At 38.3% G+C, this 72,089-nt stretch overlaps 2 long non-coding RNA genes across 2 annotated transcripts; both read right to left on the bottom strand.

Annotated features, from left to right (window-relative positions):
- Positions 1-54,952: 54,952 nt before the first annotated feature.
- LOC140180817 (uncharacterized) lies at positions 54,953-57,013 on the bottom strand. The gene is made up of 3 exons (XR_011874803.1): positions 56,885-57,013; positions 56,668-56,796; positions 54,953-55,243 (listed from the first exon to the last, which is right to left on the bottom strand). It is a non-coding gene; the product is annotated as an uncharacterized lncRNA (long non-coding RNA).
- A 5,400-nt stretch (positions 57,014-62,413) lies between these two features.
- Positions 62,414-64,405, bottom strand: LOC140180818 (uncharacterized). The gene is made up of 3 exons (XR_011874804.1): positions 64,345-64,405; positions 64,128-64,256; positions 62,414-62,703 (listed from the first exon to the last, which is right to left on the bottom strand). It is a non-coding gene; the product is annotated as an uncharacterized lncRNA (long non-coding RNA).
- Between the last annotated feature and the right edge of the window lie 7,684 nt (positions 64,406-72,089).

Below are 72,089 nucleotides of genomic sequence, written 5' to 3'. Positions count from 1 at the left end.
CCCTAACCCAATGAAAGAGGTTTAGTTGTTCATAGCTCTGGGAATGGAAAGCAAAGATGGAGAGTACATTCTGAAAATTAAACTAGAAGTGCAGAGAAAGTAAAATACAGAGAGTAATTCTAATCATGCCCAAAAGCTCATTTTTTCTCGTTCAAAGCTCTCCCTATTTATACAACTCTTTTGATCTTCTAGTTGCCTCTTCAAGTCTTGGATATGGGCCTTTGGATCTTGAGTTGAAGCAGTTATCTTCTTCAGTGGGCTCAGCTTTACTTGCAGAGAAAGTGTGAAGTAGGCAGGGACTTTAGCTTAGGGCGTTAGTAGTGTTAGCGTTAAGTGAAAATGTGGGGTTGAGACCGTTAGTGACAATCACCTTTTTCACTAACGTTCCTAACCCAAAGTGGTCCATGTTAACTTAAATGTTAGTGGTACTAACGTGACCACTAACGTTGACCCTTGGACCTTCGCAAACGTTACTGGGGTTTACCTTTTTCAATATCGTTGAGAGTACCCCTTTCTCCCTACGTTAGAGTTCACGTTAGAATAGTTAACGTGGCCTTTAACGTAGGCTTGCCAAATCTTCGAGAGCGTTAGTGACACTTACCTTTGTCACTAACACTTCAGAACGCCCATACTTCCCACGTTAGAGTTCATGTTAACTAGGTTAACGTGACTTCTAACGTGGTATTGATAGCCATCTCCAACGTTAGTGACAAAGGTGAGTGTCACTAACGTTGGCTCATCATCCCTCTTCTCCACGTTAGCTTCCACGTTAATGTAATTAACGTGGCAACTAACGTGGCTCATAGTGGCTCAATCCAACATTAGTGACAAAGGTGAGTGTTACTAACGTTGGTGATTTTTGCTCCCTCCACGTTAGAGTCCACGTTAACTAGTTTAACGTGGCTTTTAACGTAGCCAATATGGGCTTAGTCCAACGTTAGTGACAAAGGTGAGTGTCACTAACGTTGGAGTTCTACTTCTCTTCCACGTTAACTTCCACGTTAACATAGTTAACGTGGCAACTAACGTGGGCTATGATGGCTCACGAAGGCGTTATTGGCAATCACTTTTCTCATTAACGTTGCAAGCTAGCCTTCATTCAATGTTAGTGGTCACGTTAGCTAGACTAACGTGGCTACTAACGGGGTTCTTCCTTGCTTCCTTTATCTTGAAATCAGGCAATAAATTGTATCAAAGCTTTGATCCAAGTTATGAGACATGCATCATTCAATTTGTCCTTTAATTCATGCATAATTCTCATGAAATCATGTAAAATTCACAATGTTTGCTTGAATCAAGATGTAAGTGATTATTTACCCAAAACTTGCTTATTTCCTAAGAAAATGCATGAAACTACCTTAAAACCATAAAGAAAAGGCCAGTGAAACTGGCCAAAATGCCCTGGCATCAAGCAACTTGATGACACAGCACCTGTGCAGCAGAGGTGTTTATATGCACTAAAATTCCTAAAGATTCCATAAAAATTCCGTTTGATCTCGAAAAAGCGCCGTTTCTTCGAGGCTAGGCCGTTACATTACCAAAAATAGAATGCATGAGTGTGTGAAAAAGTGAAGAATGGGTAGTTAGGTTAGCTTTGAATTGTATAGGTTGTTACATAGGTTAGGTGGGAAGCTTAATTAGGTGAATCAAAGATTCAAATTCTAGTCCACTTGACCATATGCATCCTTACCTTGACCGTAGCCCCATTACAACCTATGGGAAATACCTCATGATATTTGTATGCATCCATGAAATAATTTTTGATTGTTAGATGAAAAATAAATCTTGGAAAGCATGATTAGAGGAGAATTGAGTGAATCAACCATGCACTTGAGTGACTAGAGCGGATACACATCCAGTGAGGGTTCGTTTGCTCAATTACATGTTTCCACCCATGATCATCTTTTCTTGCAAGTTTGTAAAGTCTTTCAATAACTCAATTCAATTGTGGGTTTGCTTTGATTGCTATTGATTTAGCCCTCGTACTTCTATATGCTTTCTTGGGAATTAATTTATTTTGACCATGTAGTTGCATGCATTTAGATAGATTGCATTTAGATAGATTACATTTAGAAATGTTGCATTTAGGTAGTTTACATTGAATAAATGTTGATACCCTTTGCTTCTTTCTTGAGTTTAGCATGAGGACATGCTTTGTTTAAGTGTGGGGAGGTTTGATAAACCACAATATTGTGGTATATCTTGTGCTTATTTTAGTGGATTTTATCACCTTTTCCCATATTTATTCAATGAAATACTACGGTTTTGTAATTCTCCTTAAATTTGTGCTTAAATGTGAAAACATGCTTAAATTGGTGATTTTAATTCACTTTAATTCCATCAGATGCCTTGATGTGTTCGTTGAGTGATTTCAGATTCATATGGCAAATATTGGATAGAAAAAATGAAGGAAAAGCATACAAAGTGGGAGAACTCATGAAGAAAAGAAGGAACGGCAAAGCTGTCAACCCTGACCTCTTCGCACTTAATTAATCATAACATAAGTTACAGAGGTCTAAATGAGACGGTTCTAGTTGTGTTAGAAAGATAACATCCGGGGCTTCAAAATGATATAAAATTAGCCATAGTTTCTGGGCGTTTAAGACATCATGCATACGCGTGCATCACGCATACGCGTGGGTTGCTGCACGTGACAAACTAAAGGCAACTTGTGGCCAGCGATTTCTGAAGTATTTTGGGCCCAATCCAACTTATTTCTGATGCTATTTCATGCAGAATTTAAGCTTGGGCAAAGAGGGAGCACTTAGTTGTAGAATTGGCATCATGTAGCTTAGTTTCTAGAGAGAGAAGCTCCCTCTTCTCTCTAGAATTAGGGTTCTAGGCTAGTTTGCATCTTAGATCTAAGTCCAATTTCTTGATTTCATCTTGTCTCCTCTACAATTTCTTGTTTCTACACTTGAATTCTCTTAGTTTGTGATGTTAATTTTACTTTCATGTCTCTTTTATGCTCATGCACTCATGTTGGATTTGGATCTCCTTTAATGAAATTTGATATTTGATGCCCTTTTATTGTTGATTTGAGTTGTGATTTTACTTTCTTTGCAATTGGTAGTTGGTAGATTTTACTATTTCTTGCACATTTTCCATGCTTTTCTCTTATGCCTTCCAAGTGTTTGACAAAATGCTTGGTTGGATATTAGAGTAGATCTTGAGCATTCTTGGCTTAGGAAGAGTAATTAGGCCATCTTGAGTCATGAAAACCCAACTTATGTTGGTGATCTAGAGTTGTTAGCTAATATTGTTTCCATTGATGCTAATCTTTTGCTAATTCAATTAGTAAGTGATTAGGACTTTTGGATTAAGATTAGCTAGTCTTATTAGACTTTCTTCGAGTATGAGGATAACATGATACATTCCTCCATCGTCGGGGACGACGTAATAAGATAAATTCTTGTTTGACGTTCTCCCTATATGAAGATAACATGATACCTTCTTCCATTTGTCGGAGTTGACTAAATAGGATGAATTAATCATTGCATGACTAGCTTGCCATGAATGTCTCTTTTTGTTAATTGCCTTCTTTAATTGATTGCTTGATCTACTTTTCTTGTCATTTAAATTCTCGACCATTTAATTTCTTGCCTCTTCATCAATCAAACCCCTTGTTCCTTCAAAGTCAATAATCATTCACTTCATTGCAATTACTTGTGAGACGACCCAGAGTTTAAATACTTCGAATAATTCTTATTTGGGGTTTGTTACTTGTGACAACCAAATTTTTGATTAAGGATTGTTGGTTTGTTTAGAAACTATACTTGCAACGAGAATTTATTTGAGAAATTCTAGGCCATCACAACAAATTCTTACATCAAAACTCAAAGCAAAAATCAAAGCGTTGTGAAATATGCGACAATAAAGAAGCATGCAGAGAGAACGACCGTCGAAAGTAAAAAGAGGAAACCAACCTGCAGAAGAGATGATGATAACCGCACAAAAAAAATGGCAAAAATCTGTGCAAAATAAACACTCTCAGTAAATCGCCAGCAAAAGGTGAGGAGAAAGAAAAGGGAAAACTGAAAAAGATTCCTTAGAATTCAAATAGTGAAATGCAAAAAGAGGGAAATGAGGAAATGGCAAAGAGGAAGTTAATGAGCTTTTAAAACCTTTCACGTTCCCAAGAAAAGCGCAACGCGCGCTACAATTAAAAAAGGAAGAGAAATGCTTCGCATTCAAGGAGTCCCAACAGGAGATCGACTCAAAAACAAAATGCTCGAACTCGACTTCCTCAAAGGGTCAAAGTCTAAAGACACGACTTTAAGGGTAAGATCGAGCCCAAGCAGGGGCACTGTTCATACCCTGGGTCGAGCTGTGTGACCTGGGCCGACTTCAGACAAGAACATCCGACCTCTTAAGGTTGGATTGCCACCGACCTCTCCTTAAAGAGCTCGGCCAAATCACTATAAAGGCCCAAGTAGGCCCAAACAGAAGGATACAACCCACTCCAAGGGTGGCTAGCCTAAAAGATAAGATGACTTCACTCAAAGATAAGATAAGATAACTAACTTATCTCAAAGGGAGGTCACCACAAACTACTATAAATACACTGGAGCACCCAGGTATAACTCATACTCTGATTCTACACAAAATACCTGCTTAAAGCCCATGCTAACTTAAGCATTGGAGTCTCTTGCAGGTACCACCACCCTCTGGTGACCAGGGATCAACAGCACTACCAGATCCAAGAAGTCGGACATGACATCTCCGGCCACCATAACAGATCTCATCCGAGATCGACCTTCAGTTTCAGGTAACCCTCGGAACAGGCAGCTAACCCGAATATCGTCTCTCTGATATGCCTCCACACTCTTGGGATATGGTACCCGTCACACTCTTAGGATATAGTATGTGTGATATGGGGGCGTGCGTGAGCATTATGCCACTCCCCATTTATGAAAGATTGAATTTGTCTCCCCTAAAGAGGTCCGGGGCGAGGTTTGTGCTAGCCGACAAGAGTATTGTGTCCGTTGTTGGGATTGCCGAAAATGTCCTAGTTAATATTCAAGAATTGCTCTTTCCAGTTGATTTTCACATATTAAAGACACTTCCCATTTGACTCAAACAAGCAATGATCCATACTCCTTGGAATGCCATTCTTAAAGACAGCACGTTTCAAGCTAGATGCATATTCGGGAGTCTACTCCTTTGAGGCGGATGGCAAGTTAGTCAAGTTCACCTTGGAGGAGTCAAACAAGTCCGTTCTTGAAGCATATTCTATTTTTGGGTGCGACGTAGTTGAAGAGCAAGTCATTGAGGGTGGCAAGGAGCAAAAAGAAGAGGATGTTGCTGAGGAATCAAGTTCAAAGGATGTCACTCAACCCAAAAATGCCAAGGAATTCGAGATCTTCTTCCTTGGTGAAGTTCCCAAGTGACCAATGAAGCCATGCAAGTCCAACTTAGGACTCTAAACCAAAGTGCTTGGTGGGAGACACCTACCATGGTGACATTATTCCAACTCTATCTCTTGTTTATAGTCTTTTGCCTTATTTGACTTTTTGTGATATAATGGATAATTTAGGTTTGATTTGATGAATTTTGAGTTGTTCAAGTTGTATTGCTTATGAACTGTGAATTTGTGCTTATTTGAATGGTTTGGGATTGGTATGTTGATGTGCCAAGGGTAGGAACCTAAGTTTTGAAGAGGAAAAAAATTTTCTGAAACAGGGCATCTGTGTGTCCGCACGAGCTTTGTTTTGCCCTCTGGTCGCAGCACCAGCATAGCCTGTGCGTGTGCGCTGCCAATTTTCCCTACCCTGAGCGAGCGCTCACCTGCGTGCGCCCGCACGCACTCTCTTTCATGTTCCATTTGTGCGGCCGCACAACACAGACGTGTGCGGCTGCACAGACGTGTGCGTCCGCACGCAACTTGATGGCCTCTTTGGTGGCAGCGACGGAACAGCTTGTCCGTGGGCACAACCTCCCCCATTCCCAACTTCTGTGCGTGCGCACGGACCTGTGTGCGCCGCACGCGAGCCTTTGTGCTCAATTAAAATAAAAAACTCTTTCCGTGCAGTCGCACGTCTTTGTGCGTCCGCACGCTCTTTTGCAACCCCTCTGGTCGCAATGATCGCATGTTGTGTGCGTTCGCACCCTTCCAAGTTTTCATCTCTGTGCATCTGCACAGGACGCTTTCTGGGCAATAACAGGGCAACCTGCCCTGTTGAGAGGCAGCCCCCCCTCTTTCCTTTTTCTTCTTCATAGTTGCCCTCTCTCCCTCTTCTCTGCCCAGCCCGCCGGTCCTGGCCGCCACTGTCGGCGACCACTCTCTCCTCTCTCTTCTCTCTTTTCCTTCTTTCTTCTCTTCTCTTTTCTATATCCACCACCGGTGAGTCCCCTCTCCCGGTATCTTTCCTTTTCCGGCGAACTCAACCGCTGTGATTTCACAGTGGCTATAAGAAGTGCCATTGTTTCCCACCTCATTCTTGTCTTCTCAACCTTTATATCTAAGGTTCTTGTTTTTCTTTTTCTCTTTATGTTAATATTTTCTTTGCAAGTGTTTCCATTCCTTTTATATTGCTTAGATTTTATTAGTTATTTTCTTTCTTGTTTCCTTGATTTGAAAAGTGTTGTTGTTTGATTTTTGGGACTGGTTATGAGCATATTTGAGCTTAATTGTGATGAACTTGCATATTGCATACCACAGATTCGATAAAATGCCTCGATGAACACTTTGTTTGACTCATATGACTTGGCCATCATATGTGTTCGATTTATCTCTTGTTAGGCATATTGTATGAATTGTGCAACTTCTATTATGACTTTTGATGGTTGTTAAGTAAATTCACCGATGCATTTCCTTATTTGTTCATGTGCAATTCTTGGTTGCAAATGCATTGTGTGGTATGAATTCATTTGTCATTGTTCATCAAAATTTTTGATTCGGTAATCACTATACAATGGCTCAACCTTAGTTGATGTCTCAATCAAACATCTTTTGCACTGAAATTAAGACCATTGTATGTGTGATTACCACTTCTTGAGAATGAACAATTGCTAATTGAAGAACTGAAGATTGATGGTTTAGAAGTTATAGTAAATTCTCGTTGCGAGTATAGTTACTAAACCAAGCAATCAACCTTTCTTACAAACGTTTTGGTTGTCACAAGTAACAAACCCCTTTAAAATTAATAACCGAAGTATTTAAACCTCGGGTCGTCTTCTCAAGGAATTGCAGGGAAGTATGTTCTTATTATTGGTTATGAATCTTGTAAATTGGGGGTTTTGAAGAAAATATCTAAATTAAATTAAAAGCATCAATATAAATAAAGCAAAGCAATCTTAAATCTGAAATACCTCAAATAATATTAATTAAGAAAATCATAACATGAATGTAGCATAAGCCAAATTGAAAACATAAATAATAATTAATAAAAATAGAAAATAAACAAGAGGAACATTGAACCTGTGATGAAAAAGAAATAATCCTAAATCCTAAAACTAAATCCTAAGAGAGAGGAGAGAGCCTCTCTCTCTAAAAACTATATCTAAAACTAAAATTATGAATTATGAGCTTATCATCATGAATGAATGGATTTTCCCACTTTATAGCCTCTAATCTGTATTTTCTGGGCCGCAAACTGGGTCAAAAACAGCCCAGAAATCGCTGGAGAAGAAATCTGCCACGCTGATTTTCGCCACTGCGATACGTCCACGTGGAGCACGCGTTCGCGTCGCATAGGGTCAGGGCAACTATGGCATATTATATATCAAATCGAAGCCCCGGACGTTAGCATTCCAACGCAACTGGAACCGCGTCATTTGGACTTCTGTAGCTAAAGTTATAGCCATTTGAGTGCGAAGAGGTCAGGCTGGACAGCTTAGCAATTTCTCCAACTTCTTGTATTCCTTCCACTTTTGCATGCTTCCTTTCCATCCTCTGAGCCATTCCTGCCCTGTAATGTAACGACCCAATTTTCAATATGTCTAGATCATACCAGAAACTGAGCGCTACCAATTTGTCTTCCTAATTATTATCTATTATTTATCATATGAGCCTGATTCGTTGTTAAAAGCGTAGTTAATTTGCGAGGTGTATTTCTTTTATTTTTTTTGAAAACGTTTGGATTACATGTATAAATAGATAAAACAGTTATAAACAACCACACATAAATACATCACAAGTAGTTGACAACATTCGGTGATTCAGCCTTTATTAGAATATAGACTGTTAGTTAGAACACCCCTAGATATAGCTAAACAACCACACATAAATACATATATACATACAACATCCCAGGTCCTAACCTGTTCAAGAGGTCCCTAAGCTGGCCCCTAGGCTAGCCTAGACTCTATACTCACCTAGTCCCTCTAAACTACTAAAGCGAAGGAAAGTACGTTCTAGGTCTTCAAAACTCAATTCAGGTGGAACGTCATCAAAAGATAGAATATCATCTGCTACTCCTCTGGTACCTCATGAAGTAGCCACACAATAGGAATCTCGTACTCAGGATTTAGGTTAAAGTGCGCATACGAACGGGGTGCAGATGTTGGCTGGTCTCACAGTATATACATATAATCAGAGAACGATATTCACCCTAGACTCAGGACTATCTAGAGCAGAATCCTCTTCTTGCGAACGGTCATCAACGAACTGTGGTAAGGTACTCTTACTTCCATCTGAAGGGGGAAGGGAGAGAGAAGGGGTAAGAACTGGGGAGTTCTTAGTAGGGTCGGGGTTATTAGTTACGTTCATTAATTCTATGTTGTTTAGCAGACTATTAGCAGAATACAAAGAAGCAGTAATTAGAAAACACAGATAAGTAGAGAAGATAGAGAAAACAGATAGCAGAACACAAACAGAAGAATACAAGAAAATAACACAAGTGCAGAGAATGGAATACAAACAAGGAAAGCATACATTCATACCACAATCATAACAAAGGAAATGCGCAACCAAGTATGATGCATGTCTAGCCCTAGCGCAGGTAATGAGCTCATCTATCGATTTCTACCCGCTCCCGACGTAACCCGAAGCAGCTAAAACGGGTATGGTTTTCCAGTCAGCATAGGTACAGTTCTCACTAACCGACGTATGCGTCATATCCTCTGTAAGCAAACTCTGCCTTACAGGTGGCGGCATTCCAGCCGTGTATGAAATCATATTTTCTGTAAGAAATCCTTGCCTTACAGGTGCGGCATTCTAGCCGTGTATGAATTAATATCCTCTATAAGTGATCCCAGGTTATCAGTTGCAGGTACAACTCTCAATAGCTGTGTAACACTGGAAAACGTTCTGTGGTCGTACCACTATCTATCTGACTGCCTTCACGCAGCAAATCATTACATAATCATTCTCATTATCATCATTCATCATCATTCTCATTATTCATCATCATTTTCACATTCTTATCCAGTACCTCTTTCTTTCTCTGTTCAGTCATACTGTACAAACTTTACATCTTTCACTTTTACAATATCCTGGCTCAAACCATTTCTCTTTATCATATTATTCTTTTCTCTTTGTATCTCTTTACTTTACTCTGGTTACTCTGTGCTCTGTGTTACTTTATTGTGCTCTGATTTCTCTATTTAACATGTGTATTTAAAGCTTATGTAAATTTCGGTATGAATAGTTAGCCTATCCTAGGTATAGGTTCATTAAGTCTATACTGAAACAATTTAACTTTTTATATAACACCTAACCCTAGTTGCAACTCAAGTACTAACTAAATTGCCCTAGTTCGTTCACTAGTCTCTGTCTATTTTTTCTGTCATTAAAATTTTACAGACTTTTTCTTTGGTTTTTATCTTTTCTTTAACTTTTTATCTTTTATTTATCTTTGCCTCACTAACATGTTATTACCACTCCCTAAATATTTTATGAAGGTAATTATGAGATTCTGCACTTAAAGTTGTCTTTCTAAAGCTTTTACAAAAAACTGTCTTTTTCGCATTATTTTATTATTTTTATTAAAATATTATTTTTAATTAAATATTATTATTTAATATTTTATTATTATTTATTATTTTAATACTAAATTTTCGAAAATTAACTTACCTTTTACTTTTAACCTTTAAAATTCACTTTTTACCACCCGTAACTTTTAATATTTCTACTTTTACCACCCTAACTTCCAGAAATTATCATATAACCCCTTAAACACCAAAAATTTTACTTCCTTGCCCTTTCTAAGATCTAAAAGGTGTTCTTCAATGTTCTTCACCACACTCAAAGTGTTCTTCGTGTTCTTCGTATATTCTTCAAATTCTTTCTCTGTTTTTACCCGTTTTTTAATCTTTTCCGCAACCGATTTTTACCAAAATTCAAAATAAATTTCCAGCCACTAAAACCCCATCTTTTCTACATGATTTTAACACAAATTGAACCTCAATTTAAGCTTTAGGGTTTTGTTTTCCAGCAGCCACAAGAACACACATTCATAGCTTGAATTTCATCAAATTTCATCAAATTTTCACTAAAATTTCAACAAGAATTACTCGTACCAAAAATCAATTTCAAGCACAGCCAAACCATATCATAATCACACAACTCAAACACAATCAATCAAGATTAAATTCGTCAATCCCTACCTGGTTTTGCTGCTCCTAATTCGGTTAAACTTTCAAGTGGTCCTTAAGCACTTTTTCCTCCTAAATCACATCAAAAACAACTTTAAATCCAAAAACTCTCAACTGACCAAATCTCACTCAGTACGTTAGGAAGAGATATCTCACCTTAGGCTTGCTGGAAATTCAGGTTTCTTGGCCCTCAAGTCAAGTTAAGTATGATTCCTAAGGAAGAACATCAAGAAAACACATGTTTTGCATGGTTTTCCTTGAAAACCAAATTAAAATGGGAGGGAGACAGCCATCTCACCTTATTTCCGTCCTTGATAAGTTACAAGGTTATGTAGAGGAATAAGAGAGGATCATTTTGGTGAAATCGGAGTTTTGATTTGAGTTTTAGTTCAAAAGAAATCAAGCTTTGAAGATTAAGTGTTCATGAAAGTTTCTCTCTTTTATCTCTTGTTATTTTCGGCCAAAATGATGAAATGAGACAGCCTTGGAGGTCTTGGGGGTGTAAGGTGAGTTGTGATTGGTTGGCTTGGAGGTGGATTAAAATAATATTAAAATATCTCTAGTGTACAACTACTAAAACTAGGTGTATCGGAACACTCGTAAAAACATCTCTAAAAATTATTTTCTGAGCTACTAGCATAAATGACACTAGTAACATATTTATTATGAGAATAAAACATGAATAATGAGGCCTTAGCATTTCTAAAGTCATTAGAGAGTGCTAAGCTGCACCAGTAAACCGTAAACCTGGTTAAACCGATTTTCTGTTTTTAACAAAAACAGACCCGGTAACCTTATAATATCATCCAAGAATTTTTTAATACTAATATAATGATAATATTATACTATTATCTCTCTGATGCTTGAACTTTTGTTGATATAGAATTTTCCTCAAATGAATGAATCCTCGTTGCAAGTATAGTTCTACACCAACAAAGATTCCTCACATGCAAAAATATTGGTTGTCACATGTAACAAACCCCAATAAAAATTAACCGGAGTATTAAGACTCTGGGTCGTCTCACAAGGAGTTGCAATGAAGTGCTTAATTATTGGCTATGAAAATGCAAGGGGGGTTGATTTGATATTTGACAAGAAAATATAAATGACAAGAAGAGTAAATCAAGCAATTAACTAAAGAAAGCAATTAATAAAGAGAGACATTCATGGCAAGGGTTGAGATCATAGGCTTTCTATCCTAGTCATGCATGATTAACTCATCTTATTTAGTCAACTCCAACAAATTAGGAGAATGTCAAACAAGATTAACCAATCATGTCACAATAATAAACAAAAATTTATCTCATTACGTCAACTCCGACAAAAAGGGAGAAAGTCTAACGAGACTAGCTAATCTCAATCCAAAAGTCCTAACCAACTTACTAATTAAACTAGCAAAAGATTAGCGTGAATGGAAATAATCTTCCATAAGTCCTAATCAACTCACTAATTAAATTAGCAAAAGATTAGCGTCAATGGAAACAATACTAGCTAACAACTTTAGATCACCAACATGAGTTGGGTTTTCATGACTCAAGATTGCCTAATTACTCTTTCCAAGCCAAGAATGCTCAAAATCTACTCTAACATCCTACCAAGCATTTTATCAAACACTTGGTAGGCATAAAAATAAAGCATAGTAAATTGATGACAAGAGTAAAATCTAACAACAATTGAATGTAAGAAATCAACAATAACAATCAAAGGAAACAATATCTAAATGAATTACTTCAAATTACACTAAAAGAATATAGGATGAACAAAAGTAGATCTACAAACAAAGTAGAAGAAAGTAATAACAACAATGGAAGAATGATAAATGTAACAACAAGGAATTAAGAAGAAGGAGTAGAAGGAAACATGAATTAAAACATAGATCTAAGAACTAAACCTAATCCTAATCCTAATTCTACAGAGAAGTGAGAGCTTCTCTCTCTAGAAACTAAACTAAAGCATAATGAAACTAAACTATGACTAAGTGCGTTGACTCCCCTTCAATCCCTGGCTTAAATAGCATCAGAAATGAGTTGGGTTGGGCCCAAAGTGCTTCAGAAATCGCTGGGGGCGATTTCGCCTTTAGTGGGCCGAGCAGCATCGGCGCGCGCGCGCAAAGTGCACGTGCGCGCCCCTATACCCGAAGCAACATGTGGCAAATTTTATAGCATTTCGAAGCCCCGGATGTTAGCTTTCCAACGCAATTGAAACCGCCTCATTTGGACCTTTGTAGCTCAAGTTATGGTCGATTGAGTGCCAGGAAGTCGGACTTGACAGCTTTACGGTTCCTTCATTTCTTCATGAGTTCTCCCACTTTGCATGCTTTTCTCCTCACTTCTTCCATCCAATACTTGTCTTATAAACCTGAAATTACTCAACAAACACATCAAGGCATCGAATGGAATTAAAGTGGATTAAAATCATCAATTTTAGGCCCTAAAAAGCATGTTTTCACATTTAAGCACAAATCAAGGGAGAATTACAAAACCATGCTATTTCATTGAATAAATGTGAGAAAAGGTGATAAAATCCCCCAAAATAAGCACAAGATAAACCACAAAATCGGGATTTATCAAATCTCCCCACACTTAAACTAAGTATGTCCTCATGCTAAAATCAAGAGAGAACAAAGGGTATCAACATTTATTCAATGTAAATAAACTATATGCAACCTAAATTATATGAATGCAACTAAATACAAAATGATTCTACCTACTTGGTTAAAAATAAATCAATCCTCCAAGAGCACGTATAAACGGTTAGGGCTAAGGTCATATGACGACTCATGAATCCTACCAATTCAAGTATAAAAGTGAAGTTCAAGTGGACTTGCAAGAAGAACGCTCATGAAAGCCGGGAATCATGGAGTTGAGCATCAAACCCTTACCGGAAGTGTTTGCACTCTAGTCGCTCAAGTGTATAGGGTCGATTCTCTCAATGCTCTCCTAATCATGCTTTCCAAGATTCGTTTTTCATCTAACAATCAACATTTATTTCATGCATGCATACAACTATCATGAGGACTTTTCATAGGTTGTAATGGGGCTAGGGTTAAGGTAAGGATGTATATTTGGTCAAGTGGACTTGAAATTTGCATCTTTGATTAGCCTAAGCTCTCACCTAACACATATAACAACCTATACAATTCTAATACACGACCTAGCTACCCATGATTCACTTTTTCACATACTCATACATTTTCTTTTTTATTACAACTTATATGCATTGATCTTTATTAAGCTTCACTTTGCTTTGGGGCATTTTGTCACCTTTTTATTTCTTTTTCTCTTTTTCCTTTTTCTATTTTTTCTTTATTATTATTTTTCTTTCTATATTTTTTTTTCAAACTATATACAAGAACATCAATGCATAAGGTCTATACATTCTATTAATACATGAGTATTTACCCAATTCCTAATATTTACGACAAAAACACAAAACTACACTTTTATTCACCCAATGTCCCAAGACTTCCCACACTTGAATGATGCACACACACACTAGCCTAAGCTAATCAAAGATCCAAATAAAGGACATTTATTGTTTTTCGCTTTAAGGCTTGTAATGTGCTAAATTAAGAACAAATCGGTTAATCATAGGCTCAAATTGGCTAACAATGGATGATAAGAGGTAATGCTATTTGGGTAAGTGAGCTAATGAAACAATGGCCTCAATCATATAAATGCATGAATACACAAAATAATGGACATAGAGAATCAAACAAATCAAAGATTACAATCATAGAAAGAGAATAAGGCACACAAGAAGGAAGAATAAGTGGTTATAAGATGTAACCACGCGGTTAGGCTCAAATCTCACAAGCTTGTGTTCTTAGCTCAAAAACCATGTTACAAAATAAATTCTTTCAAGCAAGTTCAATAAAAAATTTTTTCAAATTGGTAAGGTGCCCTAAAAATAATTTTTCTTGCAAAAGAAATCATCACCATAACCAAGTAGTCCTAACATAAAAAGAAATGATAGAATATATACAAATTCTAACTAGCATGCAACCTATCATGCAATGTAACAACTAATCTAACAAAGACAAAAATTAAAAATTGGTGTTGAAAAATGAAGTTGTTACCCATGGAGATCGGTCGGACGACCTCCCCACACTTAGAAATTTGCACCGTCCTCGGTGCATGCAAGGAAGAACAAGGTGGATGGGTTACTACAATTGATGAGCTCCTTTAAAAGGTTATGCGGGTGAACTTGTTTATTGCACCACTTAGAAGCTTCCTTATTCCTTTCCTTCTTGGTGGCCAACCTAAAAGGAAAGAAAAAGAAAGAAAATTAAGCCTACAACAAGGATATCAAAGCAAATAGAGCATAGGCGGGGGCTAATGCCAAATAAGAATAAGGTTCTCCACTACATGTTAGCTACAACATGTGAGTGAGAAAGCAATTCAAACAAAGGCATATTAACTAATATCAAACAAGTCAAGAGGTACCAAAATAAAGCAAGAAATTCTCAATAATTGAGTAGGGAAATGCAACACCATTATTAAAATAAGAAACTCAAAAAAATAAGGTAAAAATAAGCTATGAAAACAAAATAAAAATGGAAAGAGTGGAAGTATACGAATGCAATGGGCAAAAGAAAATGGAAGAAGGGAAAAAAACTCTTTTTTTTTTTTTACCGCCGCGGACACGCAAAGTGCGCGCACGCGCGGGTGGCAGGCACAGAATAGACACAAAAGTGGCACAACTCTCTGGAAAATGTACCAGGAGTGCAAATGGCGCTATCGGCGCGCACGCGCATAGCGTGCGTGCGCGTGCATTGTGCAATTGGCTTATGGACGCGTACGCGCCAGGTGCGCGCACGCGCGAGTTGGTTTGTGCCTCGCGCACAAAGTAGGCGCAAGTTAGGCACAACTTTCTGGAATTTGGCTTGGAGGTGGAATCTTTGCATCCACGCGTACGCGTACATGGCGCATCTGCATGGATGATCGAAAATGCTTGAGGCGCGCGTACGCGCCAGGTGCGCGCACGCGCAGGTTGGTGCTCTGTTTTTCAAAATTTTTCCAAGTTCTTGCACCAAACCAAGTATTCCAAACCTCCGAACAGCTACCAAAACACCATAAAACCTTATTTAACATATTAGACTACCAAATAAACTCAACAACTAAGCTACAAACTTAAAACACAAATCTAATGAAACAAACCAACAACGAAAATATTAAAACAAAAGTTTGCAAAGAAGACAACTACCTAACAATGGTAACTCAAATCACTTATTAACTAAATCTAAAAGAGAGTGGAAAGAGTTTACCATGGTGGGGTGTCTCCCACCTAGCACTTTTAGTTTAAGTCCTAAAGTTGGACATTTGGGAAGCTCTTTGTCATGGTGGCTTATGCTTGTACTCATCCTTGAATCTCCAAGGATCATTGTTCTTCAAATGGTTGACAGAAATTCCAACCAAATTCACCATCCTTGGGCAAAGTTCTACCCAAGAAATGAGCTCCCATAGTTAGTTGGCATGCTTTGATCCGGGATCCCATATCTTATTCTCACACCCATCTTTTAGTTGATTGTCATGATTCTTCTATCCGGGTGGTTGAGACATAGAATTCTCTTGAGCATACCAAGTCTTCTTCCTAGACCAACACAAGGTAGCATGCATCCAATCATAATTCCCACATTTTGAAGCTTTGAACTCAATGAGCTTAATTCCAAACATCCAACCACTACACAACCCCTTTCTACTCTTGATCTCACAAAGAGCCCTAAGTTGCCCATCCGTTTCAATCAAACCATATTCAAGTGAGAAGGTGAAGCTTGAGGGTAGGAGTTTTATCCACTTGAACGGTGTGTTGGATGGTGACTTGGGGAGGGGGACCTCCCCACACTTGGACAATGCAAGGTCTACTTCCTTAAGCTCTTCTTTAGTTGTTTCCACCTCTTCGCAAGCTTTTTCAATTTCAACATTTTCCCTTTTATCACTTGGTTTGGTGTTGTCTTCAAGAACTTCGATTTCTTGCCCAATGGGAGGTGATTCAATTTTGGAGAGGAATTCATTGATGAATGAATCCATCTCTTGATCAACCTCTCCATATTCTTCAATTTCGATATACACCAATTCAACTTTTTCCTCTTGGTAGCTTTCTTCCGATTCACTCTCTTCTTCATTGCTCACCAAGGGTATGGGAGGTTGTGTACATTCTTCTATAATTTCAACTTCATGTCCACTGGGAGAGGATTCACTTGTAGATAGAAATTCATCCATGATTGAATCCATATCTTGATAAACCTCTTCCAAGTCTTCAACTATGATATGCCTTGGAGGTTGCGCACCCTCCTTAACATCAATATCAAGCTTCTTGGAAGAGTGCTCCATGATGCTACATTCCCATGGACTTTCAACATCTCCTAAATCTTCAACCACTTCTTCCAGATCAATTGTCCCATCTTCCTCCCCTTGTGGCAATTCTTGTTTCAACTCCTCTTCTTCACCTTGAAGCTCTAAACTCACTCCCTCACTATGCTCCTTGGTTGCTTCTCCACATTTGTTAATGGGAATTCCTTGATTGCTTAGTTGGGAGGAGGTCATGTTGCTAACGGCTTCCACTAGGATAGCCATCTTGGCTCCTAGCTCCTTAAACTTTTTTTCATCCTTCTCGTGTCGCCTTAAGATATGAGATTCAAGATCTCTCAATTCTTGCATAGGGGCTTCATCGGGAGGTGATGGTGGAAGAGAAGGTTCATTGTTTGGGGGGAAGGTTTCATAATTGGAGGGTGGCTCATCTTGGTAAGGGTATAGAGATGGTGTATATTGAGGTGGTTCTTGAGAGTGGTCATGATAAGGTTGCGGTGGTTCTAAAGGTTCTTGCTCATAACAGTTATAAGAATGTGGTATGGATGATTGGTCATATGATGGATATGGATCATAGGAAGATGTTTGGTATGGAAAGGCTTGTGAGTATGGTTGAGGTTCATGTTGAGGATAAAAATCATAAGCATATGGTGGTGGTGCTTGATCATCACAAAAGGAGTCACCATAGCCATTGAATTAACATGTATTTGGATGGTAATTATACCTATAAGTATCCGGAGGTTGTTGCCAATAGGAATGATCAATTCCTTGAGGCTCCTCCATCTTTGTTGGTTCCATCCATAATGAGTGCCATCATTGAAGTTCATATTTCCTACAACACAATTAGAACCAAACTCATAGCCAAGGTGAGAATTCATAGTGGAAAAGCAGAATAAAACTAACAAAAACTAGCAAATAAAGAAAAAAGCAAGATATTCACACTATTCACAATTATACAATAACCAATAACACAACACCATTGCAACTCCCCGACAACGGCGCCATTTTGATGCTTGAACTTTTGTTTATATAGAATTTTCCTCAAATGAATGAATCCTCGTTGCAAGTATAGTTCTACACCAACAAAGAGTCCTCACATGCAAAAATATTGGTTGTCACATGTAACAAACCCCAATGAAAATTAACCGGAGTATTAAGACTCCGGGTCGTCTCACAAGGAGTTGCAATGAAGTGCTTAATTATTGGCTATGAAAATGCAAGGGGGGTTGATTTGATATTTAACAAGAAAATATAAATGACAAGAAGAGTAAATCAAGCAATTAAGCAATTAATAAAGAGAGACATTCATGGCAAGGGTTGAGATCATAGGCTTTCTATTCTAGTCATGCATGATTAACTCATCTTATTAAGTCAACTCCAACAAATTAGGAGAATGTCGAACAAGATTAACCAATCATGTCACAATAATAAACAAGAATTTATCTCATTATGTCAACTCCAACAAAAAGGGAGAAAGTCTAACGAGACTAGCTAATCTCAATCCAAAAGTCCTAACCAACTTACTAATTAAACTAGCAAAAGATTAGCGTCAATGGAAATAATCTTCCATAAGTCCTAATCAACTCACTAATTAAATTAGTAAAAGATTAGCGTCAATGGAAACAATACTAGCTAACAACTCTAGATCACCAACATGAGTTGGGTTTTCATGACTCAAGATTGCCTAATTACTCTTTCCAAGCCAAGAATGCTCAAAATCTACTCTAACATCCTACCAAGCATTTTATCAAACACTTGGTAGGCATAAAAGTAAAGCATATTAAATTGATGACAAGAGTAAAATCTAACAACAATGGAATGTAAGAAATCAACAATAACAATCAAAGGAAACAAGATCTAAATGAATTACTTCAAATTACATTCAAAGAAAACAGAATGAACAAAAGTAGATCTACAAACAAAGTAGAAGAAAGTAATAACAACAATGGAAGAATGATAAATGTAACAACAAGGAATTAAGAAGAAGGAGTAGAAGGAAACATGAATTAAAACTTAGATCTAAGAACTAAATCTAATCCTAATCCTAATTCTAGAGAGAAGTGAGAGCTACTCTCTCTAGAAACTAAACTAAAGCATAATGAAACTAAACTATCACTAAGTGTGTTGACTCCCCTTCAATCCTTGGCTTGAATAGTATCATAAATGAGTTGGGTTGGGCCCAAAGTGCTTCAGAAATCGCTGGGGGCGATTTCATCTTTAGTGGGCCGAGCAGCATCGGCGCGCGCGCACAAAGTGCGCGTGCGCGCCCCTATACCCGAAGCAACATATGGCAAATTTTATATCATTTCGAAGCCCCGGATGTTAGCTTTCCAACGCAACTAGAACCGCCTCATTTGGACCTCTGTAGCTCAAGTTATGGTCGATTAAGTGCCAGGAGGTCGGACTTGACAGCTTTATGGTTCCTTCATTTCTTCATGAGTTCTCCCACTTTGCATGCTTTTCTCCTCACTTCTTCCATCCAATTCTTGCCTTATAAACCTGAAATTACTCAACAAACACATCAAGGCATCGAATGGAATTAAAGTGGATTAAAATCATCAATTTTAGGCCCTAAAAAGCATGTTTTCATATTTAAGCACAAATCAAGGGAGAATTACAAAACCATGCTATTTCATTGAATAAATGTGAGAAAAGGTGATAAAATCCCCCAAAATAAGCACAAGATAAACCACAAAATCGGGGTTTTTCACTCTCTCCTCTCATGAATCGAGTCCGGTTCGTCAAACAGAGACTATTTACGAAAATCAGAATCAAAACTGCCAACCGATACGGTTCAAAAACTAGGTTCTTCGCGATTGCATTATCGAGCTTGCCTTAGAGGAGCTTCTAGCTTAAGGATGACATAATGATAATGAGGATTGAGATGCTTGATGATATAACAGAGGTGTTCCCTTTACTGATCTTCCGGAGAAATCCGTACTTTCAGAAAAGATCTCATGTACTCGAAAATCAGGGTTGTTACATATAATCTCTGAAATCACTTAACACACATATCAAGGCTTCTAATGGTAATAAGAGAGGATTAAACATAGGGAACTTAAGGCCAAAGAAGCATGTTTTCAATCAAAGCACATAATTAGGAAGGCAAATGTAAAACCATGCAAATAGTATGAATAAGTGTGTAAAGAGTTGATAAAAACCATTCAATTGAGCATAAGATATACCATAACATAGTGGTTTATCACTAATTCCTTTTTGGTGCTTGCTTAAGGCTTCGAGTTGTTAATTTCTTAAGGGTGTGATTGCCATGATGATCGGCCGGAGTGTGTATTCCAACCGTGCGCATTATTAGTATATATACACCGTGTTTTTGTAAATCACACCATTTATATAAGCTTCTTTTAAAGTTATTAATGCATCCTCAATGATTTTTACTTTAATGTTGCCCTATGATCTCGAAATCCTTTTCTCTGTATTTTCAGGATGAGAAAGAAGACTAAGGCACCGGCTTCTTCGCCGGTTGAGCAAACTACCGCTCGCTTTCCTGATATTTGGTGGAATCGCTGCAATGATAAACCAGATACCTTGGTTAATCGAAGGGCCGACTCTCAACACAAGGATATTGAGGAACAAAAAATCCATTGGGAGCGGCCGTTGAAGGTTCCAAGCCAATACAAGGTCATTATTCACCAAAGGATCGCCTCGCTTCATTGGGAGTTTCTCGAGCGAGAATCCATTGAAGTCAATGAGACTATGGTGCAGGAATTCTATGCAAACTACCAAGCTTGGGAAACAGAGTCAGTCTTCCTCCGGGGTAAGATGTTGGATACCTCCAATCAAGCTCTAGAAGCTATCCTGAACATCCCCCACATTCCATTTGAGAAAGACGGATACTCCAAGATAAAGGAGGATGTCTTCGAAGGAAGAATATCTCTGACTCCCATTCTTGAGAAAATAGGCCGTCCTGGTGCATCTTGGGATTATAGCAAAGGGAAGAATTCTGTTCCCACTAGTATTGCATACTCTGATTTGAATGCCGAAGCTCGTATATGGCATCAGGTTGTGGTGGACTACATCATCCCGAGCACCCACACTACCCATGTGAGATTTAGAACTGCGTTGCTACTATGGGCTATTATGCAAGGGAATCATGTAGCCATCTTGCCCTTATTGCGCAAATCAATTTGGAAATTTATTGAGAAGAAGAATGTCAGCATTCCATTTCCATCGATGGTGATGCGTTTAGCAAATGCAGCGGGGTTAGAGAGGAAACCAATGGATATAATTCTTGAGTTTCCTAGAGGCAACAAGTGCATTCCGAGGGAAGATTTGGAAAGATCAACAAAAACAACCCCCTCTAAGAGGAAGACACCCACAGCACCACCATCAAGTCTACTAACTCCATCAACTGCTTTCCCTTTTTTCCGTCCTCTTCCAGATCTATTCTGTGATATCTTGCCTGATATCCATCACATAGAGCATTTGGAGCACAAAAATTTTGAGTGAAGAGACCCCGGCCCGATTCTTACAGCTTCATCCAAGCTAGCTGGGGAGGAGCTTGATGCAGTTGACCATCCCATCTCTGAGCCCACCAGCTAAAGGTGGCCCCTTCTTCATCCTCCCAGATCGTCAGCATGCACGGAGGACCGTGCACAATTTAAGTGTGGGGGAGGATCGATGACTTCAAAGGGGGTAAAAGTTTCTCTTTTAAAGAAACTTTGCAATGTTTCTTGTAGTACTTTTTCTTCATTTTGAGTAGTCTTTCTATTGCATCTTGTTTGGTTTGTTGTGAATATTTCTTTATTGTTTATGGATACTTAGTAGCTAATATTTGCATTTTGCATGATATGATGAATAAAGTGGTGAAACACCAAGGAATTCCCATGAAATCCTTTTCTAAGGGCATACCATTGATTGAATTGAGAAAAATTGTTTTACCAACTTACTTGGAGTATTTTATTTGTGGAACATGGAAAAAAGAGCTCGAACAACATGCCTTGTGAGATTTGAGCTTTAATAGATGGTTGCATTTTTCAACCATAATGTTGTTCTTGTGTGTGATTGTACTCTTTTTTTATTGTGATCATTGATTTGCATGATTCTTTATGTCTTGTATTTGTGTTTGGATGCATTTAGCATGATTGAGGCCATCTTTGATGATAAACTCACTAACCTATATGGCCAACCCTTGCATTCACCTTTGTGAACCCCTTTGAGCCTATGAATCCCCTTTTGTTTTGATGATAGCACATTACTCCCCTTAAGCAGAAAACCATTGATGTCCTTGAATTACTCTTTGATTAGCTTGGGTGGATTAGTGTGTAAATTCTAAGTGTGGGGGAAATTTGAGGCATTGGTGATAAAGGAATGAACAAGTTGTGAAAAACCTTTTAGGCAATTAGGTAATGCTCATGCATTTCATTAATTGAAACATATGCATTTGTAGTTCAAAAAAAAAACCTTGTGCATGACAATGTATGAATAAAAAGCGTAAATAAAAGATGCATATGCCATGTTTGAAAAGAAAATGCATGAGTAAGATGAGATATAAAAAGGAAATGGGTGGGAAGGTTGCATTTTTATGTGTATATAGGTGATGTAGGATTAGGTAGACATTCAAGCTAATCGAAGAATTAATTCTTTAAGTCCACTTGACCAAACTTCATCCTACCTAAACCCTAGCCTCCTTACATCCCTCTAAAGACCTCATGATACTTGTTATTCATGCATTAAATACTAGTTGATTGTTAGATGAATTGTAAATCCTTGAAAAGCATGATAAAAGGAGAATTGAGTGGTTAAACTCTAAACACTGAGCGAATTGAGTGGATACACATCCGGTGAGGTGTTCGATCGCTCAATTCCATGTTTTTACACCTCATATCGCGTCTTCTTGTAAGTTGCTTGATTGGATAGTTTTGACAACTTCAATTCAATTCTTTGGACATTGATCGTAATGCATGAATCCTTTGCATTGGCCCTAAAGTTTTCTTGTGATGGATTGGAATTTCATGGTTTGCTTTTACCCACTCTCATCGTAGTACATATTAGTGATTAGCCTTAAGATAGTTTCATGCATTTAAGTAATGTATAGCATAAATTGTTTTCCCTTTCATCTATCTCCTTTGTGTGTTTAGCATGAGGACATGCTAGTGTTTAAGTGTGGGGGAATTGATGAATCCATATTTGATGATGATTTTTGGTTCGAATTGAATGGATTTTCATCACATAAACTCACACTTATTCCCTTGAATAGCATGCTTTTGATCTCTCCTCCCAATTTGTGCTTGATCATGAAAATATACACTTTTATACTTAACTGAATCTATTTTATTCCATTTGCCTTCCATTCGATGCCTTGATGTTGTTGGTGAGTGCTTTCAGGTACATAAGGTAGGAATGGATTAGAGAAAATGGAAGAAGAGTATGCAAAGAGGAGAAATGAAACCATAATGTGCGTACACACAGGCCTGGATTTCTCGCGAAGTGTGCGGACACACGCGTCTGTGCGTCCGCACAGGTGTCCGCACATGACTTCATTAAAATAGCACATGCCTCGCGATTTGAGGGCTTTGGAGACCCATTTCTGAAGTCTTCTAGCTCATATTGGAGGGAGAATGAAACCATAAGATACCATATCATTTAGTATAGTTTAGGGGTAGTAGTAGGAAGTTTTAGTTTAGTTTTTCTCTAAGTTTTTCATCATCTCTATTAGGGTTTATATTAGGGTTTTACATTCAAGTGCCATTTTCATTTTTGATCTTGGATTTTGCAAGCTCTCGTTGTAAGTAATTTCTTGTTATTACTCTTTATAGTTACATTGTCATTACTCTTTCTTCTAATTCAAGTTATAGTTCAATTTTGCTTTTCTCTTGGAATTTTAATTTTTTGTTGATGAATTTGATGTTGGATGTTGATTATATGCTCTCTTGTGTTATCTTTGTTGATTGAGATCAATTGTTACTTTTACTTTTAAGTCTTTACTCATTTTTCTCATGTTTAAGCTTTTTGCCCACCAAGTGTTTGACAAAATGTCAAACATGATTTTAGGCTAAATTGTTGGTTCTTTGCTTGGGTAAAGTGAGCAAGTGGGTTCCTAGAGTTGGAATGTCCAACATTTAGTTTCAATTCTTGGGTTGTTAATTGTTCTTGTTCCCACTAACACTAATTTGTTGCTAAGGTAATTAGCAAGCAAGTTAGGATTTATAGGTTAAGGACACTTATGCTCATTTAACTTACTTTCCGATGTGAGGGTTGATCAAGTGAGACTAATCCATTATAATTATCATAGTTGTGGTTCCAACAAGGAAAGGACCCTTAGCTCACTCAAAGCCAAGACTCCTTTTTGATGCTTTCAATCTTTTATACATTTATATGTTGATTTCTTTTATACTTTACTTGTTTATATTACATAGTCGGTTCTTTAATTTCTTAATTAGTTCAATCATTACAATTTTGCACGTTCTTTTATTGCTTTATATGTTCATTTCTTCATTCATAAACCGTTGATCACTACAACTAGAATTGCACACTCGTTGTTCTAAAGTGCTCCTAGGGAGACGACTCGGGAGTCTAATACTCTCAGTTTTAATTTGGTTTTGCTTGTGACATATCTTGTGAATTTCCAATTTGATCCGAGGGGCCAATTCGTCTGGTTGGGACTATACTTGCAACATTAAATCCTTTTTCTTTGGATAACCGAGTTCCTAACCCACATGCGAATTGATCCTAGCCTCTCCTATCATGTTACCCAGGATAAAGTTTTCCCACACTCTTTGGATATAGCGCCTGCCAAGCTCTCGGGATATAGTGCCTGTTACACTCATGGGATGTAGTATCCGTCACACTTCCCAGTATAAGGTGCTTCCACACTCATGGGTTATAGCGCCTACCATGCTCTCGGGATATAGTGCCCATCACACTCATGGGATATAGTGTCCGTTGCATTACCCGGGATAAAGTGTTCCCACACTCTTGGGATATAGTACTCGCCACGCTCTAGAGATATAGTGCCCGTCACACTCATGGGATATAGTCCCGTCACACCTTACAACAGAGAAAAAACTCAACATACTCATGATCAGCAATCTCAATCAGACTTGAATATCATATTCATTCATAATCATTCACATTTATACATTCAATATCATTATACTTTATCAATTAGCCAACCATAGCCACAGTCACTGTCTACCAGGGATATTGTGCCTGGCACACTCTCCAATCACACCCATTATATCTTATTACCACCCTTATACCTTCTCTCATATACTCACATTTCATCAATTCACTTTACTTCCTCCTTCACTAACAAGTCATCTCCCTCGTAGGCCTAACCATATTCTACTACCTATAATTCATCATTTAGGCTTTAAACAAGAGTAAAACGGGTTTTGAAAGCTGGAGGAATGCATTAAAAATTAAAAATTGAAATTTGAAGAAATAGGGGGCTCGCGTACTGATGAGCAGATATTTTATACGCTTTTTGGTGTCACTTTCATATAGTTTTTAGTAGTTTTTATTTAGTTTTACTAAGTTTTTATAGGTTTTAGTGTTAAATTCAAATTTTTGGATTCTACTATGAGTTGTTGTGTTCTTGGGAAATTTCAGGTATTTTTTGGTTGAAATTGAGGAGCTGGAGCAAAAGTCTGATTCAGAGATAGAGAAAGCACTGCAGATGCTGTCCAAATCTAACTTACCTGTATTCGGAAGACCTTTTCTGGAGCTACAGAAGTCCAAATGGAGCTCTCCAAACAGCTATGGAAAGCTGACTTCCAGAGCTTTCCAGCAATATATAATAGTCCATACTTTGCCTTGGATTAGAAGGCCCAAAACTGGCATCCAAGGCCAGCTTCCTGCCCCCTTCCAGGCGTCCAGCGCCAAAAGAGCAGAGCCTAGCGTCCAAAGGCCCAGAGAGAACCCCTAGCTAGCATTCCACGCCCAAGGAGTCTCATAGCACGTGGATCTCATTAAAGCTCAGCCCAAACACTCACCAAGTTGGCTTCAGAAGTGGATTTTAGCGCTAAATAGACTGTTTTACCCTTACTAGTCATTAGTTTAGTATTTAAGGTATTTAATTCATGTAACTTAGAGATATCCGTCATCTTTTAGGGACTCTTCGATTTAGGAGAGCACCATTTTCGTTTTTTCCATTGTTTTTACTTTTACTATGAGTTTCTAAACCTCCTAGGTTAAGGGGAGGAGCCCTGCTGAGTCCTATGAATTAATAAAAGTACTTTTTCTTCTTCTTCAATTCGTGTCTGATCTATCTCTAAGATGTATATTCCGATCTTCATCGCGGTGAATAAGACAATTTGACAAATTAGCTCTATTCGTCACATTAAGATGAACGTGCCTGACAAACACCCATGACTACTTGGGTTCGTGTCAATACTTGGCCGGAAAGCACGAATCAACAGCTATGTTTATACATCTCTCAGACAGTTAATCCAAGATTTCGTTGGGAACTTCTCGAGACACCAGTTCAGCCGATCTTTGGGGAGATTAGGGTCTCCGTGGTATAGGCTAAAATCCATAGAAGCAGCGTTCTCTGATCCGAAAGATTCGACCTTGTCTGTGGCGTTTTGAGTAGGATCGCCAAGAGAATGATTTGCTAAGAGCTTCACCTTCTGTCAGATTGAATGACTACGGGCAATAGCATTCAACTTGTAGCAGAGGAGATCAAGGACCATTGGCATGGCTTTGATCACTTACAGCCTGCCATAGAAGAAGATCATTCACAAGCAAAGAAGACAGTACTACCAGAGTTACTTCAGAAAGACAAAGCAACTCCAACTCTCAATCTAATCCTATCACTTATTCCTATCCTTGAAAACACATGCTTTGCACATACAACTTATGAATAGTTTCCTCTAATCCAAAGACCTTCTGATTCCGCCTGACTAAGACCTGCAAGACAACCATAAGCTTGCTTCAAGCCACAATCCTTGTGGGATGGACCTTGACTCGCTCAGATATTACTTGGACGACCTAGTACACTTGCTGGTACTGCTGCTATTGTACAAAATAGTGTGGGTTTTGCGTACACGCGCACCAAGTTTTTGTCGCCGTTGCCGGGGATTGTTGAGTTTGGACAAACTGTCGGATTGTCTTACTCCTTAGATCAGGTAATTTTTAATTTTGTTAGCATCTCTAGTTTTACTTCTTCTTCATTTTTCAAAAATTCTTAAATTTTTTTAAAAAAATATTTTTCTTTTCTTTGTTTAATTTTTGTTCTTGGTTTGAGTCTTTAGGTCTTTTATTTTTATTTTCTTCTTCTATAATTTTTGAAAATTTAAAAACCTTTTTCAAAAATATTTTTATTTTTGTAGCACAATTGGTTAGAGCATTGTGCTTATATTTTTGGTAAAATTTCGTGTTCTTTGAGTCTTTCCTTCTAAAAATTTTTCAAAAATAATTTTTGTTTGTTTAATCTTTTGTCAAGTCTTTAAATTTGGTGTTTCCTTTTTATTTTTCTTGCAATTTTCGAAAAATTGGTCTTGGTTTTCTAAAAATTTTAATTTTAGTGTTCTTTTTATGTTCTTGTGTTCTTGAGTCTTTAAATTTTGTTCTTGATCTTAAAATTTTTAAGTTTGGTGTGCCTTGGTGTTTTCCTCCAAAATTTTCGAAAATAAAGGGGTGCTAGATCTAAAATTCAGATTTCAATTTTAAAATTTTTATCTTATCATATATTAGTTGTCAATTTTTCAAAAATCAAAATTTTTCAAATTAAAAATTTTATCTTTTTCAAAATATCTTATCTTTTTCAAAACTTATCATATCTTTTTCAAAATTCAAAAATCTCATCTTATCTTTTTCAAATTTCAAATTTTTAAAAATTAAATCTTTTTCAAAATCAATTTTCTAATCTTATTTTTTTGTTTCTTATCTTATCTTTTCTAATTTCTAATTTTTAAATCATATCTTTTTCAAAATCAAATTTTAAAATCTTATCTTTTTAAAATCAATTTCAAATCTTTTTCATTACATATCTTATCTTTTTCTAATTTGAAATTTTAATTTTAAATCTTTTCTTATCTTATCTTCTATCTCATTTTTAAAATTCAAATATTTTCTTATCTTATCTTTTATTTTTATTTTTTTATTTTTATCTTTTCTTAATTAATACTGTTCCGGGGGTTACCTGAAACTGTAGGTCGATCTCGGACGAGATCTTCTGTGCTGGTCGGAGATGACGGGTCCGGCTAGTGGGTGGCAGCCAGAGCTGTCGTGTCCGACTTGTGGGACTAGCTACACTGCTGATCCTTCGTCACCAGAGGGTGAGGGTACCTGCAAGGGACTCCGACGCTTAAGTTAGCAAGGGTATTAGCAGGGTTTTATGTAGAATCAGATTATGAGTTATAGCTGGGTGCTCCAGTGTATTTATAGTATTGTGGAGTGACCTTTTTTGGATAAGATAAGTCAGTTATCTTATCTTATCTTGGAGTGAGGTTAGCTTATCTTCAAGGGAACCGCCCTTCTCTCTGTAGGCCTGGGCGGCCTTTGGATTTGGGTCGCGTTCCTTGATTTGGGCCCTCTTTGGGCTTTCCTGTCGATTTGGCCGAGCTCTTTGGAAAGAGGTCGGATATGGTTTGCCCTGAAAAGGTCGGTCGCTTTGTCGCTAAACATCCCGGGTCGGATAACTCGACCCAGGGTATGAACAGTGCCCCTGCTTGAGCTCGGTCTTTCTTTTGAGGTCGAGTCTTAGTTTTAGGACTTCGATCCTTCTCTGGTGAAGCCGAACTCGAGCACTTTGTCGACTTCATCTCTGTAGAGTTCTCTTTTTTTTTTCGAATACGGAACGTTTTCCTTTCCTCTTCTGAAAGTGCACCCTTTTGCATTAGCGCTTGTTAGCCTTGGGAATGTGCAAGGATTTTAATACCTTCATTAATTGGTTTTTAATTGCCCCGTTTCTCTTAGCCTTTTCATTTTTGAATTTCACACTCAGGAAAAACGGTTTCTCTTCTCCGTAACCTCCCTATTCTTTCTCTCTTTCTGATTTCGCTGGAGTTTATAGTTTCTCCCTGCGACATTGCTTGGTTATTGCTTCTTGTGGAAGAGGGGTGACTCTGGATTTTGCCTTCTGTTTCCTTCTTTTGTGAGGATTTCTGTTCGAGGGGTGGATCTTCTCCCTGTCGCTTCTGCTCTCAACCTTTCTTCAGGATTTTATCCTTATTTTTCCACTTTTTGCCTGATTTCTACTTTCTGCTTCTTTACTTTTTGCCTTCGGTTTTTGGTAAAACTCTGATTTTCGTTTGAAATGCATGCTGGAAAGTCTGAACCTTTTTACGTTGTTATGCTCAATTTGTTGTTTGCGACTGTCGCCTTCATATTTTGGAATTTTGGGTCGATGAACTGTTTGATAATCTTTTGGTAAAAAAGACTGCGCCTTTTGTAACTTTCTTTACTGGTAGACTTTGTAGCAGATAACGTTCTTTCTTATATTTGATTTGTCCTTTTCTTCGTGTTGCTGTTTGTCTGGAAGGGGGGTTTTTTCTTCGTCGAGGGTTTTTGTCAAGATGTTAGCCTTGTAGATTTTTCCTGAGTCTTTACTCTGTGACTGCCTCCAAAGGATGCCCCTGGACCTTGTCTTGGGGTTTTCCTTTTTATCTGTTTGCATGCTTGAGTCGTGTTCTGCTATGGGTTGTTTTTGACTTTGTCCGAGATGTTTGGGTTAGTAATTTATTTTCTTCTTTTCTTGTTGTAGGACTAGTTGACCTCATGTCTTCTCGCAAGAACATTGTTGAGACATCTTCCCAAGTCCCTGAGGGCATGGCTGATTGGGTGGATTCGATGGTTCTTTTGTGTGTTTCTTTGGTTGATTCCGAATTTTGTCAGTAGCTTAGGCAATTTCATAGGGTTTGTAGTAGTGGTAGTGAGGAAAAGAATTATGAGCTTGTACCCCCCACTTCAGAAGAGAGAGTTTGTTTCTCTACTCGAGTTACTGGAGACCGTCCTTTTTTCTATGCATACGATTTCTTTTTTGGCCAGATGAATATCACCATTCCTTTCACTCCTTTTGAGACCAATCTGTTGTGGTCTTGCAATGTAGCTCCATCCCAACTTCACCCCAATTCTTGGGGCTTTATAAAGATCTTTCAATTGTTGTGTCATGAACTTGACGTCCCTGCTTCGCAATCCCTTTTCTTTTATTTGTTTGTCTTGAAAAAACCTGGGGTAGAGAAGAAAAAGGCTGCTGGGTTTCTTTCCGAGCTTCGCAAGGGAAGAAAGTTTTTTCTATGTGTGGCAAGTCATTTCGTGATTTTAAGAACTATTTCTTCAAGGTCCGAGCTGTTGAAGGAGCTCGGCCCTTTTTTATGGATGAGAATGATGAGCCCACTTTTCCTTTAGATTGGAAAAAGAACGTTGTTGTGTCGAGGTATTCATGGGAGATGTTGGACGAGGTCGAGCAGGCCTTTGTGACTGTGTTGGATGAGAATTGGGGGGAGCCTCCCTATCTTGATACCATGAAATTCTTAGGGGACCCCTCACTTCTCTGAGCCGAGCTGGGTAGTGATCGATTTCCCTTCTTTGCCTTCTTTGCTTTATTTATTTTGTTCTCTTGTATATAACTTGGCTCTATTGGTTTTTGTTAAATTTCAGAAATGGCAAAGACTTCGGATTCAATGAAGGCATTCAAGAAGGCCACCGCAGCTCAACTTGCATCGTCCAAGGCTGCTGGGGAGGGGTCTTCTCAGGTTCCTCCTAAGATACCAATCTCAGCTGCTTCCAGTCCGAGGAGGATAATCCCTACCCCTCCGACTCATTTGGTTGATCCACCCCAATCCTCTGCTGTTGCCTCCTCTCAAACTACGGGTCCTCCTCTAAAGAAACAGAAGTCTGTTGAGCCTTTCGACCTCGATGCCCCCGATTTTGATGCTGTGGGGTTTGTTCACAATCAGATCGCCCCCTATGGTCGACTTCCGATGAATGATGTGTCCATTCTTCACCATCTGGATTTCATCACTAGGAGTAGTGTGAAGATGGCACATATGGGTGCGGCTCTTTTTTGAACTGCTCAGGATATCCCAGTTCATGCTACAAAATCTTTTATGGAGGAGGCTAAGTCAGAGTTTGATCGGATTGAGGGCTTGAAGGAGGAGCTGGAGGCAAAGTTGGCAAAGGTAGAGAAAGAGTTGGAGGGTGAAAAGGCTAGCTCTATTGCCTTGGCGGCTTCTGTGAGGTTGGCTGAAGACACAGCATTGAGGCACAAGGAGAGCTATGTCACGTCCTACAAGGAAGCGATGCGTCTCAGGGAGGAATTAGAGCATGCCCGGGCTGATTATGCCGAGCTCCAGGGTCACCTTGTGGGTAGCGTAAACACTGCTTATGAGAACCTGAAGGAGCAGGTTCGAGTTCTTGCCCCCGAGCTTGACCTTACTCTCTTTAGCCTGGACAACGTTGTAAAAGACGGCAAGATTGTCCCTGATGACGATGATGTTGAACCTCCTTCTGTGCCGGTTATCAAAGCCACTGTTGTGCCCACTACTTCAGCTCCTCCCGCTGGGGTTAGTAATCCCGAACCAGAGCCTGACTGTCAGATATTAAATCGGGATGACAGGACGGTGGATGCAGTGCCCCTTCAGACCTGCCCTCCTTCACCTTGTGCTTCCATGAAGCCTTCGGATCTTCCCTGATTATGTAAAATATTTTGGGTAGATAGCCCGGCCTGTGGGCTTTTAAAACTTTCTTTTTGTAATGTTGCCTCCCGTTGACAATTTTTTCAGTTGCTTGTTTGGCAACTTTATTTTGGAAAACAAAAAATAGCTTTCAAGTTCTTGGGGCTGATTTGGGTAGCCTCTTTAAACTTGTTTTTATTATAACTTCATGCTTTTAATATCATGTCGGTCTTTATCTATCTTGGTACCTTTTTTAGGTTTTGGTAGTGCTGGAGCCTTGTTGCTTGACCTCTTTGGATTGCTTTTGTACTTGTGGCTTTGATTCCTTTGAGGCTTCTGAAGCTATTTCTAGTAATCCTGTTTTGTTTGGACCTTTTATGAGGTCTCTGCCAGGTATTACTTTTAGCATTTTTTGTGGGCCGACTTCGTCATGTCAGGTCCTTCTTTTTGTGGGCCGACTTCGTCATGTCGAGCCCGTCTAAGTTATTTTTGTAATCCTCTTTCTTGGACCTTGTTCAGGTCTCTTTCAGGGAATATTTATAACTTTATGTTTTGGGCCGACTTCGTCATGTCGGGCCCTTCTAAGTTATTTTCGTAATCCTCTTTCTTGGACCTTGTTCAGGTCTCTTTCAGAGAATACTTATAACTTTATGTTTTGGGCCGACTTCGTCATGTCGGGCTCGTCTAAGTTATTTTTGTAATCCTCTTTCTTGGACCTTGTTCAGGTCTCTTTCAGGGAATACTTATAACTTTATGTTTTAGGCCGACTTCGTCATGTCGGGCTCTTCTAAGTTATTTTTGTAATCCTCTTTCTTGGACCTTACTCAGGTCTATTTCAGGGATTACTTTTTATAACTTTTATGTTTTGGGCCGACTTCGTCATGTCGGGCCCTTTTAAGTTATTTTCGTAATCCTCTTTCTTGGATCTTGTTCAGGTCTCTTTCAGGGAATACTTATAACTTTATGTTTTGGGCTGACTTCGTCATGTCGGGCCCTTCTAAGTTATTTTTGTAAACCTCTTTCTTGGACCTTACTCAGGTCTCTTTCAGGAATTACTTTTTATAACTTTTATATTTTGGGCCGACTTCATCATGTCGGGCCCTTCTAAGTTATTTTCGTAATCCTCTTTCTTGGACCTTACTCAGGTCTCTTTCAGGGATTACTTATAACTTTATGTTTTGGGCCGACTTCGTCATGTCGGGCCCTTCTAAGTTATTTTTGTAATCCTCTTTCTTGGACCTTACTTAGGTCTCTTTCAGGGATTACTTTTTATAACTTTTATGTTTTGGGCCGACTTCGTCATGTCCGGCCCTTCTAAGTTATTTTCGTAATCCTCTTTCTTGGACCTTACTCAGGTCTCTTTCAGGGATTACTTTTTATAACTTTTATGTTTTGGGCCGACTTCGTCGTGTCGTGCCCTTCTAAGTTATAGTAATCCTTTTTTATAGGGTTGGCCAGACCTCGTTAGTTTTTTTTTTTCGGATCATTTTCGATAACTTCTTGCATTATTCTGTTTTCCTTTGCCGATTTGTAGATGTTAGGTTCAATCCTCGTTTGGTCGACCTTTAGATGAATTTGGTTTTCATCTCTGTTGGTCTTTATCGTGATCGTGCAGTGAATTTGTTTTTCACTTTCTGCCGATCTGTTGCTTTATAATTGGACGATGAATGTTTCAGATTAATGCGTCTTGAAAACTTGTAGAACATCTAATATATTTTATTTAAAAGAAAATGCAAATATGTACATGAGGAGTTTTTATCCTTTTAAGTCGGATAATTTGTGGATCTTGGCTTGGTGCCTCATTAAAAAAACCTTTTCAGGAAAAAGAGTGCATCTTATGCTAAGATCCTTTACCATCCCTAGCTATAGTACCTTCTTAGGTTGCAGGCGTGCCATTACCTAGGAAGCTCTCGTCCATCGAGTTCGGACAGTTTGTAGTAGCCCTTCCCAAGTACTTCTATGACTCGGTAGGGTCCTTTCCAGTTTGCTGCCAGCTTTTCTTCTCCAGGTCGAGTTGTTCCGATATCATTTCGGATTAGAATGAGGTCATTTTTGGCGAAACCTCGTGGCACCACCTTTTGATTATATCTGGAAGCCATTCGATGCTTTAGTGCTTCTTCCCTGATCCGAGCTCTTTCTTGAATTTTTGGGAGTAGATCGAGTTCTTCCCTTTGAAGCTGGGAGTTGGCTTCTTCATTATAGTGGATCACTCTAGGCGATCCTTCTTCGATCTCTACTGGCATCATTGCCTCCGTTTCGTATGCTAATCGGAAGGGTGATTCCTTTGTGGTGGAATGTAGTGTTGTTCAATATGCCCATAGGACTTGTGGGAGCTCTTCATCCCAGGCTCCCTTTGCGTCCTATAATCTCCGTTTTAGTCCAGCCAATATGACCTTTTTGGCGGCCTCGGCTTGTCCATTGGCTTGGGGATGTTCTACGGAAGTGAACTGGTGTTTTATGTTCAAGTCGGCCACTAGCTTTCTGAAGCCTGTATTTGTGAATTGGGTGCCATTGTGGTGATGGAGTATGGAACCCCGAACCTTGTGGCAATGTTCCTATATAGGAATTTTCGACTTCTTTGAGCAGTGGCGTTAGCTAGGGGTTCTGCCTCGATCCATTTTGTGAAATAGTCTACCCCTACTATGAGGAATTTAACTTGCCCCAATCCCTGAGGGAAAGGTCCGAGAAGGTCGAGTCCCCATTTTGCGAATGGCCAAGGTGAGGTCACGCTGATGAGCTCCTCTGGGGAGCGATGTGAAAGTTGGCATGTTTTTTACAGGGTGGACATGTCTTTACGAACTCTGTAGCCTCTTTTTGTAGGGTTGGCCAGTAAAATCCTGCCCGTAGTACTTTTTTAGTAAGTGCTTATGCTCCGAGATGATTGCCACAAATGCCACTATGTATTTCTTCTAGAACTTCCTTTGTGTTGGAAGTCGGCACACATTTTAACAATGGTATTGAAATCCCTCTTTTGTATAGAGTATTATTTATGATAGTGTAGTGTTGTGCCTCCCGTTTTAACCTCTTTGCCTCCTTTTCATCTGTGGGGAATGTTTCTGTTTTGAGGTATTTAATTATGGGAGTCATTGATAAACCTCTATTTCATGGTTTATCTTGTGCTCAATTGAGGGGATTTTATCAACTCTTTACCCACTTATTCATGCTATTTGCATGGTTTTACATTTGCCTTCAAAATTATGTGCTTTGATTGAAAACATGCTTCTTTGGCCTTAAATTCCCTATGATTAATCCTCTCTTATTACCATTAGATGCCTTGATATGTGTGTTAAGTGTTTTCAGAGATTACAGGGCAGGAATGGCTTGGAGGATAGAAAGGAAGCATGCGAAAATGGAAGGAATACAAGAAGTTGGAGAAATTGCTAAGCTGTCCAGCCTGACCTCTTCGCACTCAAACGGCTATAACTTTAGCTACAGAGATCCAAACAATGTGGTTCCAGTTGCGTTGAAAAGCTAACGTCTGGAGCTTCAATTTGATATATAATTTGCTATAGTTTTCCTGACGCTAGACGACGCGATTGCGTGCTCCATGTGGCCGCGTCACAGTGACAAAAAACCAGCATGGCAGATTTCTTCTCCAGCGATTTCTGGGCTATTTTCGACCCAGTTTGCGGCTCAGAAAACACAGATTAGAGGCTATAAAGTGGGGGATTGCATCCATTCATAATCAAGCTTTTCACATTCACAATTTTAGGAGTAGATGTAGTTTTTAGAGAGAGAGGTTCTCTCCTCTCTCTTAGGATTAGGATTTAGGATTTCTCTTAGTTTTAGAGTGACTCTCAAATCCCAGGTTCAATGTTCTTTAATTTATATTCTGTTCTACTTTTATTCATTCTGCTACTTCAAATGATTATTAGATGTTGCCAATTTGGTTTGTGGATTCCTATGTTTAATTTGATTCAATACAATTCGAAGTATTTCAGTTTATGATTGTTTTATTCTATTTAAGATTGCTTTTAAATTAATTTAGATATTTTTCCTTTTGGTCTTGGTTAAGAAATCAGTAACTCAGGAGTTATCAAACTCAAACATGATTGATAATTGTTATCTTTGTTAATTAATTTGAACTTCAATACTCCCAATCTTTTCTTAGGAAATAAATAGGATTCGAAGATCAAATCAATTAATCCCTTGACCTTCCTTTATCTTAGTAAAGGTTAACAGAATGGAATTAAGATTCAATTCTCATCATCATTGATAAGGATAACTAGGATAGGAATTCCAATTCTTATACCTTGCCAAGAGATTTTATTATTATTATTTTATTTTACTTGTCATATAACATATTCCCACCTTACTTCCAAAACCCCAATTTACAAATTCATAACCAATAATAAGAACATACCTCCCTGTAATTCCTTGAGAAGACGACCCGAGGTTTGAATACTCGGTTATCAATTTCAAAGGGGTTTGTTACTTGTGACAACCAAAACTTTTGTAAGAAAGGTTGATTGCTTGGTTTAGTAACTATACTTACAACGAGAGTTTACTATAACCTCTAAACTATCAACCTTCAATTCTTCAGTCATCCATCCTTGATCCTGACCTGTTATGGTTAGGAGTTTTTCTTCTTTTGAGATTGACAGAAAATGCAGCATTTCTTGGATGAGGCTTCTATTATTGCCCCCTAGTTTGGTGCTGGCTAGTTTTGAGATTGCGTCAGCTCGGGCATTCTGTTCTCGGGGTATGTGACGGACTTCATATTCTCCTATCTGTCCGAGTTGTTTCCTGGTTTTGTCCAAATATTTCTTCATGGTGGGATCTCTGGCTTGGTAGCTCCCTGCTATTTGTGAAGTGACTACTTGTGAATCACTGAAGATGATAATCTTTTGAGCTCCAACCTCTCTAGCCAGCTTCAAACCAGCTAGTAGTGCCTCATATTCTACTTGGTTATTTGTGGCAGGGAACCCGAATTTGAGGGAGAGTTCGATTTGGGTTCCTTGATCGCTTTCGATTATCACGTCTGCTCCGCTTCCAGTTTTATTTGAGGAACCATCCACGTAGAGACTCCATTCTGTGGGGGGTTCTGGGGTATCCGTAAATTCTGCGATGAAGTCGGCCAGGTATTGTGACTTAATGGTTGTCCAAGCTTCGTATTGAAGATCAAATTCAGACAACTCAACTGCACATTGCAAAATCCTTCCCGCTAGGTCTGTTTTCTACAAAATCCCTTTTATAGGCTGGTTAGTCCGAATCCTAATGATGTGGGCTTGGAAGTATTGACTAAGTCGTCGAGATGTTAGTATGAGGGCATATCCAAATTTTTCTATTTTTTGGTAGTTTAGCTTGGATCCTTGTAATGCTTTACTGATGAAGTATACGGGTTGTTGCCCACTGTCGTCTTCTCAAACTAGTGCTGACGCTACTGCTCGACTTCCTACTGCGAGGTGTAATGTGAGTGGTTCTGCTTCCTGTGGCCGAGTTAGGATAGGTGGTTGTCCCAGGAATATTTTGAAATCTTGGAAGGCTTGCTCGCACTCTTTTGCCCATTTGAACTTTTTTCCTTTCCTTGGAGTAGCGTAGAAGGGGAGAGACCTTATTGCCGATCCGGCTAGAAATCTGGACAAGACTGCCAGCCTCCCGTTGAGTTGTTGTACTTCTTTGACAGAAGTCGGGCTCTTCATGTCGAGTATGGCCCGGTATTTATCCGGATTTGCCTCTATTCCTCTTTGTGTGAGCATAAAACCCAAGAATTTGCCAGCTTCTACTACAAAGGTGTATTTTACAGGATTGAGTTGCATGCCATGCTTTCTTATAGTGTCGAACACCTGAGTCAGGTCGGACAATAGCATCTCCTCACTTTAGTCTTTATTAACATGTCGTCCACATAGACTTCCATGATTTTTTCGATTTGATCGGTAAATATTTTGTTCATTAATCTCTGATAAGTAGCTCTCGCGTTTTTAAGACCAAAAGGCATGACAATGTAGCAGTAGTTTCCTTTTGGAGTTAAGAATGAAATTTTTTCTTGGTCGGGTGGATACATTGGGATTTGGTTGTATCCCGAGTATGCGTTCATAAACGAGAGGTATTTATATCCAGAGGAGGCATCTACCAGAGCGTCGATACTTGGGAGTCGATAAGGATCTTTTGGGCAGGCATTGTTGAGATCGGTGTAATCGGTGCACATTCGCCATTTCCCATTTGATTTTTTCACCAAGACGACGTTAGCTAGCCATAATGGATACTTAACTTTTCTTATAAATTCTGCCTCTAGTAGAGCTTATACCTACTCTTCCACAGCCCGGGATCGTTCTGGCCGAGCTTTCTTCGCCTTTGTTGTACTGGCCGAGATCCCGAGTAGACCGCCAACTTGTGGCACATTAATTTGGGGTCTATACTTGGCATGTCTGCTGATTTCCATGCAAAGAGGTCGACATTATCTCATAAGAACTGTACGATTGATTCTTTTATGTCTCTCTTTAAGTTCGTACCAATATTGGTTGTTTGGTCCGGGATATCTCCGATCTGGATTTTTTCTATTTCACCTTCGGGTTGTGGGCGAAGCTATTCCCGCCTCTGAACTTCACCGAGTTCGATTGTGTGGAATTCTTCTCCACTGTCTCTAAGATTTAGACTTTCGTTGTAACAGCGGTGCAGCATCTTTTGGTCTGCTTTTATTGTAGCTATCCCTTCTGTAGTTGGGAATTTCATGCACAGATGTGGAGTCGAGACTATTGCGCCGAGCTGATTCAATGTTGTCAGACCTATTAGGGCGTTATAGGCAGAGCTTACGTCAACCACGATGTAGTCTATTTTGAGTGTTCTTGATTGGTTTCCCTTCCCGAAGGTTGTATGTAATGAGATGTATCTGAGTGGTTGTACTGGGGTGTCTCCCAGTCCGAACTGTAACAACCCTGATTTTCGAGTACGCGAGATCTTTTCTAAAGGCACGGATTTCTCCGGAAGTTCAGTAAAGAGAGCACCTCTTCTATATCAACAAGTATCTCGATACTCATTGTCATTATGTCATCCTTAAGCTAGAACATTTTCTGAGGCAAGCTCGATAACGCGGTCACGAAGAACCTAGTTTTTGAACTGTATCGGTTGGCAGTTTTGATTCTGATTTTCGTAAATAGTCTCTGTTTGACGAACCGGACTTGATTCATGAGAGGAGAGAGATAATAGTATAATATTATCATTATATTAGTATTAGAAAATTCTTGAATGATATTATAAGGTTACCTGGTCTGTTTTAGTTAAAAACAGGAAAATCGGTTTAACCGGGTTTACGGTTTACTGGTGCAGCTTAGCACCAGCACTCTCTGATGACTTTAGCAATGCTAAGGCCTCATCATACATGTTTTATTCACATAATAAATATGTTACTGGTGTCATTTATGCTAGTAGCTCAGAAAATAATTTTTAGAGATGTTTTTACAAGTGTTTCGATACATCTAGTTTTAGTTGTTATACACCTGAGAAATTTTAATATTATTTTAACCCACCTCCAACCCAACCAATCACAACTCACCCTAATCCCCCAAGACCTCCAAGGCTGTCTCATTTCATCATTTTGGCCGAAAATAACAAGAGAGAAAAGAGAGAAACTTTCATGAACACTTAATCTTCAAAGCTTGATTTATTCTGAACTAAAACTCAAATCAAAACTCTGATTTCACCAAAATGATCCTCTCTTCTTCCTCTACATAACCATGTGACTTATCAAGGCTGGAAATAAGGTTAGATGGCTGTCTCCCTCCCTCTTCAATTCGGTTTTCAAGGAAAACCATGCAAAACATGTGTTTTCTTGATGTTCTTCCTTAGGAATCATGCTTAAGTTGACTTGAGGGCCAAGAAACGTTAATTTCTAGCAAGTCTAAGGTGAGATATCTCTTCCTAACGTGCTGAGGGAGATTTGGTCAGTGGAGAGTTTGTGGATTTAAAGTTGTTCTTGATGTGTTTTAGGAGAAAAAAGTGCTTTAAGAACACTTCAAAGAGTAACTGGATTTGGAGCAGCAAATCAAGGTAGGGTGTCACGAAATTAATCTTGATTATTTGTGTTTGAGTTGTGTGAATTTTGTATGATTTGGCTGTGCTAAAAATTGGTTGCATATATGATTGATTCTTGGTGAAAATTTGGTGAAATTTTGATGAAATTTGATGAAATTCAAGCTTTAAGTTCATGTTCTTGGAGCAGCTGGTAAACGAAACCCTAGGCCCTAAATTGGGGTTCAATTTGTGTTAAAATTATGTAGAAAATATGGGGTTTTAGTGGCTGCTAATTTATTATGAATTATAGTAAAAATCGGTTGCTGAAAAGACTGAAAAATGGGTAAAAACAGAGAAAGAATCTGAAGAATTTATGAAGAACATGAAAAACACTTTGAGTGTGGTGAAGAACAATGAAGAACACCTTTTTGATTCATAAAAGGGCAAGGAAGTAATTAATTTGGTGTTTGGGGGGTTATTTTATAATTTCTGAAAGTTATGGTGGTTAAAGTAGAAATATTAAAAGTTACGGGTGGTAAAAAGTTAATTTTAAAGGTTAAAAGGTAAACGCAAGGTAATTTTCGAAAATTTAGTAATAAAATATTAAATAATAATAAAATATTAAATAATAATATTTAATTAAAAATAATATTTTAATAAAAATAATAAAATAATGCAGAAAAGGCAGTTTTCTGTAAAAGCTTTAGAAAGACAACTTTAAGCGCAGAATCTCATAATTACCTTTATAAAACACTTAGGGAGTGGTAATAACATGTTAGTGAGGCAAAGATAAATGAAAGATAAGAAGTTAAAGAAAAGATAAAAATCAAAGAAAAAGTCTGTAAGGTTTTAATGACAGAAAAACAGACAGAAATTAGTGAACGAACTAGGGCAACATAGTTAGTCATTGAGTTGCGACTAGGGTTAGGTATTATATGAAAAGTTAAACTGTTTCAGTATAGACTTAATGAACCTATACTTGGGACAGACAAACTATTCGTACCGAAATTTACATAAGCTTTAAATACATACGTTAAACAGAGAAATCAGAGCAAAGTAGAGAAACACATAGAACAGGGCAACCAGAGTAAAGTAAAGAGATAAAGAGAAAAAGAGTAATATAGATACAGAGGAAAGAGTAATCAGAAAAAAGTAAAGAGATACAGAGAACAGAGTAATCAGAGCAGAGTAAAAAGACAAAGTGAAAAGAGTAATATGATAAAGAGAATAGAGAACAAGCAGAGGGCCTGTTAAAAGGTCATTTGTTGCGTTAAGACAACTCCAGTGATATTTGTATATTCATCTGCTGCTTTTCTGTTGGCCCTAGAGGTCCTGTAGGCCCAAGTTCACCTACAGTGAGTTGTTATTCCTATAGGCCGAAGTTCACCTACAGTAAATATCAATTGTGTATCTCAGGGTGTTGCTCCTGTAGGTCGAAGTTCACCTACAGAGAGTTGTGATTCCTATAAGCCGAAGTTCACTTACAGAGGTGTCATTTCTGTAGGCCGAAGTTCACCTACAGAAAGTTGTTGTGCTGTAATTAGACTTTTTCTGTAAGCCGAAGTTCACTTACAGAGGTGTAATTTCTGTAGGCCGCAGTTCACCTACAGAAAGTTGCCGTGTTGTGTTTAGACTATTCCTGTAAGCCAAAGTTCACTTACGGGAGTAATATTTCTGTAGGCCAAAGTTCACCTACAGAGAATAAGCCATATCTAGGACTAGTTCCTGGATAATGTCGGGCTGCAGGGTGAAAACTGACACGTGAGCTCATGGCCTGCATAGGACAGACATGCATCATACTTGGTTGTGCATTTCCTCTGTTATGATTGTTGAATGAATGTATGCTTTCTTTGTTTGTATTCTATTCACTGTGTCTGTGTTTTGTTTTCTTGTATTCTTTTGTTTGTGTTTTGCTTTCTGTTTTCTCTATTTTCTCTATTTATCTGTATCTTCTGTTCACTATTTCTCAGTATTCTGCTATATATCTGCTAAGCGACACAAATTAATGAACTTAACTAATAACCCCGGCCCTACTAAGAACTCCCCAGTTCTTACCCCTTCTCTCTCCCTTCTCCCTTCAGATGGAAGCATGAGTACCCTTCCGTAGTTTGCTGATGACTGTTCTGCAAAGAGGATTCCTCTCTAGGTAGTCTTCTGAGTCTAGGGTGAATATCGTTCTCTGTTTATATGTATATACTGCGAGACCAGCCAATGTCTACACCCCGTTTGTTCTTGAACTTCAACTTAAATCCTGTGTACGAGACTCCTGTTGTGTGGCTACTTCATGAGGTACCAGAGAGACGTCCTGTGAAAAAGTCTGATCGTGCAGGGAAGTAGCAGATGATATTCTATCTTTTGATGACGTTCCACCTGACTTGAGTTGTGAAGACTTAGAACGTACTTTCCCTCAGTTTAGTAGTTTAGAGGGACTAGGTGAGTATAGAGTCTAGGCTAGCCTAGGTGCCAGCTTAGGGACCTCTTGAACAGGTCAGGACCTGGGATGTTGTATGTATGTATATGTATATAGTTATTATCTAGCTATATCTAGGGGTGTTCTAACTAACAGTCTATATTCTAATAAAGGCTGGATCACCAAATGTTCCTAGCTACTTGTGATATATTTATGTGTGGTTGTTTATAATTGTTTTATCTGTTATTATTTATGAATTGATTATAAATGATTCTGTTTATTAATTCAAACGTTTTTAAAAAAAAAAGTACCTCGCTAACTAACTATTCTTTTAACAACGAATCAGGTTCATATAATAAATAATAGATAATAATTAGGATGACGAATTGGTAGCACTCAGTTTCTGGTATGTCCTAGGCATACTGAAAATTGGGTCGTTACAATTTGGTATCAGAGCAGTTCGTTCCCAGTAGAGCCTCGGGAGTGGACTAACTATGCTTCGTTGCATACTCTGCTTGTGTGTCTCATGTTGTTAGGGTATCTTCAAGATACATTTGGCATGAATGTCTATGAGTGCTCATTTTGGGAATGTTCGTGCCTAACTTGAGATATTAAGACTTATCACCTTAATGTTGATTGTTTGGTGCGAATAAGACCTCAATGACTGTGAATAGGCATGGTTTAATCGAGATCCGAACGACGAATCGATGTAAGACCAGCTATCCTAATAGCTGTTATGATATACATGGCAATGACTATGTTAGATTTGGATGCTGTAAGGAACGGACCTACCTCTTCGTCAGGATGGCTTGAAGAAAGTAGATCACTTGAAGATGGATTCTTCACGTGGCAGAAATTTTGAGGGCAAAATATTCTTTTAGGAGGGTAGAATGTAACAACCCTGATTTTCGAGTACGCGAGATCTATTCTAAAGGCACGGATTTCTCCGGAAGATCAGTAAAGAGAGCACCTCTTCTATATCAACAAGTATCTCGATACTCATTGTCATTATGTCATCCTTAAGATAGAACCTTTTCTGAGGCAAGCTCGATAACGCGGTCACGAAGAACCTAGTTTTTGAACTGTATCGGTTGGCAGTTTTGATTCTGATTTTTGTAAATAGTCTCTGTTTGATGAACCAGACTTGATTCATGAGAGGAGAGAGATAATAGTATAATATTATCATTATATTAGTATTAGAAAATGCTTGAATGATATTATAAGGTTACCTGGTCTGTTTTAGTTAAAAACAGGAAAATCGGTTTAACCGGGTTTACGGTTTACTGGTGCAGCTTAGCACCAGCACTCTCTGATGACTTTAGCAATGCTAAGGCCTCATCATACATGTTTTATTCTCATAATAAATATGTTACTAGTGTCATTTATGCTAGTAGCTCAGAAAATAATTTTTAGAGATGTTTTTACAAGTTTTCCGATACATCTAGTTTTAGTTGTTATACACCTGAGATATTTTAATATTATTTTAACCCACCTCCAAGCCAACCTATCACAACTCACTCTACACCCCCAAGACCTCCAAGGCTGTCTCATTTTTTCATCATTTTGGCCGAAAATAACAAGAGAGAAAAGAGAGAAACTTTCATGAACACTTAATCTTCAAAGCTTGATTTCTTCTGAACTAAAACTCAAATCAAAACTCTGATTTCACCAAAATGATCCTCTCTTCTTCCTCTACATAGCCATGTGACTTATCAAGGCTGGAAATAAGGTTAGATGGCTGTCTCCCTCCCTCTTCATTTCGGTTTTCAAGGAAAACCATGCAAAACTTGTGTTTTCTTGATGTTCTTCCTTAGGAATCATGCTTAACTTGACTTGAGGGCCAAGAAACGTTAATTTCCAGCAAGTCTAAGGTGAGATATCTCTTCCTAATGTGCTGAGGGAGATTTGGTCAGTTGATAGTTTGTGGATTTAAAGTTGTTCTTGATGTGTTTTAGGAGGAAAAAGTGCTTTAAGAACACTTCAAAGAGTAACCGGATTTGGAGCAGCAAATCAAGGTAGGGTGTCATGAAATTAATCTTGATTATTTGTGTTTGATTTGTGTGAATGTTGTATGATTTGGCTGTGCTAAAAATTGGTTGCATATATGATTGATTCTTGGTGAAAATTTGGTGAAATTTTGATGAAATTTGATGAAATTCAAAGGTAGGGTGTCATGAAATTAATCTTGATTATTTGTGTTTGATTTGTGTGAATGTTGTATGATTTGGCTGTGCTAAAAATTGGTTGCATATATGATTGATTCTTGGTGAAAATTTGGTGAAATTTTGATGAAATTTGATGAAATTCAAGCTTTAAGTTCATGTTCTTGGAGCAGCTGGTAAACAAAACCCTAGGCCCTAAATTGGGGTTCAATTTGTGTTAAAATTATGTAGAAAATATGGGGTTTTAGTGGCTGCTAATTTATTATGAATTATAGTAAAAATCGGTTGCTGAAAAGACTGAAAAACGGGTAAAAACAGAGAAAGAATCTGAAGAATTTATGAAGAACATGAAAAACACTTTGGGTGTGGTGAAGAACAATGAAAAACACCTTTTTGATTCATAAAAGGGCAAGGAAGTAATTAATTTGGTGTTTGGGGGGTTATTTTGTAATTTCTGAAAGTTATGGTGGTTAAAATAGAAATATTAAAAGTTACGGGTGGTAAAAAGTTAATTTTAAAGGTTAAAAGGTAAGGCAAGGTAATTTTCGAAAATTTAGTAATAAAATATTAAATAATAATATTTAATTAAAAATAATATTTTAATAAAAATAATAAAATAATGCAGAAAAGGCAGTTTTCTGTAAAAGCTTTAGAAAGACAACTTTAAGTGCAGAATCTCATAATTACCTTCATAAAACACTTAGGGAGTGGTAATAACAAGTTAGTGAGGCAAAGATAAATGAAAGATAAGAAGTTAAAGAAAAGATAAAAATCAAAGAAAAAGTCTGTAAGGTTTTAATGACAGAAAAATAGACAGAAATTAGTGAACGAACTAGGGCAACATAGTTAGTCCTTGAGTTGCGAATAGGGTTAGGTATTATATGAAAAGTTAAACTATTTCAGTATAGACTTAATGAACCTATACTTGGGACAGACTAACTATTCGTACCGAAATTTACATAAGCTTTAAATACATACGTTAAACAGAGAAATCAGAGCAGAGTAGAGAAACACAGAGAACAGGGAAACCAGAGTAAAGTAAAGAGATAAAGAGAAAAAGAGTAATATAGATACAGAGGAAAGAGTAATCAGAAAAAAGTAAAGAGATACAGAGAACAGAGTAATCAGAGCAGAGTAAAAAGACAAAGTGAAAAGAGTAATATGATAAAGAGAATAGAGAACAAGCAGAGGGCCTGTTGAAAGATCATTTGTTGCATTAAGGCAACTTCAGAGATATTTGTATATTCATCTGCTGCTTTTCTGTTGGCCCTAGAGGTCCTGTAGGCCCAAGTTCACCTACAGTGAGTTGTTATTCCTGTAGGCCGAAGTTCACCTACAGTGAATATCAATTGTGTATCTTATGGTGTTGCTCCTATAGGCCGAAGTTCACCTACAAAGAGTTGTGATTCCTGTAAGCCAAAGTTCACTTACAGAGGTGTCATTTCTGTAGGCCGAAGTTCACCTACAGAAAGTTGTTGTGCTGAAATTAGACTTTTTCTGTAAGCCGAAGTTCACTTACAGTGGTGTTATTTCTGTAGGCCGAAGTTCACCTATAGAAAGTTATTGTATTGTGTTTAGACTATTCCTGTAAGCCGAAGTTCACTTACGGGAGTGCTATTTTTGTAGGCCGAAGTTCACCTACAGAGAATAAGCCATATCTAGGACTAGTTCCTGGATAATGTCGGGCTGCAGGGTGTAAACCGACACGTGGGCTCATGGCCTGCATAGGACAGACATGCATCATACTTGGTTGTGCATTTCCTCTGTTATGATTGTTGAATAAATGTATGATTTCTTTGTTTGTGTTCTATTCACTGTGTCTGTGTTTTGTTTTCTTGTATTCTTTTGTTTGTGTTTTGCTTTCTGTTTTCTCTATTTTCTCTATTTATCTGTATCTTCTGTTCACTATTTCTCAGTATTCTGCTATATATCTGCTAAGCCACACAAATTAATGAACTTAACTAAGAAATCCCCAGTTCTTACCCCTTCTCTCTCCCTTCCCCCTTCAGATGGAAGCATGAGTACCCTTCCGTAGTTTACTGATGACTGTTCTGCAAAGAAGATTCCTCTCTAGGTAGTCTTCTGAGTCTAGGGTGAATATCGTTCTCTGTTTATATGTATATACTGTGAGACCAACCAATGTCTACACCCCATTTTTTCTTGAACTTCAACTTAAGTCCTGTGTACGAGACTCCTGTTGTGTGGCTACTTCATGAGGTACCAGAGAGACGTCCTGTGGAAAAGTCTGATCGTGCAGGGAAGTAGCAGATGATGTTCTATCTTTTGATGACGTTCCACCTGACTTGAGTTGTGAAGACTTAGAACGTACTTTCCCTCAGTTTAGTAGTTTAGAGGGACTAGGTGAGTATAGAGTCTAGGCTAGCCTAGGTGCCAGCTTAGAGACCTCTTGAACAGGTCAGGACCTGGGATGTTGTATGTATGTATATGTATATAGTTATTATCTAGCTATATCTAGGGGTGTTCTAACTAACAGTCTATATTCTAATAAAGGCTGGATATACTTGTGATATATTTATGTGTGGTTGTTTATAATTGTTTTATCTATTATTATTTGTGGATTGATTATAAATGATTCTGTTTATTAATTCAAACGTTTTCAAAAAAAAAAAAGTACCTCGCTAACTAACTATGCTTTTAACAACGAATCAGGCTCATATAATAAATAATAGATAATAATTAGGATGACAAATTGGTAGCACTCAGTTTCTGGTATGTCCTAGGCGTACTGAAAATTGGGTCGTTACACGAACAGACTGTTCGGATATGCTCTAAGTTCTTTTTCTTCTAGGATGAGCTTGTCAAAGGCAGTTTTGAACAAGATGTCGGCGGAGCTCCCTTGGTCTATCAGTGTGTAGTAGAGATTTTCATTTGCCAGTATAATGGTGATGACCATGGGATCGTCGTGTCCTGAAATGACACCAGATGCGTCTTCTTTAGTGAAGGTAATGGCAGGGATGTCGAGTGCTTCCTCCTTCCCCTCGACATGATATACTTCTTTGAGATATCTTTTGCGAGATGATTTGGAGATTCCTCCTCCTGCAAACCCTCTGTGTATCATATGGACATGCCTTTCTGGCGTACGAGGTGATCGCTGGGTTCGTCCGACATCCTCGTCCTTTCTTCTTTTTCGTTGCTCGTCGTCCCGGGTGGCCAGATACCGATCTAATTTTCCTTCTCTTACTAATTTTTCTATGACATTTTTTAAGTCAAAACATTCGTTGATGGAATGCCCACGGATTCGATGGTATTCACAATATTCGGTCTGATTTCCTCCTCCTTTTTTTCCTTTGAGTGGTCGAGCCGGAGGTATTTTTTCTGTGTGACAGACTTCTTTGTAGACGTCCACAAGGGACACCCGAAGCGGGGTGTAATTGTGGTATTTTTTATTTTTTCCCCATGTCGATCTTCCTTCCTTTTGGATTCTTTATCCTTGTCCCGGGGGGGATAGGGGAATCCAGATTTTGAGGTCTCTCCTAGTCGAGAATTTTACTCCATGTTGATGTATTTCTCCGCTTGTTCTTGCACTTCGTTCAGATTTGTGGGGTATTTTTTTGATATAGATTGGCTAAAAGGTCCCTCTCGTAGCCCATTGATGAGGCCCATGATGGCGGCCTCTGTTCGTAGGCTTTGTATGTCTAGGCATATTTTGTTGAATCTTTCCATGTAGTTGCGAAGACTTTCCCGATCTCCTTGCTTGATTCCTAATAGATTGGGGGCGTATTTAGCCTTATCTTTTTGGATGGAGAATCTGGCCAGGAACTTTTTGGCTAAGTCGTCAAAGCTCGAGATAGACCTAGGAGGTAGATTGTCGAACCATCTAATCGCTGTCTTTGTTAGAGTTGTTGGAAAGGCTTTGCAGTGAACTGCATCTGAGGCATCGGTGAAGTACATTCTACTTCTGAAATTGCTGAGGTGATGGTTGGGATCTGTAGTGCCATCGTACAAAGTCATATCTGGCAGCTTAAAGTCCTTCGGGATTTTGGTCTTCATGATTTCCTTGGTGAATGGATCTTGATCCTTGCGGGAGCTATCCTTATGAGAGGATTGATTATCTTTGGCCTTGAGACCGGTTTCGATTTTTAGGAGTTTGTCCTCCAATTCCCGGCGTCGTCTTATTTCCCTTTGTAGGTTTTTCTCAGCTTGATGCTCCGCCCCTTTTTCGAGTTGCTTCAAGCGATCTTGGAGTGCCTCCATGGCTTCCATAGTTGGTGAATTGCCATTTTTGTTAGGTTGAGGAGTATCTTTTACTGTGGTGTCCGTGTTCTTGTGCGGCGTTCTATCTTCCAGATCTGAGTTGTGATCGTTGTCATGATCGTCCGCCATGGTGACGGCATGACTTCCGAGTCCCCGGCAACGGTGCCAATGTTCCGGGGGTTCCTTGAAACTGTAGGTCGATCTCGAACGAGATCTTCTGTGCTGGTCGGAGATGACGGGTCCGGCTGGTGGGTGGCAGCCGGAGCTGTCGTGTCCGACTTGTGGGACTAGCTGCACTGCTGATCCTTCATCACCGGAGGGTGGGGGTACCTGTAAGGGACTCTGATGCTTAAGTTAACAAGGGTATTAGCAGGTTTTTATGTAGAATCAGAGTATGAGTTATACCTAGGTGCTCCAGTGTATTTATAGTAGTGTGGAGTGACCTTTTCTGGATGAGATAAGTTAGATATCTTATCTTATCTTATCTTCAAGTTAGTTACACCACATATGCATTCCTTATTTATTTTTTTTATATTTCTTTTATATTTCTTTTTCTTTTCCTATGACAAATGCGTATGGTTAAAGCAAATTGACACATGAATGTGCACCCATTTTTTTCCAAATTTTCAATGAAATACCCCAAAATAACATTTTCATTCACTACCGATGTTTCCCAAGATTTCCCCCACAATTGAACGACACACATTCCTCAACCTAAGCTAATCAAGGATACAATCCAAGGTAAATTCATGGTTTTTTGCTTAAGGTTGTAATGTAGTGATATTACAATCAATGGGGTCAATAAAGCTCAAAGGGGTTAACAATGGTAGATGCAAAGGGTAGGCCATATGGGTGAGTGAGTTATGCAAAAATGGCCTCAATCATGCTAAATGCAATTCAAAACATCAAACATTGGAAATAAAGAATCAAGCAAAACTAAGATTACAATCATAGAAGGAGCATAGCATACAATGAACAAAATTAGTGGTTAAAATGTGTAACCCCTCAATATAGCTCAAAATCTCACAACGTATTTGTTCTTTACTCTTCTATGTTCCATAAAAATCATTCAAGCAAGTTTGAAAACAGTTTTCAAATCAATTCAATAGAATGCCCTCGAAGGAAAATTCTTGGAAATCTTTGTTGTTTTTCCCCAAAACTTATTTCCTATATGTATGTATGTTGCGATGGATGCAAGTTTTCAAAAAATTTTCCTAGTTCTATTCCTAATTTTCAACAACCAAAAACTAACATGAACAATTAGAACAAAATTGAACTAGGTGTACTATTCACATCATCCAATCACAACTTCTATCTATAAATATATACCATGCAAATACAATATATATATATTAACTATAATAAGGATGAAATAGTCAAAAAAATACTAACAAATATCTACAAGAAACATAATAAAAGTAAAAAAAATAAAGTGCAAGGTATTCAGAAAAGAGAGTTTACGCCCCCAAAATGACGAATCCTCCCACACACTTGAGCCTTGCACGGTCCTCCGTGCACGAACACAATCCGGGAAGAATGTCTCTCAAGTTCCTCCACCTTTAGTTGGTGGATGTGGGGATTCCGGGTTGCTGTATACATAAGTAAACAACAATTCAGGAAAAGATCATATGAGTGTGGTATGATAAAAGATAATGTGTGTATTCTAGGTGTGTGCACACTTTAGAACAGACACATTAGCCGGGTGATAAACCACTATTTTATGGTTTATCTTGTGCTCAATTGAGTGGTTTTATCAAGTCTTTGCACACTTATTCATACAATTTGCATAATTTTACAATTCCTTTCCAAATTTGTTATATGATTGAAAACTTGCTTCCTAAGCCCTTAAATTGTATGTTTTTAATTCCCTTTTATACCATTCGATGTCGTGATCTGTGTGTTAAGTGTTTTTAGGCTTTATAGAGCAGAAATGGCTTAGAGGGTGGAGAGGAAGCTGGCATAAATGGAAGGAGCACAAGAAATAAAGGAGATAATCAGCGAGGAGCGACGCACACGCCTGGCTCACGCGTGCACGTGAATCGGAGTCTGCATGGCGACGCGTGCGTGTGGCCGATGCGTACGCGTGACACGCGAAGATGATCAGCGACGCGTACGCGTGACTGACGTGTACGCGTGACATGCGGTATCTGCAGAAATCACAGAAAATGCTGGAGGCGATTTTGGGCCAAGTTTGGACCCAGTTTTTGGCCAAAAAACATAAACTAGAGCCATGGGACAAACAGAGACTTAACACGCATTCTCATTCGCATGGTTTTAGTTTTAGTTTTGAATCTTAGAGAAAAATTACTACTTCTTCTAGGTTTCCTTCACATTCATAGATTTCTAGTTTTATGCTTTTGCTTTGGATATTGAGAAGAGTTACTACCTCCGTTGAAGTTTTAATCATTCTAGTTTGTTTTCTTATTCCTTTACTCTTTTATTGCCCATTAACCCTGTTCAGATACGTATGTTGCATTTTGGGATTTATTAATGCAAAGAACTATTTTTACCTTTAATTAATTTTCAGTTATTATTTTATTTAGTTTATCATGTCTTCTTCTTATTCCCTTTATATGCTTTTGAACGTTATATTCATTTCAATGGAGTAGACTCCCAACTTGACTTGGGGGTTGATTAAAAGGAAACCCTTGAGTTGGAATACTCAAGTGTCAATTGGGAATCGAAAGTTGTTGGCTGGCTCTCTAGTCTCTGACTCTAATCCTTCCTTAGGAGAGGATTAGGACCTGGGATTCAGAGTTGGTTAGTTAGTTACTTGACTTTCCTTTATTCAGTAAAGGATAACTAAGTAGAACAACAACCTATTACTATTGCACTTGAGGAATCCAACAAGGATAGAACTTCTGATTAATCTTCTCCCAGTCAAGGCTTTTATTTTAATTATATATATTCTCTCGTTAATTTCTATTGCTTTAATTTACAATTATTTATTTTTCTATTCTCCAACTCTAAAAATTCTCAGAAAAATTCCTGACTAATAAAATAGCAGTCTTTTGTCAATTCGTTGGGAGACGACCTGGGATTTCTACTCCCAGTATTTTTATTCTAAAATTTTGACAACCCTTTCTAAATTGATAAGCAGATTTTTTGTCGGTTAAGAACTGTACTTGCAACGTTGTTCTATTTATAATTTCTTAATCGGCTAATTTTCGCCACGTCAATTTTTGGCGTCGTTGCCGGGGAGTTGCAATAGTGTGCTAAATTATTGGTTGGTGTACATATTTTTAAATTTTGCATATTTTTATTTTACTTATTTACCATGAGCTGTATGTTTCCTTCACTGAATGACGCGTTCACTGCCTGATCCAAGCTTAGCCATGTTTGATCCTGAAATTGAAAGAACTATTTCACGTATTAGGCGAGCTTGGCGTCGGTTAGCCTCTGAGGGCAATGAAGTGGTTACCACCAATTCATCAGTCTCTTCTGAAGGCAAATCTGAAGCTCCATCTGAGGAAGAAACATGCTCCATTTCTACTAATTCTGCTAGTTTACGTGCATGTAATATGGCGGAGCCTAGAAGGATTACTCTCCAGGAAGCAGGAGTGATGAGCGGATAATTTATACGCTTTTTGGCATTGTTTTTAGTATGTTTTCAGTAGAATCTGGTTACTTTTAGGGATGTTTTCATTAGTTTTTATGTTAAATTCACATTTCTAGACTTTACTATGAGTTTTTGTGTTTTTCTATGATTTCAGGTATTTTCTGGCTGAAATTGAGGGACTTGAGCAAAAATCAGATTCAGAGGTAGAAGAAGGACTGCTGATGCTGTTGGATTCTGACCTCCCTGCACTCAAAGTGGATTTTCTGGAGCTACAGAACTCAAAATGGCGCGTTTCTAATTGCGTTGGAAATTAGACATCCAGGGCTTTCCATCAATGTATAATAGTTCATACTTTGGCCGAGTTTAGATGACGTAAAAGGGTGTTGAACGCTAGTTCTACGTTGTTGTCTGGAGTTAAACGCCAGAAACAAGTCACAAACCAGAGTTGAACGCCAGAAATATGTTACAACCTGGTGTTCAACTCCAGAAAGAGCCTCTGCACGTGTAACATTCAAGCTCAGCCCAAGCACACACCAAGTGGGCCCCGGAAGTGGATTTATGCACCAATTACTTACTTCTGTAAACCCTAGTAACTAGTTTATTATAAATAGGACTTTTTACTATTGTATTAGACATCCTAGATTATATTTTTTGATCCTGTGATCATGTTTTGGGGGCTGGCCATTCGGCCATGTGTAACAACCCCGATTTTCGAGTACGCGAGATCGTTTCTGAATACACGGATTTCTCCGAAAGATCAGTAAAGGGAATACCTCTTCTGTATCATCAAGCATGTCAATCCTCATTGTCATTATATTATCTTTAACTCAGGACCTTAGTTGAGACAAGCTCGATAACGCGGTCACGAAGAACCTAGTTTTTGAACCGTATCGGTTAGGGGTTTTGATTCGGTTTTTCGTAAATAGTCTCAGTTTGACAAACCAGACTCGATTTATGAGAGGAGAGAGATAATAGTATAATATTATCATTATATTAGTATTAGAAAATGCTTGAATGATATTATAAGGTTACCTGGTCTGTTTTAGTTAAAAAACAGAAAATCGGTTTAACCGGGTTTACGGTTTACTAGTGCAGCTTAGCACCAGCACTCTCTGGTGACTTTAGCAATGCTAAGGCCTCATTATTCATGTTTTATTCTCATAATAAATATGTTACTAGTGTCATTTATGCTAGCATCTCAGAAAATAATTTTTAGAGATGTTTTTGCAAGTGTTCCGATACATCTAGTTTTAGTAGTTATACACCTGAGATATTTTAATATTATTTTAATCCACCTCCAAGCCAACCAATCACAACTCACCTTACACCCCCAAGACCTTCAAGGCTGTCTCATTTCATCATTTTGGCCGAAATTGAAAGGAGAGAAAAGAGAGAAAACTTCATGAACACTTAATCTTCAAATCTTGATTTCTTCTGAACCAAAACTCAAATCAAAACTCCGATTTCACCAAAATGATCCTCTCTTCTTCCTTTACATAACCATGTGACTTATCAAGGCTGGAAATAAGGTGAGATGGCTGTCTCCCTCCCTCTTCAATTCGGTTTTCAAGGAAAACCATGCCAAACATGTGTTTTCTTGATGTTCTTCCTTAGGAATCATGCTTAACTTGACTTGAGGGCCAAGAAACATTAATTTTCAGCAAGTCTAAGGTGAGATATCTCTTCCTAACGTGCTGAGGGAGATTTGGTCAGTTGAGAGTTTGTGGATTTAAAGTTGTTCTTGATGTGTTTTAGGAGGAAAAAGTGCTTAAGGACCACCTGAAAGTCTAACCGAATTTGGAGCAGCAAATCAAGGTAGGGATTGACGAATTTAATATTGATTGATTGTGTTTGAGTTGTGTGATTATGATATGGTTTGGTTATGCTTGAAATTGATTGTTTATATGAGTAATTCTTGTTGAAAATTTGGTGAAAATTTGATGAAATTTGATGATATTCAACTTTGAATTTGTGTTCTTCATGGCTGCTGGAAAAACGAACCCTAGACCTTAAATTGGGGTTGAATTTGTGTTAAAATCATGTAGAAAATATGGGGTTTTAGTGGCTGCAATTTCATTTTGAATTTTGGTAAAAATCGGTTGCTGAAAAGACTGAAAAACGGGTAAAAACAGAGAAAGAATCTGAAGAATTTACGAAGAACATGAAGAACACTTTGAGTGTGGTGAAGAATAATGAAGAACACCTTTTAGATCTTGAAAAGGGCAAGGAAGTAAATATTTTGGTGTTTGAGGGGTTATTTTGTAATTTCTGGAAGTTAGGGTGGTAAAAGTAGAAATATTAAAAGTTACGGGTGGTAAAAAGTGAATTTTAAAGGTTAAAAGTTAAAAAGGGGTAATTTTCGAAAATTTAATGATAAAATAATAAATAATAATAAAATATTAAATAATAATATTTAATTAAAAATAATATTTTAATAAAAATAATAAAATAATGCGAAAAGGCAGTTTTCTGTAAAAGCTTTAGAAAGACAACTTTAAGCGCAGAATCTCATAATTACCTTCATAAAACACTTAGGGAGTGGTAAGAACATATTAGTGAGGCAAAGATAAAGGGAAGATAAAAAGTTCAAGATAAAAACCAAAGAAAAGTCTGTAAAGTTTTACGACAGAAAAACAGACACAGACTAGTGAACGAACTAGGGCAACTTAGTTTGTACTTGAGTCGCGACTAGGGTTAGGTATTATATGAAAAGTTAAACTGTTTCAGTATAGACTTAATGAACCTATACTTGGGACAGACTAACTATTCATACCGAAATTTACATAAGCTTTAAATACATACGTTAAATAGAGAAATTAGAGCAGAGTAGAGAGACATAGAGTACAGAGTAATCATAACAGAGTAAAGAGACAATGAGAAAAGAGTAATATAACAAAGAGAATAGAGGAGAAAAGTATAAGAATAAAGAGTTAAGCCTTGCGGCATGATGTTCTGTTGTATGTTCATCTGCTACTTTTCCATTGGCCCTAGAGGTCCTGTAGGCCCAAGTTTGTAACGCCCTACCACACTAAGCTTTACGCTTAAGTCGTAAAACGAATGTGGTGTGGTATTACGACCTCTAAAATAAAATGAGTACATATAATAGCAGAAGAATTATAATATGCTAGGAGCCTTGAAGAAAAGAGGAAAATAAAAATCGCACAATAAAGGCGCAACGCTCAAGGAACGAGTTAACTTACGTGCTAAGAAAACCATAACTATCAAACATAAGCTAACAGAAGTGGGAATAGAGTGCCAAAGATACAAAATATCAAGCTCCTAACTCAGCCTGCGAAGTCAAGACTGGCCGGAGAATATTTACACATATATACATACATATCCAAAACCCAAAAGTACATATACACAATCCTGCCTCTCCATAAACCTCTAAGAGGATCAAAAAGAATAAGTCATGTGGAGAGAAAACTAAGTACATATATATACATCATAGCATAACAAAATATCCCAGTAACCACTCCGCTTCAAGAGTCCAGACGCCTAACGAGATGCCTCTCGACCTGCATCTGAAAAATAACAACATAGTATGGAATGAGAACCGGAGGTTCTCAGTATGGTAAAGGTGCCACACACATAATATATAAGGTCCTGGGAATGCCAGAGGCAATCCTAGAACACCGACACTCAGATTATAGAGCTTAAAGTATTAAACAGAAGCCATAAAGGGTAGTTCTCTAAAAATATTTAATCCTAACTTAACTTAACCTTAAATCTAAATCCCATACTGCCATTCCTCCATACCTCCAACTCCATCATGCATTTTCACAGACAACTAAACAGACAAAGGCAAATACAAGAAGGTTACAAGTACTGCAGATAACAAATATACATTTAGCATGGCAAATACAGATAGGCACACCCAATTAGAGCACAAGCAAGTAATTCAAGTAATATGCATATGATGCATGCTTGTCCTATGGCTGATGAGGCTCATCTGTCAGTTATCTAGCCAACCCGACAAGTCTGAATTGTACTTAGACTGTCCCCCGACGTGCATCCCCAAGAGTCTATGCATAGTTTGTTCTCAATTAATCAATAATACTCAATGGGGGTAACATTCCCGGGAATTTATATAGTGCCCGGTCACACACTTACGTCGTAGGGTCAACAGAGTATCGAGTTTTCAACCTAGTACACGTGGTGGCAAGCCACGGCACTTAATCCAGGGAATCTCGTATCTCAGATTATTCAAATTCACAAGCCATATAAATAATTCAATTATATTTCATCAACATCAACATCATTCTCAATCACATTTCATTCTTGATCATACATCAATCATATTCAATCCTTATCCTTCATTATCACACCTCCCATTCCGTCCATCAATAGTTCCAATTCAAAACATAATTCATTCTTTTCTAAATGAATCAAACTTAAAACATGCTCATTTTCTTAATAACTCAAAATCAAACCATATATCCTTTGAATCTAAATCTTTTTAAATAATCATATAAACAAAATTTCTAATTTTTTATAAAATTTCGGCAGCATATCCTCTAAAACTCGGACTTTGCCACCCTTTTCGGGTCCAAACCTGCTTTCTTTTCAATTCAACATACCCTTCCTCATCATCATAACAGTCACCATAATAAATCTACTTCAGATTAACAATTATATTCATACAATATTCAAATCCAACAATCAAAATTCAACTAAGGATCATAGTTCACTAATCCTAGGCTTCTAACACAAAATATCTCAAATCATTAATTCACCAAATCATTAGCACTAAACCAACCATGTTCATCAACAATAACATGCACCATCCAAGATTAATAACTAATTATCCAATAAACTTCAACCAAATATATTCATCGACAAATTACAAAACATTAAACATACACCTGCATTCCAACTTATCCTATGGCCGTCTAGCCTAAGTTTTCACAGAACATTATATATTAAATGCAAGAAACCTAAACCATACCTTAGCCGATTTCCACGTAACGACCAAAGCTATTTATTCAAAACCAAGACAACCCCTCAAAACTCAACTAATCCGCTTCCTCCAAGTTCCAGTATTCACAATTTCAAGCTCCAATTATTTATTTTCAACCTAATACACATTCATAATACATATATACCCAATTTAATACTCAAAGCTCGAATTTAATGAAAATAAAATAGAATTATCATATCCTCACCTTACCCAAGCTTCACATAAGCAAGAGTGAACGTTTCTCTCAAGCTAATTGGATCCTAAAACATCAGAAATCAAAGAAATTCAATATTCCCACTTAAAATTCGAAAATTGGGGGAAGATGAAGCTGAGAGTGATTAAATAAGTTACTTATGAAATTGTTCCGATAGAAATGTAGAGCTCGACGCAGTGAACGCGTGGCCGCAAACGGTGCAGCGATTAGAGCTTGGACGGAGAAGTTACGGGGATCGGAAATTAACGTGAGGGTTACGGGAATGTTTCTCGTTTCTCTTCTCCCTGGAAGCTGAAAGCTTCGTTGCTGCAGTAATGGGGGAGAAGACAAAGCTGGGTTCATTTAATAGGGCTGGTCCGGTTGAACCGACAACCCGGTTCGGGTCCGGTTCAACCAGTTCGGTACTTTCGGTCCAATCTTGGACCGTTTTCTTCAAAATTAGTGTCAAAATTCTCGTTTCGATGAGCTCTACCCTATTTTGATATAATATTCGCATTTCTAATCCTCCTTATTAAAAACTAATTTATTAACTAATTTAACCGGGGTTTACATCCTACCCACCTAATAAAGAATTTTGCCCTCAAAATTCAAATCTAGTTACCTGAAAAGAGATTTGGATAGTCCTTTCGCATATCTGATTCGAGCTCCCAGGTATGTTCCTCGATACCAGCTCGACTCCAAGCTATTTTTACCAATGATACTTCCCTTCCTCGTAATCGTTTAACACTGGTGTCATCAATTCTTACCGGGGCTACTGGAAGTGTTAGATCTTCTCTCACTTCGATTGGTTCTGGTTCTAGAACATGACTTGCATCAGGAGTATACTTCTGAAGCTGTGATACATGAAATACATCGTGCAAATTCGAAAGGTACGGCGGTAAGGCAATTCTATAAGCCACTGGTCCAATTCTCTTGAGAATCTCAAACGATCCAATATAACGAGGATTCAGTTTCTTGGTCTTAATAGCTCTTCCCACGCCAGTGGTTGGTGTAACTTTCAGAAAGACATGTTCTCCTTCTTCGAATTCCAAAGGCTTTCACCTCTGATTAGCATAGCTCTTCTGGTGGCTTTGGGCTATAAGCATTCGACTACGAATCTTCTTTATCTGCTCAGTCGTTTCAGCTATCATTTCAGGCCCTAATAAACTCCTTTCTCCAGTTTCATACCAACATAGTGGAGACTGACATTTTATGCCATACAGAGCCTCATATGGAGCCATTCCGATGCTCGCATGATAGCTATTATTATAAGCAAATTCTATTAATGGCATATACCGATCCCAGCTCGTCGGCTGGTCTAAAACACAAGCCCTTAACATATCCTCCAAGGTCTGAATAGTTCTTTCTGATTGACCATCTGTCTGAGGGTGATATGCAGTACTCAAGCTTAACTGAGTCCCAAATGCACGCTGAAAAGCTCCCCAGAACCTTGATGTAAAACGGGGATCTCTATCAGATATAATAGTAGAGGGCACACCATGTAATCTGACAATCTCTTTGATATACATTCGAGCCAATTCCTCCATTGTGCAACTTATTCGGATAGGAAGAAAGTGAGTTGATTTTGTTAGTCGATCCACAACCACCCAAATAGCGTCACAACCAGATCGGGTTCTAAGCAAACCTATCACAAAATCCATTGCAATACTCTCCCATTTTCATTGTGGAATCTCCAAAGGCTGAAGGATCCCTGATGGTCTCTGATGCTCAATCTTAACCTTCTGACACGTTAAACATTTAGATACATGCAATGCCACATCATTCTTCATACCTGGCCACCAGAACATCGCTTTCAGATCCTGATACATTTTAGTGCTCCCTGGGTGAATTGAAAACCCTCTCTTATGAGCATCCTTCAAGATTCTCTGTCGCAGGTCTCCAATATCTGGCACAATAATCCGGTTCTTAAACCTCCACAAACCATCCTGTCCTTCTGACACTCTCCACTGTTTCCCCTGTTCGACTGTTGGTAATACCTTACGTAACGCTTCACTGTCTTGATGAGCCTTCAGAAGTTCTGATTTAAAATCACTAGAAATTTGCAACTGACTCAAACACAGGATTCCAGATTCTTCTCTAACTCCCAAATTCAAACCTTGGAATGCCTTCAGTAACTCTTCCTCCCGTAGCATCATCCAAGCTGCATATAAAGACTTTCGACTCAAAGTGTCCGCCACAACGTTTGCTTTTCCTGGATGATAATTCAATTCAAAATCATAATCTTTCAGAAGCTCCATCCACCTCCTCTGACGCATATTCAACTCTTTCTGCTCAAAAAGATACTTCAAACTCTTATGGTCTGAGAAAACAAGAAACTTAACACCATAGAGGTAGTGCCTCCAAATTTTTAAAGAAAACACAACAGCAACAAGTTCTAAATCGTGTGTCGGGTAGTTCATCTCATGCGGCCTTAACTGCCGTGAGGCGTATGCTACAACATTCTGGTGCTGCATCAGAACACACCCCAAACCTTTTAGAGATGCATCACAATACACTTCAAATGGTTCACTTGGTTCAGGTAATACCAATACAGGTGCAGTAGTCAACCTGTGCTTCAATGCCTGGAAACTCTCTTCACATTCCGGAGTCCAGATAAAAGGTGTATCCTTCCTAGTCAATTTAGTTAAAGGTAAGGCGAGCTGTGAAAATCCCTTAATGAATCTGCGATAATACCCCGCCAAACCTAAGAAACTTCTGATCTCTGTCACTGAAATTGGTCGCTCCCAATTCATCACTGCTTCCACCTTAGCAGGATCCACAGCTATCCCCTGCTTACTCACCACGTGACTGAGAAACTTCACTTCACTCTTCCAGAACTCACATTTAGATAACTTAGCATATAACTTCCTATCTCTCAGAATTTGCAGCACATTTCGCAAGTGATCAGCATGCTCCTCTTCAGTCTTAGAATAAACAAGAATGTCATCAATGAAGACAATAATAAACTTGTCCAGATACGGTCGAAAAATCCTGTTCATATAATCCATAAATACTGCCGGGGCATTAGTTAACCTGAAAGACATCACTGTATACTCATAATGACCATAACGGGTTCTGAAAGCAGTTTTCGGAATATCCTTGTCTCTAACCCTTATCTGATGATATCCGGATCGCAGGTCAATCTTAGAAAACACACCGGCACCCTGTAACTGATCCATTAGATCATCGATTCTAGGCAACGGATATTTATTCTTCACAGTGATCTTATTCAATTGCCGATAATCGACACACAGCCGCATACTCCCATCCTTCTTCTTTACCAGTAACACTGGCGCTCCCCACGGAGAAACACTTGGTCAGATAAAATGCTTACCCAACAGATCTTCCAGCTGAGCCTTCAGTTCAGCCATTTCTAAAGGCGACATCCTATAAGGAGTAATTGAAATTGGACCGGATCCAGGTACCAACTCAATTGCAAATTCAACCTCTCGGTTAGGTGGAAATTCATTAATATCATCCGGAAACACATCTGGAAATTCACATACAACTGGAATTTGTTCTAAACTCTGATCATCACCTGATACTCCCGCAGTTAATAACATAATACCCTGACATTCGGTTCCAGAACAGTTTACTATCATAGAATTCAAATAGTAACTATTCACCACAACCGGTGCTTCTGACCCTTCCGGCATAAACTGTACTGACTTTTCAGAACAATCAAGTAAAACATGATTCTTGGATAACCAATCCAATCCCAAAATGAGATCAAGACCAGTCATAGGCAAACAAATCAAATCATGCACAAATTCACGCTGTTGTACTCGAAAGGGAACTTGTGGACATCCTATCCTAGTCACCATAGCTTCATGAGTAGCATTATATACTTTCAAATCATAACCTAAAACCACCATTCTCAATCCTAATTCATGGGCCTTTTCAAATGTAATAAATGAATGACTTGCACTTGAATCAAATAAAGCATTTAAGATTTTACCAGCCATTTCACAATTACCTCTAATCAGTGTCTCAGATCCCTCAGCACCTATGGTAGAAGTGGTGTATACTCTCCCCGGCTGCTGCACCCTACCAGTCTCATACTTCTTCTTCTCCGGGTAATTGGTGGCCATATGCCCGGGCTGTCCACAAGAATAGCATACTCCAAGTCCGAATTTGCACGGAACTCCAGGGTGATACCTTCCGCACTTCTGACAATTCAGATCTTGCTGTGGCTGCTTCCCAAACCTTTTTCCTTGACTAGCATTAGTATTCGGCCTTCTGTAATTACCTTGACCTTGAGTCTGCTGCGGAACAAAACCTCCACGCTTGAAATTCCTACCTCTCGGAGCAAAATTCCTCCCTGAAGGCCTCTGAAAAGGCACCCCCAAATTCCCTTTCTCTGCTGCCGCCTTCCTCACACAATCCTCAGCCACCCTACTCTTATTCACCAATTCAGAAAACACCCTGATCTCCATTGGGGCAACGAAGCTCAGAATATCGCTCCGAAGACCTCCTTCATATTTAATACACTTCCATTCAGCAAAATCTTCAGGCGCACCTTGACAGATACGAGAAAAGCGACATAACTCCTCAAATTTACTGGTATACTCAGCAACAGTCATCTGTCCCTGCTTTAACTGCATTAATTCAAGTTCCTTGGCATTTCTAGCTGAATTAGGAAAGTATTTCTTATAGAACTCTGTCTGGAAAACCTCCGAAGGAATCGCAGCACCATCAGGCTGCAGGATACGTCGTGTTCCCTACCACCAATACTGAGCTTCACCTTGCAACTGATAAGTTCCAAATTCAACCCATTGCTCTTCAGGAACCTGTTGTGCCTGTAATGCCCTTTCCATAGCCTGAATCCAATTATCTGCATCAGTGGGATTTGAGGTTCCCCTAAAGGTTGGAGGGTGAACTTTCAGAAATGTAGCAAGCGTCATAAGACCGTCCTCATCATTATTGTTCCCATGATTACCCTGATTTATCTGATTACCCAATGCCTCGGCTGTTGCCTGCATAACTGCAGCCATATTTCCCAGGGCAGCCATAAAGTCTACTGGATCAGTCCCTATGGGAGCAGGAGTAACGGTGCCTGTCCTACCTCTACCTCACCCGCGACCGTGTCCGCGAGTCGACATCTGGTCCCTATACACACCAAACAAGTGATATTAAGTTGATCAGTCTCAATATCGCAGGTCTAATGCTTTAAGTTCCAAATGCATGCTCACAAATGTTTATGCCATATATATCAGTCAGATATCCTAATAGCACATAAACACATATACAGAGAATGCACAGAAGCACAATCAGTCCGTCTTTCAGGCTCTATAAGAACGAACTGCTCTGATACCATAATGTAACACCCTACCACACTAAGCTTTACGCTTAAGTCGTAAAACGAATGTGGTGTGGTATTACAACCTCTAAAATAAAATGAGTACATATAATAGCAGAAGAATTATAATATGCTAGGAGCCTTGAAGAAAAGGGGAAAATAAAAATCGCACAATAAAGGCGCAACGCTCAAGGAACGAGTTAACTTACGTGCTAAGAAAACCATCACTATCAAACATAAGCTAACAGAAGTGGGAATAGAGTGCCAAAGATACAAAATATCAAGCTCCTAACTCAGCCTGCGAAGTCAAGACTGGCCGGAGAATATTTACACATATATACATACATATCCAAAACCCAAAAGTACATATACACAATCCTGCCTCTCCATAAACCTCTAAGAGGATCAAAAAGAATAAGTCATGCGGAGAGAAAACTAAGTACATATATATACATCATAGCATAACAAAATATCCAGTAACCACTCCGCTTAAAGAGTCCAGACGCCTAACGAGATGCCTCTCGACCTACATCTGAAAAATAACAACATAGTATGGAATGAGAACCGGAGGTTATCAGTATGGTAAAGGTGCCACACACATAATATATAAGGTCCTGGGAATGCCAGAGGCAATCCTAGAACACCGACACTCAGATTATAGAGCTTAAAGTATTAAACAGAAGCCATAAAGGGTGGTTCTCTAAAAATATTTAATCCTAACTTAACTTAACCTTAAATCTAAATCCCATACTGCCATTCCTCCATACCTCCAACTCCATCCTGCATTTTCACAGACAACTAAATAGACAAAGGTAAACACAAGAAGGTTACAAGTACTGTAGATAACAAATATACATTTAGCATGGCAAATACAGATAGGCACACCCAATTAGAGCACAAGCAAGTAATTCAAGTAATATGCATATCATGCATGCCTGTCCTATGGCTGATGAGGCTCATCTGTCGGTTATCCAGCCAACCCGACAAGTCTGAATTGTACTTAGACTGTCCCCCGACGTGCATCCCCAAGAGTCTATGCATAGTTTGTTCTCAATTAATCAATAATACTCAATGAGGGTAACATTCCTGGGAATTTATATAGTGCCCGGTCACACACTTACGTCGTAGGGCCAACAGAGTATCGAGTTTTCAACCTGGTACACGTGGTGGCAAGCCACGGCACTTAATCCAGGGAATCTCGTATCTCAGATTATTCAAATTCACAAGGCATATAAATAATTCAATTATAATTCATCAACATCAACATCATTCTCAATCACATTTCATTCATCATCATACATCAATCATATTCAATCCTTATCCTTCATTATCACACCTCCTATTCCGTCCATCAATAGTTCCAATTCAAAACATAATTCATTCTTTTCTAAATGAATCAAACTTAAAACATGCTCATTTTCTTAATAACTCAAAATCAAAACATATAACCTTTGAATCTAAATCTTTTTAAATAATCATATAAACAAAATTTCTAATTTTTTATAAAATTTCGGCAGCATCTCCTCTAAAACTCGGACTTTGCCACCCTTTCCGGGTCCAAACCTGCTTTCTTTTCAATTCAACATACCCTTCCTCATCATCATAACAGTCACCACAATAAATCTACTTCAGATTAACAATTATATTCATACAATATTCAAATCCAACAACCAAAATTCAACTAAGGATCATAGTTCACTAATCCTAGGCTTCTAACACAAAATATCTCAAATCATTAATTCACCAAATCATTAGCAGTAAACCAACCATGTTCATCAACAATAACATTCACCATCCAAGATTAATAACTAATTATCCAATAAACTTCAACCAAATATATTCATCGACAAATTACTAAACATTAAACATACACCTGCATTCCAACTTATCCTATGGCCGTCTAGCTTAAGTTTTCACAGAACATTATATATTAAATGCAAGAAACCTAAACCATACCTTAGCCGATTTCCACGTAACGACCAAAGCTATTTATTCAAAACCAAGACAACCCCTCAAAACTCAACTAATCCGCTTCCTCCAAGTTCCAGTATTCACAATTTCAAGCTCCAATTATTTATTTTCAACCTAATACACATTCATAATACATATATACCCAATTTAATACTCAAAGCTCGAATTTAATGAAAATAAAATAGAATTATCGTATCCTCACCTTACCCAAGCTTCACATAAGCAAGAGTGAACGTTTCTCTCAAGCTAATTGGATCATAAAACATCAGAAATCAAAGAAATTCAATATTCCCACTTAAAATTCGAAAATTGGGGGAAGATGAAGCTGAGAGTGATTAAATAAGTTACCTATGAAATTGTTCCGATAGAAATGTAGAGCTCGACGTAGTGAACGCGTGGCCGCAAACGGTGCGGCGATTGGAGCTCGGACGGAGAAGTTACGGGGATCGGAAATTAACGTGAGAGTTACGGGAATGTTTCTCGTTTCTCTTCTCCCTGGAAGCAGAAAGCTTCGTTGCTGCAGTAATGGGGGAGAAGACAAAGCTGGGTTCATTTAATAGGGCTGGTCCGGTTGAACCGACAGCCCGATTCGGGTCCGGTTCAACCAGTTCGGTACATTCGGTCCAATATTGGACCGTTTTCTTCAAAATTAGTGTCAAAATTCTCGTTTTGATGAGCTCTACCCTATTTTGATATAATATTCGCATTTCTAATCCTCCTTATTAAAAACTAATTTATTAACTAATTTAACCGGGGTTTACAAAGTTCACCTACAGTAAGTTGTTATTCCTGTAGGCCGAAGTTCACCTACAGTGAATATCAATTGTGTATCTCAGGGTGTTGCTCCTGTAGGCCGAAGTTCACCTACAGAGAGTTGTGATACCTGTAAGCCGAAGTTCACTTACAGGGGTGCTATTTCCGTAAGCCAAAGTTCACTTACAGAGGTGTTATTTCTGTAGGCCGAAGTTCACCTAGAGAAAGTTGTTGTGTTGTGTTTAGACTATTCCTGTAAGCTGAAGTTCACTTACGGAAGTGCTATTTCTGTAGGCCGAAGTTCACCTACAGAAAATAAGCCATATCTAGGACTAGTTCCTAGGTAATGTCGGGATGCAGGGTGTAAACCGACACGTGAGCTCATGGCCTGCATAGGACAGACATGCATCATACTTGGTTGCGCATTTTCTCTGTTATGATTGTTGTTTGAATGTATGCTTTCTTTATTTTCATTCTATTCTTTGTGTCTGTGTTTTGTTTTCTTGTATTCTTTTGTTTGTGTTTTGCTTTCTTAGTTTCTTTATTTATCTGTATCTTCTGTTTACTGTTTCTCTGTATTCTGCTATATGTCTGCTAAGCGACACAGAATTAATGAACTTAACTAATAACCCCGACCCTACTAAGAACTCCCCAGTTCTTACCCCTTCTCTCTCTCTTCCCCCTTCAGATGGAAGTTTGGGTACACTTTCGTAGTTCACTGAGGACCGTTCGCAAAAAAGATTCTGCTCTAGGTAGTCTGCTGAGTCTAGAGTGAATTCCGTTTCTATTTATATGTAAATACTGTGAGACCAGCCAACATCTGCACCCTGCTTATCTACAAACTTTAACCTAAGTCCTCCGTACGATGTTGCTGTTATGTGGCCACTCGATGAAGTACTTGAGAGATGCTCTTTGATGACATATGATCGTGCAGAGGATTAGTAGACGACCTTCCACCTTTTGATGACGATCCACCTGACTTGAGTTTTGAAGACCTAGAACGTACTTTCCCTCGCTTTAGTAGTTTAGAGGGACTAGGTGAGTATAGAGTCTAGGCTAGCCTGGGTGCTAGCTTAGGGACTTCTTGAACAGGTCAGGGCCTGGGATGTTGTATGTATATATATGTATATAGATATTATTTAGCTATATCTAGGGGTGTCCTAACTAAAGATCTTTACTCTAATAAAGGCTGGATAACCGAATGATATCAACTGCTTGTGATATATTTATATATGGTTGTTTATAACTGTTTTATCTGCTATCAGTTGTGAATTGCTTATGAATGATTTCGTCTATTAATCCAAATGTTTTCAAAAAAAAAAGTACCTCGTAAAATAACTACGCTTTTAACAACGAATCAGACTCATATAATAAATAATAGATAATAGATAGGTAGACAAGTTGGTAGCGCTCAGTTTCTAGTATCATCATGATGTACCAGAAATTGGGTCGTTACAATTTGGTATCAGAGCAGTTCGTTCCCAATAGAGCCTGGGGAGTGGACTGACTATGCTTCATTGCATACTCTGCTTGTGTGTCTCATGCTGCTAGGGTATCTTCAAGATACATTTGGCATGAATGTCTATGAGTGCTCATTTTGGGAATGTTCGTGCCTAACTTGAGATATTAAGACTGATCACCTTAATATTGATTGTTTGGTGCGGATAAGACCTCAATGACTATGAATAGGCATGGTTTAATCGAGTTCCGAACGACAAATTCGTGAGAGGCACAACTATTCTTATAGCTGTTATGATCTCCAAGGCCATTGCTATGTGATATTTAGATGCTGTAAGGAACGGACCGATCTCTTCGTCAGGATGGCTTGAAGGAAATAGACCGCTTGAAGAAGGATTCTTGCACGTGGCTGAAATTTTGAGGGCAAAATTTCTTTTAGGAGGGTAGAATGTAACAACCCCGATTTTTGAGTACGCGAGATCGTTTCTGAATACACAGATTTCTCCGAAAGATCAGTAAAGGGAATACCTCTTCTGTATCATCAAGCATCTCAATCCTCATTGTCATTATATTATCTTTAACTCAGGACCTTAGTTGAGACAAGCTCGATAACGCGGTCACGAAGAACCTAGTTTTTGAACCGTATCGGTTAGGGGTTTTGATTCGGTTTTTCGTAAATAGTCTCAGTTTGACAAACCAGACTCGATTTATGAGAGGAGAGAGATAATAGTATATTATTATCATTATATTAGTATTAGAAAATGCTTGAATGATATTATAAGGTTACCTGGTCTGTTTTAGTTAAAAAACAGAAAATCAGTTTAACCGGGTTTATGGTTTACTGGTGCAGCTTAGCACCAGCACTCTCTGGTGACTTTAGAAATGCTAAGGCCTCATTATTCATGCTTTATTCTCATAATAAATATGTTACTAGTGTCATTTATGCTAGTATCTCAGAAAATAATTTTTAGAGATGTTTTTGAAAGTGTTCCGATACATCTAGTTTTAGTAGTTATACACATGAGATATTTTAATATTATTTAATCCACCTCCAAGCCAACCAATCACAACTCACCTTACACCCCCAAGACCTCCAAGGCTGTCTCATTTCATCATTTTGGCCGAAATTGAAAGGAGAGAAAAGAGAGAAAACTTCATGAACACTTAATCTTCAAATCTTGATTTCTTCTGAACCAAAACTCAAATCAAAACTCCGATTTCACCAAAATGATCCTCTCTTCTTCCTTTACATAACCATGTGACTTATCATGGCTGGAAATAAGGTGAGATGGCTGTCTCCCTCCCTCTTCGATTCGGTTTTCAAGGAAAACCATGCCAAACATGTGTTTTCTTGATGTTCTTCCTTAGGAATCATGTTTAACTTGACTTGAGGGCCAAGAAACATTAATTTTCAGCAAGTCTAAGGTGAGATATCTCTTCCTAACATGCTGAGGGAGATTTGGTCAGTTGAGAGTTTGTGGATTTAAAGTTGTTCTTGATGTGTTTTAGGAGGAAAAAGTGCTTAAGGACCACTTGAAAGTCTAACCGAATTTGGAGCAGCAAATCAAGGTAGGGATTGACGAATTTAATCTTGATTGATTGTGTTTGAGTTGTGTGATTATGATATGGTTTGTTTATGCTTGAAATTGATTGTTTATATGAGTAATTCTTGTTGAAATTTTGGTGAAAATTTGATGAAATTTGATGATATTCAACTTTGAATTTGTGTTCTTCATGGCTGCTGGAAAAATGATCCCTAGACCTTAAATTGGGGTTTAATTTGTGATAAAATCATGTAGAAAATATGGGGTTTTAGTGGCTGCAATTTTATTTTGAATTTTGGTAAAAATCGGTTGCTGAAAATACTGAAAAACTGGTAAAAACAGAGAAAGAATCTGAAGAATTTATGAAGAACATGAAGAACACTTTGAGTGTGGTGAAGAACAATGAAGAACACCTTTTAGATCTTGAAAAGGGAAAGTAAGTAAATATTTTGGTGTTTGAGGGGTTATTTTGTAATTTCTGGAAGTTAGGGTGGTAAAAGTAGAAATATTAAAAGTTACGGGTGGTAAAAAGTGAATTTTAAAGGTTAAAAGTTAAAAAGGGGTAATTTTCGAAATTTTAATGATAAAATAATAAATAATAATAAAATATTAAATAATAATATTTAATTAAAAATAATATTTTAATAAAAATAATAAAATAATGCAGAAAAGGCAGTTTTCTATAAAAGCTTTAGAAAGACAACTTTAAGCGCAGAATCATATAATTACGTTCATAAAACACTTAGGGAGTGGTAAGAACATATTAGTGAGGCAAAGATAAAGGAAAGATAAAAAGTTAAAGAAAAGATAAAAACCAAAGAAAAGTCTGTAAAGTTTTAACGGCAGAAAAACAGACACAGGCTAGTGAACGAACTAGGGCAACTTAGTTAGTACTTGAGTCGCGACTAGGGTTAGGTATTATATGAAAAGTTAAACTGTTTCAGTATAGACTTAATGAACTTATACTTTGGACAGACTAACTATTCATACCAAAATTTACATAAGCTTTAAATACATATGTTAAATAGAGAAATTAGAGCAGAGTAGAGAGACACAGAGCACTGAGTAATCAGAACAGAGTAAAGAGACAATGAGAAAAGAGTAATATAACAAAGAGAATAGAGGAGAAAAGTATAAGAATAAAGAGTTAAGCCTTGCGGCATGATGTTCTGCTGTATGTTCATCTGCTGCTTTTCCATTGGCCCTAGAGGTCCTGTAGGCCCAAGTTCACCTACAGTAAGTTGTTATTCCTGTAGGCCGAAGTTCACCTACAGTGAATATCAATTGTGTATCTCAGGGTGTTGCTCCTGTAGGCCGAAGTTCACCTACAGAGAGTTGTGATACCTGTAAGCCGAAGTTCACTTACAGGGGTGCTATTTCTGTAAGCCGAAGTTCACTTACAGAGGTGTTATTTCTGTAGGCCGAAGTTCACCTACAGAAAGTTGTTGTGTTGTGTTTAGACTATTCCTGTAAGCTGAAGTTCACTTACGGAAGTGCTATTTCTGTAGGCCGAAGTTCACCTACAGAAAATAAGCCATATCTAGGACTAGTTCCTAGGTAATGTCGGGATGCAGGGTGTAAACCGACACGTGAGCTCTTGGCCTGCATAGCACAGACATGCATCATACTTGGTTGCGCATTTCCTCTGTTATGATTGTTATTTGAATGTATGCTTTCTTTATTTTCATTCTATTCTTTGTGTTTGTGTTTTGTTTTCTTGTATTCTTTTGTTTGTGTTTTACTTTCTTAGTTTCTTTATTTATATGTATCTTCTGTTTACTGTTTCTCTGTATTCTGCTATATGTCTGCTAAGCGACACAGAATTAATGAACTTAACTAATAACCCCGACCCTACTAAGAACTCCCCAGTTCTTACCCCTTCTCTCTCTCTTCCCCCTTCAGATGGAAGTTTGGTTACACTTCCGTAGTTCACTGACGACCGTTCGCAAAAAAGATTCCGCTCTAGGTAGTCTGCGGAGTCTAGAGTGAACTCCGTTTCTGTTTATATGTAAATACTGTGAGACCAGCCAACATCTGCACCCTGCTTATCTACAAACTTTAACCTAAGTCCTCCGTACGATGTTTCTGTTATGTGGCCACTCGATGAAGTACTTGAGAGATGCTCTTTGATGACATATGATCGTGCAGAGGATTAGTAGACGACCTTCCACCTTTTGATGACGATCCACCTGACTTGAGTTTTGAAGACCTAGAACGTACTTTCCCTCGCTTTAGTAGTTTAGAGGGACTAGGTGAGTATAGAGTCTAGGCTAGCCTGGGTGCCAGCTTAGGGACTTCTTGAACAGGTCAGGGCCTGGGATGTTGTATGTATATATATGTATATAGATATTATTTAGCTATATATAGGGGTTTCCTAACTAAAGATCTTTACTCTAATAAAGGCTAGATAACCGAATGATATCAACTGCTTGTGATATATTTATGTATGGTTGTTTATAACTGTTTTATCTGCTATCAGTTGTGAATTGCTTATGAATGATTTCATCTATTAATTCAAATGTTTTCAAAAAAAAAGTACCTCGTAAAATAACTATGCTTTTAACAACGAATCAGGCTCATATAATAAATAATAGATAATAGATAGGTAGACAAGTTGGTAGTGCTCAGTTTCTAGTATGATCATGACGTACCAGAAATTGGGTCGTTACACCATTCCTGAACCTTCATCACTTATGTATTTTCAACGGTAGAGTTTCTACACTCCATAGATTAAAGTGTGGAGCTCTGCTGTTCCTCATGAATTAATGCAAAGTACTACTATTTTCTATTCAATTCAACTTATTCCGCTTCTAAGATATTCATTCGCACTTCAACATGAATGTGATGAACGTGACAATCATCATCATTCCCTATGAACGCGTTCTTGACAACTACTTCCGTTCTACCTTCGATTGAATGAGTATCTCTTGGATCTCTTAATCAGAATCTTCGTGGTATAAGCTAGATTGATGGCGGCATTCATGAGAATCCGGAAAGTCTAAACCTTGTCTGTGGTATTCTGAGTAGGATTCAGGGATTGAATGACTGTGACGAACTTCAAACTCGCGAGTGCTGGGCGTAGTGACAGACGCAAAAAGGAGGGTGAATCCTATTCCAGTATGATCGAGAACCTCAGATGATTAGCCGTGCTGTGACAGAGCATTTGGACAATTTTCACAAGAGGATGGGATGCAGCCATTGACAAGGGTGATGCCTCCAGATGATTAGCCATGCAGTGACAGCGCATCGGACCATTTTCTAGAGAGGATTAAAAGTAGCCATTGACAACGGTGATGTCCTTACATAAAGCCAGCCATGGAAAGGAGTAAGATTGATTGGATGAAGACAGCAGGAAAGCAGAGGTTCAAAGGAACAAATGCATCTCTATACGCTTATCTGAAATTCTAACCAATGAATTACATAAGTATTTCTATCTTTATTTTATGTTTACTTATTATTTAATTTCGAAAACTCCATAACCTTTTGATATCCGCTTGACTGAGATTTACAAGGTGATCATAGGTTGCTTCATACCAACAATCTCCGTGGGATCGACCCTTACTCATGTAAGGTTTATTACTTGGACGACCCAGTGCACTTGCTGGTTAGTTGTATCGAAGTTGTGAATGAAAAACGATTTATTAAGACGTGCGTACAGAGTTTCTGGCGCCGTTACCTGAGATCACAATTTCGTGCACCAAGGAGCTCCAGACTTTACACTGCAACCGTATCAAGCGCGTCACCCAAATCTGGCTACAGATTTTGAACTGAAGACTGCGCTAATCAACTTACTGCCCAATTTTCATGGCTTACCTGCTCAAGAGCCTATCAAGCACCTTAGGGATTTTCAAACAACCTGCTCAACTACTAGGTGTCATGGTGCGGAAGAGACTACTATTTGGCTATACGCCTTCCCATTTTATCTTGAGGGAAAGGCAAGGGAGTGGTTCTACACTCAACCTGAAGTAGTCATTATCAACCGGGATCTGCTCAGAAGGGAGTTTCTGGAAAAATACTTTCCAGCTGATGTTATAGATAGACTGAGGAAAGAGATTTCTTGCATTATCCAAGGCGAGTTAGAGACCCTTTATGAATACTTGGAACGCTTTAGGAATCTCTTGGACTCATTCCCTCACCATAAGATTGATCAGATGGTATTGATCAGCTACTTCACACAAGGCATGAAGCCTCA

The sequence above is a fragment of the Arachis hypogaea genome, chromosome 17, assembly GCF_003086295.3.
Source record: "Arachis hypogaea cultivar Tifrunner chromosome 17, arahy.Tifrunner.gnm2.J5K5, whole genome shotgun sequence".
NCBI classification, from domain to species: domain Eukaryota; kingdom Viridiplantae; phylum Streptophyta; class Magnoliopsida; order Fabales; family Fabaceae; genus Arachis; species Arachis hypogaea.
This window is presented reverse-complemented; position numbering and strand designations above follow the sequence as displayed.